Genomic DNA, 70668 nt, shown 5'->3' on the forward strand with positions numbered 1-70668 from the left:
AAAGATTTTATTTATTTATTTGAGAGAGAGAATGCGATAGAGAGAGAGCATGAGACGGGGGAGGGCCAGAGGGAGAAGCAGACTCCCTGCCGAGCAGGGAGCCCGATGCGGGACTCGATGCGGGACTCGATGCTGAGACTCGATGCTGAGACTCCAGGATCATGACCTGAGCCGAAGGCAGTCGCTTAACCAACTGAGCCATCCAGGCGCCCCCTTTGTTTTGTTTCTTAAATTTCACATATGAGTGAAATCATATGGTATTTGTCTTTCTCTGAATGACTTATTTCTCTTGGCTTTGTACTTTCTAGCACCATCCATGTTGTTGCAAATGGCAAGACTTCATTTTTTTTTTTTTTTTTTTTACTCTTAAGGCATTTATTTATTAAAACGTTCTCTGCCAAGATTTCACATTAGCTGAAAATTCAAATCAGTCTTTACATTTCTCTACTGAGGTTTCCACTTCAGTGTATCACATAAAAACACCTTCTCCAGCAATCAGTGTTACCAGCGTCTACATGGTGAGCCCCATGGTCAGCCTCTTTGTTCCCTAGGTGACCCAACTAGATGTTAATACTGCTCTGCTACAGGGTAAAAGCTCCTAACTCAAACTCATTGGAAAAGGGGTGAAACTTCTGCAAAGTGCACTTTAAGAAGAGGTACTGTTTGCTCATGAAAAGAAACCAGTGAGTCCTCTAAGAATAACAAAAGCGGGTATTTACAGTTAAGCACATGATTTGGAGTGAAGAATTCGGATGTTGCTCTGCTGGTCCAGGCCGTTAATACTTTTCTTGCTCCTCCTGTGGGCCCCCTTCATCAGGTATCACAAAGCCTTCATCTGTGGCATACAGAATGTCCACGATCCTCTGCAATACCAGGTTGTTTTCCCCCTTGTTCTCCTGGCAAATCAATTCAATGTTCCTTAGCTTTCCAAAGTAGAAATCTCTTTCTCCAAGTCTTCGATGGTAAGTTTCAATACGTTGACCTGTTGCATCAATTCAGCTGCTTCGTCATCCCTGTTGCCCACACCAGGATTCTTTCGCACTACACCCGGGCCAGCCTTGGTTGCAGTAGTCCTGTGTGTTGCAATGGACCTCTGTGGAGCTGCGCTGCTAGAGCTGAGAGGTTTCTTCTGTTTGTTCAGAGCTGGAGCAACAAGGGAGGGAGCCACTGCCATTTCTTGACCTTGTCTGGCAGCTACGGGGTCATAGTCTTTTCCATCATAGTTTGCATCAAAAAACTTCTTGATGCACTGAACACATTCAAAACTGTCCTGAAACTTTCCTTTTACTAATTTGTCCACAGAATTATTTTGTCAACACCCATTCTTTTAAAACCTGCTTGTAGTATTTTGAAGTTCTGGATGTATTCATGTTCTAGCTTAGCCTGGAATTTCACTTTCTTCAAGGCAATGGAGCCAGGGAACAGCATGTCCATAAACTGACAGTAGGCAGCCCCTGAGCACAACTGTTTGATCTTCGTCAGATTCAGCTGCAGAGACTCATTGATCCAGGCCAGCATGTCATGTCGACTTAGGTTATCACTGGTGACTGACGTTGAATATGTGTTCACCACCATCTTCGGCTCTCGGTGGGACCGCGTCCATGGCCTGTGCCCGGCTTCGGTTCCGTCTTCGTCTCGTTCAAAACCCAAGACTTCATTCTTTTTTATGGCTGAATAATATTCCATTGTAAGTGTATACCACCTCTTTATCCATTCATCTATCGATGGACACTTGGGCTGCTTCTATAATTTGGCTATTGTAAATAATGCTGCAATAAACATAGAGATGTGTATGTGTCCCTTTGAATTAGTGTTTTTGTATTTTTTAAGTAAATACCAGTAGTGTAATCATAGGGTAGTTCTATTTTTAACACTTTGAGGAAGCTGCCTACTATTATCCACTGTGGTTGCACCAGTTTGCATTCCCACCAAGAGTGCCAGAGGGTTCCTTTCTCTCCACATCCTCAACAATTGTTGTTTCTTGTGTTGTTGACTTTAGCCATTCTGAAAGGTGTGAGGTGCTATCTCATTGTGGTTTTGATTTGCATCTCCCTGATGATGAATGATGTTGAACATCTTTTCATGTGTCTATTAGTCATCTGGATGTCTTCTTTGGAGAAATGTCTGTTCATGTCTTCTGCCTAGTTTTTGATTAGATTATTTGTTTTTAGGATGTTGAGTTGTATCAGTTCTTTATATATTTTGGATACTAACCCTTTATTGACTATGTCACAGGCAACTATCTTCTCCAACTCAGTAGGTTGCCTTTTAGTTTTATTGATTGTTTCCTTCACTGTGAAGAAGCTTTTTGTTTTGATGTAATCCCAATAGTTTATTTTTGCTTTTGTTTCCCTTGCCACAGGAGACCTATCTAGAAAAATGTTACTACAGCTGATGTCAGAGAGATTGTTGCCTGTGCTCTCTTCCAGGATGTTAAGGCATCTTTGACTCTAAAGCCTTGACTCTTTGCTCCCCTCTGATAGGCGGCAGGAACTCCTGGAGTGAAAAGAGTGCCCTGGCCAGGAGAGGAGGAATAAGATTCCCCATCAGAGTAGATGGCTTACAGACATCCCTACTTGATCTTGGTCCTGGCCCCCGAGGTCTTTTTTTTTTTTTTCCATTTAAAAAATAGGGGTTATATATATATCTATATCTATCTATCTATCTATCTATCTATCTATCTATAATCTCATAACATTTACCATTTTAACTATTTTCAAATGTACAATTCAGTGGCATTAAGTACATTCACATTGTTGCACAGCCAACACCACTCTTCTTCTCTAGAACTTTGCCATTGTCCCAGGCTGAAACTCTGTACCCATTAAACAATAACTTCCTATTCCCTACAGTCCCCTCACCCTGCCCCAGCCCCTGGTAACCACTATTCCCCTTTCTGGAATATCTCTATGAATTTAACTATTCCAGTTACCTTGAATAAGTGGAATCACAACATTTCTCCTTTTGTATCTGGCTTATTTCACCTAGCATAATATTTCCAAGATTCATTCATATTGTGGCATGTATCAGTATTTCATTATTTTTAAAAATTTTTATTTATTTGAAAGAGAGAGAGAGAGAACGCCCACGAGCGCATGAAGGGGGAGGAGCAGAGGCAGAGGGAGAAGCTGACTTCCTGCTGAGCAGGAAGCCCCAGGGAGGTCTCCATCCCAGGACCCTGAGATCAAGACCTGAGCCAAAGGCAGCCACTTAACCGACTGAGCCATCCAGGTGCTCCAGTATTTCATTATGTTTTAAGACCGAATAATAGTTCATTGTATGTATGTAGCACATTGTGTTTATCCATTAATATACTGCTGGACAGTTGGGTTGTTTACACTTTTTGACTATCGTGAATAGTGCTTTTATGAGCATGCATGTACAAATATCGGTTTTGGTCCCTGTTTTCGTTCTTTTGAGTATATACCTAGAAATGGAATTGCTGGATCGTATGGTAATTTTATTGTTAGTTTTTTGAGGAATCACCATTCTCTTTTTCACAGCAGCTGTACCACTTTATATTCCCACCTGCAATGCACAAAGAGTCCAATTTCTCCACATCCTTCCAACACTTGTTCCCACACACTTCAGCTTTGGCCGCCCCAAGACACAGAGTGTGGCAGATTGAGACTGGAGTGGGAGGAAGGCCTTTAAAAAAAAAAAATCCCAGAAATCTGGGTCTCCGTAAATCTGGCTAGGGCTCAGGGACCAGTATCAGAGAGAAAGAGTTCTTTGGTCCTGGGTTTCAGAGCTGGATCCACAGGGCAAGCTAGCAGGTTGGGGGTTGTGGGGTTGCTTGCCTTAAGCACCAGCTCTGCAACTGCTCCAGCTTTCCAGGAGGCCAGCCTTTGTTGTTAGCGTGTGTGTGTGTGTGTGTGTGTGCGCGCGCGCGCGTGTGTGTAGATGGGAGCGCGTCCAGCTCCCCGGGCTCCATGCGGCTGACCTCTCGGCAAGGCCTGGGAGCCACTCTCTTGGATCCCGGATTTTCCCGACGGATTAAACGTGGCCTTCCCCTCCCTCCCGCCTCCGTAACAGACTTAAAAATAGCTCTTCCCGGGGGCGCTGGGGAGAGTCTCCACCCCTGTCTGGGCGAGGTGGGGCGGCCGTCCGGGAGCCGGCGGCGCGAGACCCCGGGCCTCCAGCTGCTGGCGCGGAAGGCTCGGTTGCCCGCGGGCGCGCCGTTCGGCCGCACCGGGGTGGGCGCGCCGGCTCTGTCCCCGCCGGGGAGGGCGTCCGGGCTCCCCGCTCCTGGGGGTGCATCCGCGGCCCGCGTGGCGCCGGGCGTTCCGGGAACGGCCTCCCGGCGGTCGGGGCGGTGTAGCGCGCCGGGAGGCGGGGCCGGGGCCACGCTGGGGAGCCCGCGCCCCCGGACCTCTGCCGGCCCCGCGGGCTCCGGCGGCCCCCAGGTGAGCGGGGCCGCGTGGGAAAACTATGGCAGGAATTCGGCCCGGGGAGGGCCGCGGGTGGGGAGCGCCCTTGTAGTCCGAGCCGTGGGTGCGGCGGGACGCGGGAGGTTAAACATTAGCGGCTCGGACACCCTGTAGGGGTGCAGCTCGGGACCTGCGGGAGCTGCACTCCGGGGCGGCCTCTAAACCGCCGCTAGACCGCCGGGTTCTGCCCCTCATCTCCAGCTCCCTCGGCCTGCTCTGGACCGAGGTAACCCCCCCCCCCCCGCCCCCCGAAGGAACCAGGAGTGACTGCACCCCCCAGGACTGGGCTTCCCTGGGTGGACAGACTTGGATGCTTACTTTTTGAAAAAAGTAAATATGGTTTTGGAGGGCTTGATGTTTTGAGTTCTGCAGGTAAAGGGGATCTTCTGGTAACGAGATGATTTAAAAACAAACACATTGGCATCTCTGGTTTGTCCCTCTTGCACTCTGGGGCTGGAGTTTAGGAGGAGGCAGCAATGGTATTTTTCTTTCGAGGTGGCTGCAGTTAAAAGTCCAGGGGAGACTTGCTTTGTACGGAACAAGGATCTAGAAGGGGGTCTGGAGGGCTTGGACAGGGCTACCCTTCACCCAGCACTCCTTAGGGCCCAGGGCCTTCCTGCCCCCCCCTCCCCGTTGTCTCTGAAAATTTGATTTTTAAAAGAACTTTGAAGAGAGGCCTGGAGAGTGTGAGGTGCTCTGACTGGGGCCTCTCACACTTTCATCTGCAGACAGGGTGGGTGGGCTACTGCCTCTGTCAGGGAGGTCCCTCATCACCTTCTCCTGGCCTCCCAGAGCTGAGGACTGGCCAGTGAGAACAACCCCTCTTAGAGGCCGGTCCTCCAGTCAAGTGGTTGATAAGCAGTTTTTTTTTCAGTCTCTGTCAGCACTAAGGGTCTAGAGACATCTTCCTCATGTGCAAATAGTTTTGGATATCATCCAACTTAATAAAATGGTCCCATGAAGTTATATGCTTCAGGTTGGGAACAGAAACCTGAATTCCTTTGTGGAATTTAACTGGGTTCTGCCACAAAGCTGGAGTTCGGTCAAAAGGCTTGTGGCTCAATGTACACTGACAGGAGCAGGGAAGGGGGTGACTTGGTGGGCTGTTCTGAACCTCCTTGTGGGCCCTTTTCAGAGAGGGCCAGTCCTGGTGGGGGTGGGGGTTAACTACCTGCAATGGCAGCTGTTGCTAGGCCATGCACCTCTAGGGAGGATTTTGGGGGGGGGGTCTGGTGGCTGAAGATAGAGAAAGTCTACCAAAAAGCAATGACTCTTCCATGGGAAAGAAAACAGCAGTATATTCTAAACTCATATCTTTCAGATGTGAAAAGCAGTGCTGATTTTTGACAGTTCTGCACCTGGGAAGACAGGTCACGTCAATTTGTAGTCTTCCTCTCTGAAATATTCCTAAGCAATGCCAATCAAAGCCCTAGCCCCGATTTTTAGTTTAAAGAAAATTCTTTTGTGGCAAAAACTTAAGAGGGGTTTTTGACCAACCTGTTGGTGCTGTCTTTTAAAAATACCTTCTTAGAAGGAGGTCCAGGCCTCCAGTTCTGGAGGGAGTAGGTCACCGGAATAAAAAGCAGAGCATAAGGAATACAGTTAGTGATATTGTAGCAGTGATGTAAGGGGACAGATGGTGGCTACACTCGTGGTGAACATAGCATGAAGTATAAACTTGTCAAATCACTAAGTTGTACATCTGAAACTAACATAACACTGTGTGTTAACTATACTCAAAAAAAACCACCACCAACAACAAAAAACCCTCCTTAAAGTTACTGGGAATGGAAGCCAGCTGGAGGGGGAGCTGTGTGCCACTTGATGGTTCCAGCAATGGGTGCAAACCCCATGAAGGGCAAGAAGGAGTGGAAAGGGCACACCTTTCTTTAGAAAACGACAGAATCAGAGAATAAATCGAAGATCTGTAATGATGGTGTTTCAGGAGAGCGCCCGAGTCACTCTCCTCTCTTTTGGGATGTGTAGGGCTCCCTTACCTATGGTGTGTGCATAGCCTGTTTGCAAATTGTGTGAAGGTTTCCTTGGCAGCCACAACAATTAGCGCTAATGACAAGCCTGGGCTCCCCAGGGCAGGTACTGCTGAGGGTAGCTCGGGAAGCCAGGGCAGGCTTGTCCATGATTGCCCGGCAGCTGCCTCGGTAGCTTGGCTCCCCTAACTGCTCCTCTTGGTTGCATTCTTGAGGAAGCAAAAGAGACAGTAAGGTGGCAGCCGTGGTGGTATAGTCTAGCTGTCCACTGATATTAAAAAATCAGAATTTAAAAATATCAGTTGTTTAGTTGATCATTGCGCAAGTTATCTTCGACGGATTATAGGTGGGCAGGTTTCAGAAGAACCATAAATTCTCCGGGAGCTGTTTCGCTGTGGGATGGCTGCCTTGTGAGATGGTGAACACCCCATCACTGGGGGTGTGCAAAGCAAGGGTGGTAGATCAGGCTGTGGACACACATGGTAACAAATCCAGCATTTTAGTAAGTCTGAATGGCATTTCTCTCCAGTGGGTCCAAATTAAGAACTCTGTTCTTACTCTTTATTCTAATTCTTTATTCTCTTTCTTTCTTGGCTGTGGGATTGCCCCAGGTAGAAACCATCTCTTCAACAATGAAGCAAATTTAGAATGCTAGCATAAATATCATTCTTTTGGGTCCTACTAATTCATGACATTGGTCTAAGATTGGGAAGCTTCCTGGGACCCCATCAAAACATGCAGAGATGGTTAACACAGCTTTGGATTTCCTAATGCTGCCTTGTGTTTCTATTTCCAGATGTGGGGAAGGCAGTCTGCTGATGCCTGGAGAAGCACAGTGTGACTGCCCTTTGGGGTGTGTGGTTTCCAGGTAACCTGCCGCACTCTCCCTGGGCTTTGTCTCCTGCCATCCTAACCTGGACTCCAGCTGCGGAGTTGCGTCCTGTTCAGCTAAGCTCTGCGGAGATAGAGGGAATTTCAGGTCCCCGGCACTGATCCTGTTGTGATTTGCTGTAAAGTTTTAGTTCTTGCAGTTTGGTCAAGAAATCTCAGGTACTGTCATTTCCATGGTGGGAAGTAATTTCTCTGTCATCATCATCATCATTGGGAGGTAGATGGGCAAAATTCAAAAGCTCTGGAGTCAGGCAGAACCTGACTTGAATCTTGGCTTCATTACCTAGGAGCTGAGTGACCAGGGCCCAGTCCCTTAGGTTCTCTGAGCCTCAGTTTCTACGTTTATCAGATGAGGCAAATCAACTACATACAACGTTGTACAATGGCTAGAAATAGTACTTTTAAAGGCTGGCACACAAAAACTTAATCAGTGATGGCTGCTATCATAATCTTCAAATTCCCCCAGTTCTGCTCACCTTTGGATTCCAGAGCCCTAAGACTTCTGAGAACCTGGGGGTTCTAGTGGAAGACAGGAGTGACGCTTCTGGGGTTCAGGAAGACCGCATGAACTGAGATCCCTAATTCAGAATTCTGTATAACTGGGAATGGGGCCACCATCCTCAGTGTTTACAGAGTGTGCTCAGAGTGTAAATGTGAGGGTTTCAGGGCTGCAGCCATATCTTGATGGTCAGTGTGGGCTCTGGGGCTTCTCGCTGATGAGCCTGAGCCCGTCCACAAGGGCTCCTGCACTCTAGGCTTTCATTAGCAGCGGTGGGATCAGGCTGTGGACACACATGGTAACAAATCCAGCATTTTAGTAAGTCTGAATGGCATTTCTCTCCAGTGGGTCCAAATTAAGGACTCCCAACTCTGTTCTTACTCTTTATTCTAATTCTTGCTGGTTCATAGGCTCATTTCTCCAGATCCCCAAGAATATAGACTTTTGAGGCAGATAGTCTAAGATTTTGATAATTCTGCTCAGGTCAATAGCAATTTGGGCTGCAAGTAATATGCTAGGGGCTAGAATACAACAGATAATGAATAAGCCATGGTCTCAGCACTTGCGGAACTTATAGCTGGGGGACGTGGAGGAGAACGGAGACAGGAATGTCCTGGTGTGGTCTCTCCTTGGTACACCCGCTGCACCCTGTCCCAGCTCCCACCCTGGCACGTACCACTCTGCATGGTCGTTTCTGTCTATTTTTCTGTCTTTCTGGAGAAGTCTGGAGCTAGACACCATCATTTACTACTAGTTGTATGATTGTGGGAAGTCATCTGCCCTCTTGGGTCACCTCCAAGTTTCTTCATCTGTACGCTGGGTTGTAATGAGAACTAAGTGGGATAGTGCATGGAAAGCCTTGTAATTGCGTGTGCAGAGCTGGTAACTAGTTTTATTAATGATGGCAGGGACTGTTGCCTGGGTCACCATCAATTCTGAGTGCCGGGAGTGGTGCGTGGCACTTGGTAGGGGCTCAGGAGTCATTTGTTGGTGGGATGAATAAATGAACGTTGCATAAGCACGCTGATACAGACCGGAGTGTGGCGAGGCGCTCAGAGGAGCGTACACTCAGTGCTGCCCTGAGCCCAGGGGAGAGGTGGGGCATTTTGACTGTGGGCCTGGGAACGATTTATGGTGGCTGTCACGTGTGAGCAAGGCCTTGAAGCAGGCACTCATTCACCTGCAATAGGAGCAGGGGGAGGTGGTGGAGGTCCATCTATACCGATAGGCAGCAGGGCCTAGTGGCTAAGAGCTCAGACTCTGTAAGCAGGCTACGTGGTTTTGGATTTTGCCTCCTGCATCTGGGGCAAGCTTCTTTACTTCTTTGGAAGGTTTGGATAATATTAGTACCTCCTTGAGGGATTGTTCTGAGGATTACATGAGTTATTCTTTATGAAACACTTAAAAACAGTGCACATAAATAAATAGCCCAGAGATAAGAATGTGTGGACAGCAAGTAATATTGTAAGTGGGAGATGCAGCTAGAAAGGTAGCTTGAAAACAGTTCATAAAGGTGTTTGAATATCTTTTTAGTGAATTTGGAATTAGCCAGTGAGGAACACAGAAAATCCATTCCCATATGGATGAAGCCCAGAGGTGGCTGCCTCTTCCTCTGTTTTGTTTTTGTTTTTTAAGATTTATTTATTTATTTTAGAGAGAGGGGTAGAGCAAGTGCCTGCACACAAGTTGGGGAGAGGGGCAGAGGGAGAGAATCTCAAGCAGGCTCCTGCTGAGCGCGGAGCTGACCCAGGGCTCCATTCCAGGACCCATGAGATCATGGCCTGAGCCAAAACCAAGAGTCAGTCACTCAACCAACTGTGCCCCCCAGGTGCCTCAAGGTGGCTGCCCCTTCTAAACGGGGCATGCACTCCCCCTTTTGCCACAATCCCCAACATTCCCTACCACAGTGGTTCTGAATCAATAAATCTGGAGACTTGCATTTTTGACAAGTTCCTGCTGATGCTGATGCTCTGACGTTGCTGGTCAGGGACCACACTTTGAGAACTGCTGCCTAATTGTATCTTGGGCACTAAGGTAGGGGATTAATTGCCCTTTATCATCAAGCTTGTACTGTGGTTTTTCTTATACCTGCCACATTTCCTGCATTTAATATTACCTTCCTGGCCCTGGGGGAATTTGGATTTGCAATTTCTGGTATACTCAGTATTGGAAGGCTGGATCTAAAGGTCCCAAGAGAGAGATGGGCCAGCAAGAAAGAGATTTGGGAGTGGCTGAGGCTCAGCCTAAATCAGGCCTTTGGTCGCTGAAGCTGTGGGTATGTGTGTGAGCTCGTCTTCAGGGAGAGTGTGCAGGGAGAGATGGGTCATGAATGAACAGCAGAATATCGCGGGGGCACTGCCCACGCCCCATCTTCCCCCTCCTTCCCCCACCCCCCCGTGTTAAAGGAAGGGTAAAAGGATAGTAACTGTTCAGAAGAGGCTGGAAGGAACTTTCAAAAAGGTGGGAGAAGCTGAGAGAGTAGCCGATGGAGCATTCTTAGCCTTACTATTAGAGAGAGGACTGTGGGCACACAGCTGAGGCCAAAGCTTAAATAGTTAAACAGTGAGTTCTAGGTGAGCTCCCGGTCTGTGGGGAGGACAGGAAGCAGGTGTCCTGTTACCCTTGCCCACAGCATGCCTGGTAACCTGCTGTTGCTCCAAGGCATAGCTTGTTGTGGCAATTGTCTCTGAGGCCCCAGAGACACAGTTGCAGCTTGGAGCTGAGCATGGTAAGTATCCTGTCTCCCATCTCCTTTTTTTGGTCTGTTTAAATAACGTGACACGCGAAGTAGGAATGGGCTGATCTTGTCTCGGCCATGATGGGGGTGCAGGTGGCTGGCTGGTTTTGGTTTTGGTGTCTGTCTGGGGGAAGAGTATCTGAGAAAGGGAAGCATGGGAGCTGCAATGGAACAGGTGGGTCAGCGGCAGCCACAAGGGGCCACGCTGAGCTCCTGGGTGCAGGGCGGGTGTGGGGTTCATATACCACGGTAGCCCCAATGCCCGGCACAGGGGCTGGCCCGAGTAGGCATGCTGTAAGTGGGGGGGGGGCGGGCAGTGGGTGAATGAATGAGTGAGTTTGAGGGATAAGGGGTCATGACCTGATCAAAGCCAAGTTTTAGGACAAATAGCTTCGAGAATCAGTGCTCAGAGTCCACGAGTTTTGGAGCCAGGTGCACCTCCAATTGTGCTTCAACTCTGGCCTCCCAATCGGGGACAAGACTCTTAACTCCTCCAGACATCCGTTTTCTTGTTTGTAAAACGGGCATAGTGGTAACTGCTTGCAGGTTTGCACGTGGAGTCGGTGTGTGTCTGGCACGGAGGCTGGCGCCCGCGGCACTGCGGCCAATGTTACTACTGAGTGCTTGGCCTTGCGCCTCCTCCAAGCCTCAGGCACCCTGCGGGCTGGTAGGGCAGGCCGATCGCGGTCTTTCTCAGGTGAGGGCTCCGGGAGGCCAGGGACCTTCCCTGGAGGCCCTGCCCCTCTTTGCAAACTATGAGGCTTATCCCCTTCGTGAGGTCAGTGACCTCTCTCCCCTCTGACTTTCTCTTGTACTGAAAAGTTTGAATCACATGATCTGGAAAGAATGTGATTAAGTAGGGTCACCTGTCCTTCTTGTCGCCCCATTCAGATTTGAAGTTCCCCAAGGACAGAAGTTGTATTTTTTCTATAAAAATTATAGAAGTAATAGATGATGATGTGAAGGACTTTGGATAGTATAGGAAGGGGGAAAGTGGAAAATCAAAGTCTTCTGACTTCCATTCCCACTCCCAGAGGCAACCATCACTAACAGCTTGTTTATTTTTCTAGAAATACCATAGTCTATGCCTGCAAAATGATAGACAATGAATCATATATAGGAATCGTAAATCAGTGTATTTTATTTCACTATTATTACACATGAGCAACAAATATGAATCATTCATGTGTGTATATATGTATATATATTATATGCATGTGTCATTATCATCATCGATCTGTGTAAGGCTTGTCTATCTACCCATCTCCTACCCATGCACCATCTGTTCATTTATTTATCCCCGTTTCACACCCCATTTCCCCTCCTTCCTCACAGGCAACCATTCCAATGTGAGATATATCTATAGACCTATGTCTATGTGATATATGTAGATAGACATAGATGGATACATATGTGAGATATACATATCTTTATTTTTGCAAATTATGATTATATGTGATTATATTATCATTTAAACAGATGCGGAAATACCTGTGTATATGTGTATATATATGTGTGTATATATTTGTATCTATGTATATGTATACATAGACACACACTCATTACTCTGTATCAGTGCATGAATAGTTGCCTTATTCTTATCAATAGCTGCATAGTATTTCATTGTATAGAGATACTATTTGTATCCCCTGTTGTACTTTGTACTGCCCTTTCTTGTATTTTCTCTTGTACTTTGCTGTTACAAACAGCACTACATGACAGTTTTTGCACAGCACCTTTGCACACTTGTGTAAGTTTATCTGTAGGGTAAATTATAATTCTTAGTAGTGGCGTGTTCATTTTAAAATCCTATTGCTATTGTCAAATTACTCTTTATTTTTTTTTTATGCCCTATTTTTTTTTCTCATCCTCTTTTTTAAATTTTTTAAATTTTTTTTTAAATTTTTTTATTCTTATGTTAATCCCCATACATTACAACATTAGTTTTAGATGAAGTGTTCCATGATTCATTGTTTGTGCACAACACCCAGTGCTCCATGCAGAATGTGCCCTCCTCAATACCCACCACCAGGCTAACCCATCCTCCCACCCCCCTCCCCTCTAGAACCCTGTTTGTTTTTCAGAGTCCATCCTCTCTCATGGTTCGTCTACCCCTCCGATTTCCCCCGCTTCATTCTTCCCCTCCCGCTACCTTCTTCTTCTTTTTTTTTTTTTCTTAACATATATTGCATTATTTGTTTCAGAGGTACAGATCTGAGATTCAACAGTCTTGCACAATTCACAGCGCTTACCAGAGCACATACCCTCCCCAGTGTCTATCACCCAGTCCCCCCATCCCTCCCACCCCACCCCCCACTCCAACAACACTCAGTTTGTTTCCTGCGATTAAGAATTCCTCATATCAGTGAGATCATATGATACATGTCTTTCTCTGTTTGACTTATTTCACTCAACATAATACCCTCCAGTTCCATCCACGTCGTTGCAAATGGCAAGATCTCATTCCTTTTGATGGCTGCATAATATTCCAGTCAAATTACTCTTTAAAGAGAGAGAACAATTTCTGTGTCTGCCAAGAGAGTGGAGAGGAGAATCTGAGTCTTTTGAGAACAAATTGGACCTCTTTTCTAAACCAATAGGTTTGAAAAAAAGACCATCACGGACTGAGCAGAGCCTGTGTGCAGAGACATGGCCGCTCTATTAAGCAGCCCCTGGCAGCGGGGGCCATCATCTTACTCACATCCCACCAGAGGAAGCATAGTCCTGTGATCACACTTTACAGCTGGGGCACCTGGGGAAAGTAGCCCACTCCTGGTCCACTATAATCTTGTAATGACAGGAGGAGAGGATGGGGTGTGGTGGTTGTTAGGAGGCTCTGCCTCCCATGGCGAGTTATTGGACGTTATCCTGAGGTCAGTATAGGGTTGCAGAAGGACCCACTTAGACATTTGACCCCTCCCTCTGACAAAGACCTCTGGCAGGGACTCTCGCTGTGGACTTGGGCGCGGGGCACAGAGGAGGGGAGATTCACTTGCCTCATTCCTAGCAGGAGGACCTCCTATGTGCCAGATACTAGGCTGGGTGCTTCACTTGCCTCATTCCTAAGCACAAGCCTGAGAAGTAGGCTCTGTGATCTCCCAGTATGCACAGAAGGCTGAAGGATGTGAAGGAACTTGCCCGAGGCTGCGATCTGAATCCGCACCCGTGCGACTGTAGAGCCCACACCCGGCCTTCTGCAGCTCTCACCACGTCAGTGCACCCCGTGGGTCCTACGGCTGCTGCACAGCCCCCTCCCCTCACCCCACTGAGGCTCCCGCTGGCCAGGTGTACTGTACGTGCAGCCAGATGTGTCTTGCCCAACTTGGACCCTCTCCTTATTTTCCAGGTCCTCTCTCAGCTCCTGTGCCTGCTGCCGTGGCCTTGGTGGCACCCTCCCTCGATGGTCGGTCCAGGGCTTCCTCAGCCCATGCAGTCCCCGGCTAGCCCTGCTGAAGGCCTCAGTGGCTCCCTCTTTGGGGCCTACCCGCTCCCTACCTTCAAGTTCCAGCCTCGCTCTGAGAGCGTGGACTGGAGGCGCATTAGCGCCCTGGACGTGGACCGCGTGGCGCGGGAGCTGGACGTGGCCGCCCTGCAGGAGAACATCACTGGGGTCACCTTCTGCAATTTGGACCGGGAGGCGTGCAACCGCTGTGGGCAGCCCGTGGACCCGGTGCTGCTCAAGGTGCTGCGCTTGGCCCAGCTCATCATCGAGTACCTGCTGCACTGCCAGGATTGCTTGAGCGCCAGCGTCGCCCAGCTGGAGGCCCGGCTGCAGGCCAGCCTGGGCCAGCAGCAGCGCGGCCAGCAAGAGCTGGGTCGCCAGGCTGATGAGCTCAAGGGCGTGAGAGAGGAGAGCCGCCGGCGTCGCAAGATGATCGGCACCCTGCAGCAGCTGCTCCTGCAGACAGGGGCCCACAGCTACCACGCGGTGAGGAATCTCTGCAGGGTGGGGGAGGGGGAGGGCTGTGGGCCCAGTCACCGGGCCGCCTGGGCGGCACCACCACCGGGACCATGCTTACTGGGGTGAGGGGCAGATGTTAGAGCTGTCTCAACAAGTTCTCCAGTGTGTGTGTGTGGCAAGTGTGTATCTGAAGGATATGTGTGCATCTGTGTGTGCCTATGTGTGTGTGTGTTTATGGAGAGGGTGCATGTCTAGGGTGTGCAGGTGTGAATGTGTGGAGGATGTGCATGTTTAAGGACAGCGTGGATATGTGTGTCTACCATGTGAATGTTTGGAACATACATCCGTGTGTGGTATGTGTGTGTATGTATGTAGAGTGTGTGGTGTGTAATGTGTGCTCGTGTGTGAAGTGTGCACCTAAAGATATATTTACGGTGTGTGTGTGTGTGTGTGAATGAAGGACATATATGTGTGTAAGGGTGTGTGTATTTATGGAGGGCGTGAGTGTATGTTTGAAGGGTTTGTGTGTGCATGTAGTAGTGTGATGTAAAAAGGCGTGTGTAAGAGCTGTGTGTTTGTGTGTGTGTAGAATCAGTCTGTAGCAAGAGACTGGTACTGCCAGGCCCATTCCCGAAAAGTGATTCCATCATTCAACCAAGTGACAGTTCATTACGCAGAGTGGCGTTTGGACATTCGCATCTGCATGGCTAGTGTGGCCTGGGGACCACTGCACTCTCATGAATTGTCGTGGGCCAGGCTCTGAGGAGGCAGGCACAAGTCATGCTGGCTCAGGTGTTCAAGAAAGTCATAGTTTGGTGGTAGGTGGGACAGAAGGAATCATATGATACAATGTAAATGGATCTAATGGTAATCGATACAATGTTAATTACAATAAAAAGGGTCAGAACCCTTTCAGTTGTAAATGCCAGAGCAGCCGTTTAACTTGGCTTAGGCCCATAAGGGATTTATTGGCTACTTTAACTGAAAAATCCAGAGCTCTGGTGGGACTCAGGTGTGGCTTGTCCTTGGAATCAGATGATGGGCACCAGAATTTAGTTTGTCTCTGTAGCTGTTGACAACTCTTCTTCAAGTGTGGGTTCCATTCTCAGAAAGATTCTGTCTGTGTGGTAGCAAGTTGGGCTACCAATGCCAGTATCTGACTTTCCCAGGTTCAAGGCTGGCATGATAGAAGGCCTACTTTGGTCCCAGAAACCCGGCCGGTTTTTCATCGTGTCCTGTATTTGGCTGTGTTTGGGTCTCCTACCCATCTGGGAGCCATTCACAGGTCCCCAGGAATTCAGGGTTGTGACTGGTCTAGGCCACATGTCCCACCGTGGAGCTGGGGATGGACCAAAGCCCATGGATGGAAAGTAAGGGACAGAGTGATTCCCCAGAAGAAAACCGGGGTTCTGTTGTCAGAAGAAGGAGTGGCTACTATACTCTCGTCATGACTCTTTAATGACACCTTCTGGAAGTTGCGTAAGTCACTTCTGCTTACATGTCATTGGCCAGAATTTAGTCACATGGCCACACCTGGCAAGCGAGGCTGGATCATAAAGTGTTTATTCTCATTAATCTCATGACCAGCTAAAAAACAGGGTTTTGGTTACTGAGGAAAGAGGGAAAATGTGTTTTGGGGGGACAACTGGCAATTTTTGTCACATTTGTGTAAAGATAGCAAATAATCTGCCCTCTTAGTCTGATTGAGTAGGATTAACAGCCTGCAAAGTTGTCTTGGAAAAGTTTTGAGGTTTTACAGTGAAAAGATATGATAGGTTGGTGGTGTCTGAATGCTTGAGGAGAGTGAAGCAGAATTAGAGATATTATTATTTGTTCTCCTCTGCTCTGGTGGTTCTCAACCCTGGGGCGAGCCCTGGACATTGGCTTTTTTTTTACTTTGTATCATGACAATTTTTAAACATGTACAGAAGAGAGAGTAGTGTAATGAATCTTCATTTGTACACTACTCAGCCCAATCGTTATCAACTCATGGTCAATGGTTTTGGACATGTTCCCCTACCTGCTTGCCCCCACGCCTGCATCACTTTGAATGTGTTAGACATATGGTGTTATCTATAACTATTTCAGTATGTATCTCTAAAAGGCAAGGACTCTCACTTTTAAATATAAACGCTACCATCATCACGCCTTGAAAAACCAACAAAAATTCCTTAGTATCCTCAAATACCTAGGTAGTGCTCACAGCTCCCCAGGGCGCTGGCAGTGTTCAGATCAAATTCTTCATTTCTGAAGCAGCCCCGGGAGCCCACGGAAATGGGAATTTTGATATTGGGAGAACCCCAGGTTGAGCCAGGTGATGTAATCCTGCACTTACCACTGTTTCCTTTCTGTGCAGTGCCACCTGTGTGACAAGACATTCATGAATGCCACCTTTCTCCGGGGCCACATCCAGCGCCGGCATGTAGGTGCGACAGTAGGAGGTGAGTCCAGGTGGCCCTCCTGGGACCGTGGAAGAGTCTGGGCTGGTTTCCAGTGGGTGTGGGGCACATAGACCATCACAGCTGCCTTCAGACCTCATCATCCAGTAGAGGAGGGGATGATCCCACCATCCACCACAGGCGGATCCATCCCATGTGGAGCTGGGAGGGTTTCTGACCATGTGTGTAGAGAAAAAGGGAGTCAGACAGGTAAGTTCAGTGTTAGCTTTATCCCTTCCTATTATGTGACCACAGTCAATGCACCCCCTCTGAGTCTCAGTGGCCTTTGCTGTGAATGGGGCAGTCAGACGGCGTGACTTTGAAGGGTCCTTACCTTCCAGCCTTCTATGAATCTGCTATTCTCTGATGCTAACTATGAATGGGCTTAAATGGGGTTAATGAGCAGTTAGACCAGTTCTTTGACTTTTTGTATGTACATGAGCTAATTATGACTTAATCACTTTAATTTTACCATTTCAAATTCCAAAACTAGTAGCAAGGCTGTATGTTTCCACATAAAGAGATTTGCATATTTTATATCCATATTTGTGGTTCATAAGAAATAGCTGTTAACACGTAAAATAAATATAAATATGAAAATGTAAATCATATAAATATAAAAATCCCATTAAATAAAACTTTTTTCTTATTTTTCATTTAAATTTCCTTTTCAAAGAGCAGACTTAGAGTTTTAAAACAGCACCATTTACCTAATTATTATGCATTTATTATGTATCTAATTCTTCTTGGTTCTGCATTGGAGGCTGCTAAAGAAAAACAGATTTTCTACTTCTTAAATGAATTTTTCTGATAAAAAGACATGTCTTTGAAGAGATATTTGTATACTGATGTTCATAGCAGCATTATTCACAGTAGCTAAGATGTGGAAGCACCCAAATGTCCGCAGACAGATGAATACATAAACAAAATGTGGTATATACATGCAAGGGAATATAATTCAGCCTTAAAAAGAAAGGAAATTCTGTAACATGTTACAACATGAATGAACCTTGAGGATATTATTGTAAGTGAAGTCAATCAGTCTCCAAAGGACAGTATGATTCCACTTATATGAGGCACCTAGAGTAGTCAAATTTATAGAAACAGAAAGTAGAGTGATGATTGCTGGGGCCCAGGGGAGAGGGTCCATGGAGAGTTATTTAAAGCATACAGAGTTTTTGTTTTACAAGAAGAAAAGAGTTATGGAAGTGGATGCTGGTGATGGTTGTACAACATTATGAATTATGAATGTATTTAATACCATTGAACTGTACATTTAAAAATGGTTAAGATGCTAAATTTTATGTTATGTGTATTTTACCATAATAAAAAAATTGGAAAAAATGCCTTTGACCTGGAAAATTTATTTTTTTAATTAATTTATTTTTAAAAAAGTCTGTTGATTTTTTTTTAAAGATTTTTTAATTTATTTATATGCCGGAGAGAGAGAGAGAGAGAGAGTGCACAAGCTGGGGGAGTGGCAGGCAGAGCGGGGAAGGAGGCTCCCCGCTGAGCAAGGAGCCCAATGCAGGACTCAATCCCAGGACCCTGGGATCATGACCTGAGCCGAAGGCAGACGCTTAACCGACTGAGCCACCCAGGTGTCCCTTGACCTGGAAAAATTTAAATACAGAAGGGTAGAAAAGTGAAAATAAAAACCATGGACAATATCACCTAGTTAATATTTTGGTGTGTTCTCTGTCATTATTTTTCTGTGTACGTATATAGTCCTATACTATGCAGTTTTGCCTGTTGCTTATCTTCAATTAAGAATATATCACATTTCCAGTGTCATTCAGTCGTCTTGGAGAACATGATTTTTAATGGCTGAATAGTATCCCATCCTGTGGCTATCATAATTTATTTCACAATTAAATTACTTCATACTTTATATGGGTTACTCATAAATTTCCCTATTATAAATCACATGATGATCTACATTCTTGTATGTAAATCTTTGTGCATATTCCTTATTATTTTCTTAAGGTTAAGTGCTGAAGGAGAAGGAAAATATGTTCTTCGGGCAACTTTTGCTAAATTAATGTTCATGATCTTTTTATTCTCAGGCAGCTGGCTTTTCGGATACCCCTGCTCTCCTTTTTCATATCATCTCAAATCACTTTGTTAACCCAAATTAATTTCTACCACATCTAAAAATTGCTTAAGCGTTTCCAAAAAGTCCAGTCTGAGGAAAACCATATCTCACTTCGGGTTTTAATAATGGTGCTATCTGTCTAATAGGCACTAAAGGTACTTTAAAAAGTAACAAATGTTCAAGTACAATTGGTGTCTTTTTCATTAACCAGTAACTCTTGGTTTATAAGTATGTGGTTTAGTTAGAATGTTCTCTTATAATTCATTTTCTTTTTAATCTTAGAAAAGTGAAAGTATACACTTAAAACAACCTCGGCTGAAAGTTTCCTTTATAATACATGCTGCTTTTTTTTTTTCATTTGAAACTTAATACTATCCTGTATTTCTGAACAAAGTGAACTTAAAACTACAATTATTTTCACTATGTTAAACTCCTCTCTGATGGCTGTCAGGATCCACTGATAGGTTCTTTGTATCAATAATCACTGTGCGCGTGCTGTTTGGTATTCTGCTTCTGTTACCCTACCCATCTCCCGTTTACATTTGTGTGTGTCGGGACTGTCAAAAATGGTTATTTTCAATGACAGTAATGGTTCACGCTTAGTGAGCAGTCAGGCCAGGCACTATGCTAAGCATTTTGCACTATCACATTTCACCCTCAAGACAACAGTCTGAGTTGGGTGCTGTTATTTCCATTTTCCAACTTGGGGAAACTGAGGGTCGGGGAGGTTATGTCACTTGCCCGCGGTCAGTGTCCAGTGGAAATGGCATAGCTGGTGTCAGCCTGAGGTGTGGCTGATTGCATAGGCGAGGAACTACACTTCATTCACGTTTTCACTGAAACTGGCCACCCTGTCTTTGCATGGACCCCACAGGGAAGCAGAAGCAGCAGGAACAGCCAGTGGAGGAGGTGTTAGAAGAGCTGCGGGCCAAGCTAAAATGGACCCAAGGGGAGCTGGAAGCCCAGAGGGAGGCGGAGAGGCAGCGGCAGTTGCAGGTGGGCCTGGAGAGGAAGCTCTGGGGAGACCCCCTCGTGGACTACCCAGGAGACCCATGAGGCACCTGTCTCCCACAGGACCAGATGTCTAGCTGGTTTCCTGCAGCTGGGAGTCAGCGCCAGGGTGGCATCTTCCTGGGTGTGGCAAATGATCTTAGGCTGGCTGGGAAGGAAAATTCAACTATTTTTCCAGATCTGTGTGGCCAAAAGTAGAGCCGAGAATTGCACTCTCCTGCATTATTCAGCACACTGTGAGGGCATTTGAACCAGAATGTTAACTTCTTACACTACCCTGCTGGTTTGCTTTTTGAGAACAAAGACTGGATAAACTCCAAAGTGCAGTCTCGAGGATGTACTTAGTAGATAATTGTAGAATGAAAGTATGTAAACTTGCCTCACCCCTTTCTTCATGTAGTCATTCTTCATTCATTTCCTCAGCACCCATTTATCGAGCACCAACTATGCCAGGAATACAAAGAGGGAGAAAAGACGGGGTCCCTATCCTCAAGGGACTTTACAGTTCGGATAAGACTTGGCCCCCTCCATGTCCAAACAGTGGGGACTGTGGGATGAATGTGCTTTGGCTCTCCACAGTGACTTGCCCAGACAAGGGGCCCAGCAGTTTCTCAGTCAATATTTGCCAAAATGTGGAATTAATGATTCTATTGTTCTTGCTTTTCTTTCCAGGAAGCAGAGATCACCCGTCAGAAGGAAATAGAAGCTAAGAAAGAATTTGATGAATGGAAAGAAAAAGAGCGGGCCAAGCTATATGAGGAAATAGACAAGCTAAAAAAATTATTTTGGGATGAATTTAAAAGTGTTGCCAACCACAACTCTATGCTAGAAGAGGTACCCAACACAAAAGGGGTTCAAAGTTCTTTTGCTGAAGAACTGTTTATTCTCAATATTTATTTCTTAGTTTGTGCTAGTTTTATTTCATCTGCCATTGGGGGCTAATATACTGTGAGGCCAGATACCAGAGGCCAGTGTCAGGGATCGAATCCCTGCTCTATCACATATTGGCTGTGTGACCTTAGGCGAGTTACTTAACCTTCCTGTGCCTCAGTTTCTTTTCTGTTAGATAGGTTGCTGGAAGGGTTAAATTAGCACACAGACAGCACTTAATATTGTCTGGTATATAGTAACAACTCCCTAGACATTATCTTTATTTTTGCAAAGGGCTTTCTTTCATCACTGGACAAGATATGAGGCAATATTTAAATGAATGCACTTCTCAAGTATGTGCTGAGTGCTGCCTACCTGCCAGGCGCTCTGCTGGGGTCTGTGGAAATCACACGGAATAGTAAGATTTACTGACTCTGTTTACTGGTTTCCAGCCCCTGTGCGGGGCACCTTATTTACAATAACTTTCAATCCTTACAACAATAGAACAACCATAACATTCTCAAAGTAGGTACATTGTTTGTTTACTTATTCTTTTTTAAAGTTCTTTAAAAGAAAACTATTATCATTCCTCCTTTACAGGGGAAGACACTGAGGCCCCAAAACATGCTCAATGTCACACAGCTACTAAGAGGTAGACCAGGGATTTGAACTTAACTTTTTAAACTTCAAAGCCTCTGCTTTTCTACTGGGTATACGGTCAAGTTTATTCAGGAAAACCTATTAAAGGTTATTATCCCTGGACTGCATCTTCCCATATAAACCTATATGACTAAAACCATACCAGGGAAAATGTTTTGGAGGAGAAATATTTTCAGAATATATGTAGCTCTTGTTGATCCTTCTAACATCAAGGAGAATCTTCTCTTGTTTTTGAAAATGAACTGCCTGGTAGCATTTCTCACAATCATTCTACGTTTTGCTAAAGAAACACCTGGAGAACTTTTCCAGAAGGAGATTGTCATGGGATATGAGTGGAGTCTTGGGTGATCCATCATCTCAATCTGAGATGGGAAGCAGGGGATAGGGAAGGCTGTGGGGTTGAGATGAGAGCCGTGTGTGTGTGTGTGTGTGTGTGTGTGGGGTTATCTATAGTGGCCCAAGCCCTCCCATCCTAAATGTTCCTGCAGTGTGGTCAGGGACGATATGTGGGAGACAAGATGCTGCTCCACCACACGGAGCTCATGCTCTTACCAGCTCCATGCTCCTCATTCCTGAGCAAGCCTGCACCCCTGCTGACTCCCATTCCTCCCTGACATGGTGCTAGCTGACTAGATATTTGATAGGTATTGATTTGAATTTGGATTTATTGTTTAGAAACCACCTCAGCAAAGGTTGGAGGCTTACTTTGGTTCAGAAATTCTAAGTTTTGGTGAATGAGGACATAATTCTTACCATCCATGGTTTCTTTTTAACTTGGATCACATTTTCCTACACTGGAACATCACTTTTCTGGTCTTTCCTTTATAGGATTGCTTGTGCTGTGTTTTTATGTCTGTATGTCTCCCCCATCTCCTCTCAAGTGACATTTTATGATTTTACTTTTATTATAGGAACCAAACTGGATACACACTTCTCAGTGTATTTGGATAATTATTTTGTTAGTTTTTTTTCTAATTTGGGGGAGAAAAAGATAAGATTTCATTTACAATGAGTGTGAATAACACTAAGCCCGTCCGTCTCATTACGTAAGACAAGATTCCCCTTGCTGTTAGGAGGGCCAGTGAGAGGGAAATACTTCTCGAAGATGTTTCTCCTCAAAATTTTCCCTTTGATACAAAAGCCTGTGAGCTTACTCTGGCTAAGTTACCTAGCTGCAGAAAGAACCTTAGGTAAGATGTAGGGTAAATCCAGCTGCCAAAGGAGTCCCTAGTTGAATGGAAATTACCATGAAGGTTTGTAATGCCGAGAGAGCCTGCTCTCTGGTTGTCTGAGCATCGGTGTGAGGACAGAAATGACACATCAGAAGCCGAGGGTTGTGCATCCACTTAAAAAAGCATTTGACTCTATGAAAATACTCAATTAGAAATGGTTAACATTTATACCCAATACTGCTTTAGCAGATGAGAAGAGTTAAAGCTGAGCAAGAAAGATAACAAGTTAAACTCAGGGACTTGCAGTTCTTTAAAGCTTTAATAGGGGGCTTATGGGTTTTGTGTAGTGATAGAGATGGAGATAATTTACTTTTGTGACTGCAGCAGTGATATGTTTAAAAATATAACCATAGGTGGCAAGGCCCCTCGTCTTGGATCCCCTTTTCTGTGCCCTTTCCTTCAGATGACACACTGCTAGCTCAGGAATCACTAGGTATTGGCGACACAACTCCAAGCCAGGCCAAGCCAGGCCGTCTTGGTGACAGCCAGCATTTTTTGGTGGGAGGAGGGACAGGAGTCCTCAGGGAATGGTCCAGAGTGCATGAGACCCTCCCAAAGCCCCTAAGAGTCTGATTTTCTTCAGCCTATTCGAGACTGAGGAGGAAATGGGGGCAGAAATGTCTGACGAGCTCTGGGTTTGGGGTACAGCCGGATTTCAGTGCAGTTGAAATTCTGCTCTCGAGTTCTGTTCGTCCACGGGGCACCTGCTTCTCCCGAGTAAGCACTGAGCTCTCAGGGGAACCCTCGTGGAGGGGAATGCAGACTTGTGTGAGTATGCGCAGGCACGTAGATGTCTGCTGAGGACAAGCGGGAGTTTGGTGGGGTAAGGTGCACCCTTCTGACGTTGCTCAAGGTATAAAAGACAACATCAAGATTAGATCTTCATCTGAGTAAGACCGTGTCCTGGCTTTTCAGAAACTGCAGGCGCTGCAGTCCCACAGGGTGATGGAGTCCAATCTCGGGTCACTGCGGGATGAGGAGTCTGAGGAGCGACTCAGGCAGACTCAGGAGCTCCGGGCCCTGAGGGAGAAGATGGACATTCAGGTGAGCTGATGGCTCTTGCCCATTTCCCCACAGCTAGCCATGTTGCTTTCAATAAAATTTCTCAGTTTTGCTCTATGGTTTTACGGAAGTTGGAAGACATCAGGTTTTATCTTTGCAGACCTTCTGCCAATGCACGAAAGCATGGGATCGGATTCTTAGGGTTCTCAGGTGAGGCTGGTGATACACGTGGGTGCAATATCAGGTTTGCCTGGGATCTTTCCAAAACACATACAGTTATGTCCCTTACTGGGTACCTTTACCCTCATTTTGATTCCAACCCAGTTGAAACTCTCAGCAAGTGTGATAGTCTCCTGTTTTGAAGGCATTTGGGGTGGGTCTCGTGGGTGATGGTAAATATCTAACAACCACTCTCTGGGCCTAACAAAGCTTTAATCTGTAGCAGTTGCTGTTTTCCGTAGTGTAACATTTCCCACCCTGGCCGATTTCATGCTGCCACTGTGAGGCCCCTGGATATGGAGTCAGAGAGGCTGGAGCCCAGTCCCTCTCCTGAGCCGGCACGCGGTGGCTCTGGCCAGCACTGGACGAATCTTACAACCGTCCAGCTACATATGGTCTGCATCACTGATCACTCCATGACAAGGAAGGGCCTGGTCACTCAATCAGGCTGTGCTTCTGTTTCTGCTCTGTAAGATTATTAAGAGAGAGCTTAACATCTGACAGCAGTAAAGTGTTTCCACTGCTTGATGTTTTACAAGTTTCACATTAAGAAAAGCTAATTTTTTTTCTATGACCTCTGTTCTCATCCTTTGCCTCATTTTCTATGGATTTCCTTACCAATTTGAGAGTTTCTATGACACATGGAACTTAACCCAACTCTTTCTTGTTCTTGTGGTTATTTATTTTATTTTTTTTAAAAGATTTTATTTCTTTATTTGTCAGAGAGAGAGAGCATGAGCAGGGGGGAAGGGCAGAGGAAGAAGCAGGCTCCCCGCTGAGCAGGGAGCCCGATGCGGGGCTCAATCCCAGGGCCCTGAGCGGAAGGCAGACGCTTAACTGACTGAGACACCCAGGCGCCCCTGTTCTTGTGGTTATTTTCCCCACACCATTGTTCCTTCAATTTTGTTCATCGTGGTTTAGGCCATACGAAATTAATAATGTTTATGTGGTCAAAATGATCAAATTATCAATCTTTTGTTTATGGCCACTCTGAGGTTTAAAAAGAAATGTTTTTGTGTTCCCTTTTAGTGCCTTTATGGCCTTATTTATTTATTCCTTCATTCATACATACCTCTTTATTGAGGTATGATTGTTGTGTAAAAAGTTGTACGTATTTGATGTACGCGATTCAGGGAGTTTGGGGATAAGTACTTACCCTTGAAACCATTAGGCCACAGTCATATCCATCACCTCCCAAAGTTTCCTCCCACCCTCTTTATTATTATTATTATTATTATTATTATTATTTTCTTTGTGTGTGTGTGGTGATAACACAACATAAGATCTACCTTCTTAGCAAATTTTAAGTATACAATATATCGTGCATAACAAACCTTGTACCCTTTGAGTATAACCTCCCCATCTTAACCCCTGGCAACCACCATTCTCTCTCTGTTTCTATGAGTTTGGCTATTTTAGATCCCACACGTAAGTGAGATCATACCGTGTTTGTCTTTCTTGTCTGGCTTATTTCACCTAGCATTATGTCCTCTAGGCTCATTCATGTTGGGGCAGGGTTTCCTTTCTTTTTAAGGCTGAATAGTATTCCAGTGTATGTATGTACCATGTTTGCTTTATCCACTCATCACTCAATGGATTACTAGGTTTCTCTATTTTGGCTATTGTGAATAATGCTGCCAATGAACATGGGAGGGTGAGTATCTCTTTGAGATCCTGATTTCAGTTTTTTTTTTTGATCAATATCAAGAAGTGGGGTTGTTGGATTATATGGTAGTTCTGTTTTTAATTTTTAAAAAAGATTTTACATATTTATTTATTTATTTATTGGAGAGAGAGAGGGCATGGGCAAGAGAGGGAAGGGGCAGGGGGAGAGGGACAAGCAGACTCTGTGCTGAGCATAGAGCCCCATGTGGGGCTCATTCCATGACCCTGAGATCATGACCTGAGCTGAAATCAAGAGTCAGATGCTTAACTGACTGAGCCACCCAGGTGCCCCTTAATTTTTTTTAACAACAGAAAAACAAGTTTATTAACAAATATATCTTATGTATACATGGGAGATATCTGGGGGAAATGAGTAAGTCTGTTTTTAATTTTTTGAGGCATTTCCACTCTGTTTTTCATAATAACTACACCAATTTACATTCCCACCAGCAGTGTATGAGGATCTCCTTTTCTTCACATCCTCACCAACACTTGTTATATATATATATATATTTTTTTTTTAATAATAACTGTCTTGACAGGTATGAGGTGATATCTCATTGTGGTTTGATTTATATTTCTGTGCTGATTAATGATGTTGTAGGCCTTCTTTGGGGAAATGTCTGTTTGGATCCTTTGTCCATTAATTTTTTTTTTTTTTTTTTTTTGCTATCGAGGTGTAGAAGTTCCTTATATTTTGGTATATGAACCCCCTGTCAGATATGTGGTTTGCAAAATATTTTCTCCCATTCCATAGGTGGTTCTCCTTTTGGATGGAATATTCTGTGTACATCTGTCTGATCCATTTGGTCTATAGTGATTTCAAGTCTAGTGTTCCCTTTTGGTTTTCTGTCTGGATGATCTATCCGTTGTTGAAAGTGGGCCATTGAAGCCCCATGCTCTTACTGTATTGCTGTTTCTCCCTTCAGTTGTATTAATATTTGCTTTCTATATTTAGGTGCTCTGATTTTGGATGCTTATATATTTACAATTGTTATATTGATGAATTGACCCCTTTATCATTATATAGTGACCTTTTTTGTCTCTTGTAACAGTTTTTTACTTAAAGCCTTTGTGGCCTGATGGAAGTATAGCTACCCCTGTTCTCCTGGTTACAGTTTGCATGAAATATCTTTTTCCATCCCTTCAGTTTCAGCGTATGTATGGCCTTAAAGTGAGTCTCCTGTAGGCACCATGTAGCTGGATCTTGTTTTTCTAACCCGTTCAGCACTCTATGTCTTTTGATTGGAGAACTTAATCCATTTAAATTTAAAGTAATTAATGGTGAGTAAGGACTTACTTATTGCCGTTTTGTTAATTATTTTCAGACCGTTTTGTAGTTACTTTGTTCCTTTCCTCCTCTCTTGCTGCCTTCCTTTTTGGTTTGATGATTTTATTTTGTAGTGGTCATGCTTTGATTCCTTCATCTTTTGCATATCCACTATAGGTTTTTCTGTGGTTAGTGTGAGACTTACATAAATCATCTTATATTATAGCAGTCTATTTTAAGCTGATAACAACTTAATATTGGTTGCATATAAATACTTCTCATCTTACACCTCCTGGTGTTCACAAACCAGCCAGTTGGAGCTGTGGCTGGTTGCTGAGATCCCTGTGCCACCAACACAGGCTGATTTGCTCTGCCCTGTCCCTCAGTTCTGAGAGGGGTGGGACAGAAGTGGGCCTCCTGGGCAGCATCCTGTAAGGCCAGGGCAGAGGGTGCTCACTCGCTCTCACTTTCCTCCGTGGGAAAAACTGTGGGCTGAGGGGCGTCTCTCTTGGCACTGAGCTGTGCCACCTTGGAGAGAGCTGATGCGGGTAAAGTGAAACTTCTCTGGAATGCATCTATTCTCGTTTTGTTGTTGTTGTTGTTATTGTTGTTTGTTTGTTTTTTTGTGCCTTTGAGGTGCTAGAAACTCTCAGCTGGGGATTCCTGGGTTCCCATAAAGGAATCCTCATCTGTGGGTGGTTTGAGAGCTGGAATCTCCAATGGTACCATCTTACTGATGTCACTTCCATTTTTTAAGTTTACATCTTTGACCCACCTAAAACTTATTTTGGTTTAAGATATGAAATGAAGATTCAAGTTCATATATATTTTTTTTCTAGGCATTAACCACCTGTTTGAACTCCAGTTGTCAATAATCTATTTCCCCCAGATTAAGATTCCATTTCCCACCCCCATCTTTGTCTGGGCTCTTTTTTTTTTTTTTTAAAGATTTTATTTATTTATTTATTTGAGAGAGACAGAGCAAGCGAGAGAGAGCACAAGCAGGGGGAGGGGCAGAGGGAGAAGCGGACTCCTTGCTGAGCAGGGAGCCCGATGCGGGACTCGATCCAGGGACTCCAGGATCATGACCTGAGCCGAAGGCAGTCGCTTAACCAACTGAGCCACCCAGGCGCCCCTGTCTGGGCTCTTTATTCTTTTCACTACTCTGCCTAATCATGAGCCAGTACTTTTTAATTCCTGTAGCTTTATAACATATTCTGGTATCCAGAGGCCCATTTGACAACATTTATCTTTTTCAGAAAGCAGAATGGAAGAGAAAAATGAAGGAACTTCAGGGAGAGCATGCAGCTCAGAAGCAAGAGGTAACTCCGCTTCGGTGGTTTGGGGGAGCTGGGTCTCCTGAGACCTCTTCTTATCCTACAGCATCCCCATCCTCCACCACTACCCCCTTCAAACTGGTTGTCTGGTATTTTGGTGCTGAATGTGTTCCTGGCGGCTGACCCCAGTCAATCCACGGAAGGGGTCAGCTGAGCCGACAGTAGCCTCCCTGGCCAGGAGTAGGGGCCTCTGGGCCTTTTCTTCTGAGCCCAACATCTGCTTTACTGTGTGGTCCCCTAAGCAGGGGCCCCTTCAGGCCCTCCACGGAGAGCTGTGCTGGAAACCTCAGCTGCATTGCCTGGTCATTTCGTGTTTGGGCCCTTTGACACCCCACCCAGGAGAGAGCCTCAGCCATCGTTCGGGGGGGCCCAAATGGAGGGTCTCCGATACTGAGACCAGGGAACAGAGAGCAGCAGGCCTCAGGATGAGAAAACAGCTTCTCTGAACATGCCCCTGAGGAGGAAGCAAGTTGAGGAGGAAGCTGATTAACAAGAGCCCCGGGTGCTGCTGGCAGAAAGCGCAGAAGATGAAAGTGCTCAGACCAGAGACCGGCACGTGATAGATGCCCCCATTTCCAGTAATTCCCGTCTGACGGTTTTATTTTATTTGAAACGTCTTAAAATAGGAAATACAGTTCAATTTATTCCAAAAGCAGAAGAAAGCTATTAAAGCACACTCAGTACAATGCACTGAAATATATTAGGGTTCACTTCTCCCCCCATCTCCATCCACCCGCCCCCAACACCCACCCCGTGGCTGACAACTTGTACTGCTCTCTTGTGTATTTTTCTAGAGTTTCTTTATGCAAATAGAAAACAGTCTCATTTTCTTTCTACTCTTACAACAGCATGGGACCATATTTTCTTCACCTTTTGTTTTTACCTAAAAACACCGTTTGATGACTCTTGAATGGCCTCAGGTTATCTGACTGTCCTTCAGTGGGTGGTCACGCTGGACAGAGAGCCTTTTTGCCCTGATCTTAGGGGCCTGCATCCAATTCTTGCTTCCCCTCAAGCACAGCTTGAAAATGTCCCCAAATTGGAAAGTAGTCCATCTTGTTAGAAAGCCACCTGCCCAGGTCTGGAAACCCGCTACCCCACTTCAGGTAAAACCGCGGTCAGCGGTTTGCCTACAGGTGCAGGCCCTGCAGCTACTGGGCACTCAGGGGTCCCTGTGACATTTGACTGACCGAGTCTCCTGTGCCCACCAGCTGCAGGAGCAGAACGAGAGGCTCCAGGCCTCCCTGTCTCAGGATCAGAGGAAAGCAGCTGCCCAGTCCCAGCGCCAGATCAGTGCTCTCCACGCCCAGCTCCAGGAACAAGCCAGGCTCATCGCCTCCCAGGAGGAGATGGTAGGTCTGTCCCTCTTCCCAGCCGGACCTCGGGGCCCCTGGACCTCTTCTCTGTGAGGATCTCCTTTGATTCTCTGGGACTCACTGGCAGTGGTCTCATTAGTGAGACTCTCTAAAGAGAGAAAAGGATGATGAGGATGCAGCCTGTCTCTTTCCAGGCTGAAGATGCCCCTGTTGTCCTGAGGGGCAGTGTTACTAGGTTCACACCAACACCAGACACTGTCTAAGGGCCGGCACCTGGTTGATACTTGTCTTATTGCTTCATTTAAACATCACTACTGCCCTTCAAGGCAGACATTGTCTTCCCCCCATCTTCATGTGACAGATGATGGAACAGGCTGGAGGAGTCCACAGAGCACACCCTGTAAGGGCCGGGGTGGGGGGAGGATTCAGCCCTGGCCAGGCAGTGCAATGCAAAGCTTGTGCTCTTTCAGTGCGTTCTCAGACATAATTTCCTGGCCAATACACTTTTCCTAAATTAACTGCCTCTGATGAGGTTGTCAGACAAACTAGTATGATGAAAAGTCACCTACTCACGAAGCACCTCTCTCCTAGAACTGACCACTTCACCTACTGTTGATAACTCTCTACCTAGTCCAGGCTCAACTCCCCCTTCTGAGCTGCATGTCAGGGGAGAGGTGTCTCTGCCATCAGAGGAGGGGTCCCTCTGTGGCCCCAGGGCCTTGTCATGGTTCTGAAACCACCCTCTGCACAGATTTCCCAAGCAGAGCGCCTCCTGTCACGATCTAGTTCAGTCTCCTTGTTCCTGCGCCCCGGCTATTTGTGCTTTTCTGTTCTCCCAGCCATCCTTCACTCAGGTAGTATATCTGACCCTCTCCCCTGCTGCTTTTCTTTTTACTGTGCATCCCCCCACTTAGCTCTTCACTGCTCTGGCCACCTCAGGTCCAGTCTGGAGATTTCGTTCTTCTGTTACCCAGAACTCTTGTTGGCAAATATTTCACTAAGGAACCCATTGGCTATACATGGATTTAGAATAGGTTAATAGGGGTTTATTTGTATTGTAACATCAGAAGAGGTGACAGTTGATGGCCTTGGTTTAGCAGCAAAATTATGCCATTGGAAATCCAAGCTAAGTTTTTCTTTTTTGCCATCTTCAGTGGGTTGACTTTTGTTCTCATGCTTGACTCTCATAATTGCAAGATGGCTGTCATACCATCCCAACCATCACAACCATATGCAATAGAAGAAGTTGATGAAAAGGCCCCTTCCTAAGACTTTTGCTTATATTTTATTGGTCAAAGCTGTATGACATGGGCAACCATAGTTGCAAGGAAGGTTAGAAAGCAAATAGTTTTACAGTCTCTAGAATAGAGGCGGGCAAAGGAGGAAGTAGTTGGGAGTCGACATTGTATGTGTCATTCATCAGTCGATAATAGAAAACAACCCAAGCTCAAGCAGAAGAGGGAATTTGTCATAAGGGTAGACAGGACGTCTCAGAGAGTTCAAGGCAGGAGAGCAGCTGAGTCTGGGATTAACTGGAACCAGAGACATGAATGTGGTCAGGAGTTTTGCTTTGTTGTGTGTCTCTGTTCTTTTCTCTAGATCTGCTTCAATTTTTTTCCTTTTATTCTGAAGATCAGCTTTCACGTCATATCTGTCCCATGTGACAAAACAAACAAGCAAACAAATAACAGAAAAACCAAAACCCGTTGGCTGCCCGGCTCTTGACTTCACATGTTTCCAGTTCAGAGTTCTCCCCAACCTAGACAGTCGGCTACGGCTGTGGCGCGGGGTCAGATTGTAACAGGTGGCTGTCCCGTGTGCAAATGTGTGGAAGGAGGATGAAGAGGCACCTTCTGGAAAAGGGGGCTGAGCAGTTTAGTGACTGGCCGGCTCATGCCTCCTTCTGCCCAGGGGGCCCTCAGCTCAGATGCCCATATGGTGGGAGGGAGCCTGCCTCACCCTGGTTGTCCACCAAGTGTACCAGTAGTATTGCTGTGTTCCTGTCTCACTGCACTTGCGTGGGCTCCTGCCCTTCAAGTCACAGTCCCTCTCTGAAGAGGGGGCATTCTTGCCTCCCCACGGTGGGAAAATGGAGCACGGCGCCATCCCGGCTGCTGCCGTTCAGGCTCGGTGCCATCCCCCCTCATGTAGGGACGGCAGGAGATGCGCTGGAGGGTTGGGGCAGCATACTCTGAGCTCCTTCTAGTTCCCCGGGCGGGGGGCACGGAAACACTGGCTGTCCCTTCTCTGTGGTGCTGGACAGACCCACTGCGCAGAGCAGAGTTCCCTGCTGCCTGTGACCTGCTCTGTTCCACATTTTTGTAGATCCAGACCATGTCTCTCAGGAAGGAGGAGGGTAAGTTCTCACGGGGTATTTTCTAACAGTCTTGGCCTCTTCTCTCTCCTGTTCCCCACCAGTCAATTTATGGAATGAGGGGGCAGCGGTGAGAGCAGCTCATGGGTCATGGGGTGTCAGGCTCGCTGGCTGGGTGAGGGAGGGCAAGAAGATACCTGCTTCTGGGGCAGACAGGATGGATTCTTGCCTGGCCTGCTCCTCTCTGTGGGGTGGTGGAGACCCGGGGAAGGGTGAGGATCCTGTGGGCAGTGATTGATGGAGCGGGGTTCATGAAAAGCTTCTCTCTAATTCCTCATGCCTGTGGTTCGAGCCATCAACTTATATCTTGCTCCCAGTGTGTAGCAAGTTGACCCCAAATCTATGTGAATGTGGCCTGTTTGAGAGTATGTGCCATCTTCCTCTGGGGTACCTTGCTGTTCTGCTGGGTGGTGTTTGTGTCTGTGAGTGTCTAATGGCTGCACGTGCCGGCATCTAAAGGGAGACGGTCACCCACAGGGGACTGCCCCTGTCTGGAGGACCTTGGCCAGCCCCTTAGGAAACCTGGCCCTTCCGACTCCATCCCACTTCCTCTGTCCTATCTCTTTAGCCACCCTTCTGCCTTTTCTTGCAAACCCCCACGTCTCTCTCCATCCCCTGCCTTGGGGCCAGACGTTTCTTTCCCAGCATTGCAAGCAGGTCAGAGAGGCCCCATCCCTGGGGCCCCGAATGTCCCGAGGGCTGGGGCTGGGATGTGTGCCATGCGCTTCGCCAAGCACTTTAGTTTCATTGTCTCATTACATCGTCCCCACTATTTAATGTGAGCCGGGCATTACCATCCTCATTTTTTAGACGAGGAGACCGGGGCTTGGCGGGGTTCCGAGACCCCCCCACCCCGTGTTGTGTGCGGCCAGCGATGGGCAAGCTGGACCGTGAACTCCGGTCTTTCTGGCTCCCGCTGTCTGCACTTGTGACCACGGCTCCATCCTGCCTCTCCTGGTGCAGAAACGACTGGAAGGCTTGCTCTTTCTGGCTGGCACTCACGTGGTGTCCAGTGCTTTCCTCCAAGTCAGGGATGGGGTCCAGGGCATTGGGGCCGCTAACTGTTGGGCTCTCCTCAGGGACCTGCAAGGGCCCAAAGGCTGTGGACATAGAAGAGGACTCTTCCGAGGAAGGTGAGGCCTGACTCTTTCCCCGGTGACACAGATTTGTCCTCCTCATCGTTTAGCTTGTTGGTGAGAAAATACTCACTGTCTGGCCACCGGAAGCTGGGAGGAAGGGAAGCAGGGACACGAAACGAATATTTCTCAAGCACCTTTTGTGTTCCGGCGGGGGGGCGGGGGGGGGGGTTGCATGCAGGCACTAACATGTGATCTGATGGGTCACTGGTGGGGAAACCCAGAGAGGGTCAGTGACTTGCCCGGAGTCACAGAACCAGCAGGCGGGCAGAGGCAGGATTTGGAGTGGCGTCTGATGCATAGCCTGACCCTGTGCCTGTCCCACCGCCTCTCCCCTGGTACGTCCAGAGCGGCGGGTGAGGACTCCCTGTGCGGGCTTGAAGCGGCCTGCGCGGTTTTATCCTGCATGGCGAGCGTGCGGCACAGAGCACTTAGGCCCGGACTGCCGCTCGGGGGTCTGCCTCGGCTCCCTCTTCACAGCACTGGGCACCTGTTTTTATTCGGTCCATTCAGTGGTGAGTCTGATCTGCAGAGAGAGCTCAACCAGATAAATTCAAGGGGATGCAAAGGAGAAGTGAAAAAAAAAATAGCAGTGTTCCCTAACTGCGGGGAGCTCCTTGGGGAGCTGGGGAGAAGGAGCTCCCAGGAAAGATCAGGGGGTGCTCACAGCTGATCCGCTGACCAAGGCCTGCCCTCTGGAGCCAGGTTACGATATGACAATTCCAAAGTGACCCAACAGATGCACCCATGAAAGGGTCACCAAAGAGTTCACGATGGGGTATGGTATTTTGTTTTTTAATGTAACATTTTTTCTTTACTTCTGAGATAGTAATCTATGCTCTTGGAAAAAAAGCAAAAAAGCAAGCAAACAAGTGAGCAAGCAAGCAAGAGGGTGTGTGTACAGTGAGAAGTAGGTCTCCCTCCCGCTGGGCTATCCAGTTTCCACCCAGAGATTGCACTGCTATGGTTTCTCATATATCTTTCCAAAGATATTTGGTGCAGATATAAGCACATGTGTTTATGCATTCCCCCCCCTTTCCCCAAATGGGATCATACTATACATACTACTCTGTATGTGGTTATTTATTTTCTTAACAACTTATTTGGGAAATCATTTTATATCCCTTTACATAGAATTGTTTCATTATTTTTTCAGGGATATACAGTATTCTGTTGGATGGATGAACTAAAATTTATTTAATTAGTCCTCTACTACTCTCCCACCCCCACCCTGGGCATTTAATCTTGGAATTTAGCAGTAAAAATAAGAGTTGCATGTACCTTTTTTAGGGGAAGGTATCTGCTGAGTAACACAACCCGTTACTGGACCTGTTGAGGTCCATAGAGGGGATGAACCGAATTCTCCAACAGGGGCTGCTGAGTCCTAGAGAGGAGGAGGCTGAGGAGGGTGCTTCGGCTGACCCCTACCCGTCCCATCTTGTCACACCCAGTGGAGGTCTCCCACACTGGTCACACGGTGCTCGCCCTCTTCATGTGCTTGCCTGCCTCTTCTGGTCCCAGATCAGCACGAGCAGTATCACTTGGGAACTTGTTAGAAAGGAAAGTTTTCGAATTCTCAGCCGTATCCCATGTAAACAGACTCAGAAATTTTGGGGCGGGGTCCAGCAGCCCATGTTTTCACACATTGTCCAGGGCATCCCGATTCTTGCTCAAGTTGGAGACCCATTGTCAGACCATTGACTGTCTGCAGGTGACTGCACATTAAGAATCACCCAGGTCGCTTGTAACACTCCAAGGACCACACCAGCCCCCTACGGCCTAAATCAGAACGTATAGGCGAGGGTTCCAGGCATCAGTAGTATTTAAAGCTCCTGGTGATTCCAATGTGCGGCCAAGGTTGGGGCTCATGCCCCAGTGTAGACGTGATGGAGGAGAATCAACCTGGTGGGGGGCGGCTTGTTAAAACACAGATTGCTGGGCTCCACATCCATAATGTTTGACTCAGTAGGGTTGGAGTGGGATCTGAAAATCTGCATTTCTAGTCAGTTACCAGATGGTGCTGATGCTGAGGCTCACACTTAGAGGCTCACACATTGCTCTCGAACAATTGGTTCTCAGGCTTGGGTGTTTGTTAGAAGATCTGGGGAGTTTTAAAAATAAATAGTGAGGCCTGGGGCCCACTCTCAGAGATTCTGATGTAATTAGTTTGGGATGGGGCCCAGGAGATTCAAATATGCTGCCACAGTTCACATGGCCACTCCTGAATGTGAGCTCCTTGAGGGTCTTCTTCTGTGTCCCCAGCACCTCAGTACTGGCATGTTCATTCTCCATATTACTTGTCAGAAAATGTCTATTGAGTGAATCAAAGGGCTGGTCCAACTCTGAGGGCAGTGTGCCCATCCTCCCTCCTACCCTCCACCCCACACTGGACCTGAAAAGCACTTCTGGGAAGAGGTCCTTGACTCACCTTGGAAGGCCCCTTTGCAGCAATGACCACAGTTTATTGTGATTGCTTATTTTGTTCTCCTCTGGGTCCGTATTTCTTGGTATGGTCTGTGGCTCACCTCCACCATAATCATTTAGGTAAGTTAAAGTACAGATTCCAGGGCCCTTCCCCAGGCCTATGGAATCAGACTCTCTGGAGGGTGGGGCCAGGGAATGTGCGGTTTTTAACTCATGTGGTTCTGATGTATACTACGTTGAAGGGTGAATCCCTGATCTCTATAGACAGTAAACTTGAGGGAAGTTTATAGTGTCTATCCCACTAGCATTGGAGCCCTTGGATGAGAGCAGAACGTGGTATGGCAGTAGGTGAGGGCATCAGGTGGGGCCAGGATTACATGGGGCCGGCAGCAGGCAGGGCCTGGAATCTGCTGTTTACAATAGCCGACATATGGAAACAGCCTAATTGTTCATTGATGGATGAATGGATAATGAAGTTGAGGTAGATATATTATTCAGCCATAAAAAGAGGGAAAGCCTGCCATTTGTGACAACATGGATGGGCCTTGAGGGCATTATGTGAAATGAAATAAGTCCGACAGAGAAAGACAAATATTGTATCATCTCCCTTATATGTAGAATCTAAACAAACCAAAAACCAAACTCATAGAAAAAAGGATCATAATTTGTGGTTACCAGAGGAGAGTGGTAGGGGTAGGGGACAGGAGGAAGGAGGTCGAAAGGTACAAGCTTCCAGTGAGAGGAGAAATGAGTGCTGGGGATGTCATGGACATGACGACCAGTCCTAACCCTGCTGGAAGGTGCACAGCAAAGCTGTGAAGAGAGGAGATCCCAAGAGTTTCCATCACAAGGAAAAATGGCTTCATTTTTTCTTTTGTATCGATATGAAAGGGGGGACGTTAACTCAACTCACTGTGATAATAATCTCACAATAAAGCCAAGCCGTTACGCTGTACATTAAACTTATACGCTGCTGTATGTCAACTACATCGCAGTAAAACTGGGTGGGGGGACGAATGGAGCTCGGGAACAGGCTACTGCCTGGACTCAAGAGCAAGTCAAAAGCCCGAAAGTCCTGAGCTAACCTGGGCAGCACTGAGCCCAGATCTTGGAGGCCCCGGACTGGCAGGGGAGGAGGATCCTGCAGGCAGGTCAGTGGTCTGAAGCAGTGGTAGCCAGCAGCAGAAACACCTCAGCATCGGGGATGGACTCTCAGGTGGGGTCCATGGCCCTGGGCTCGCCGGCCAGAGACCAGGGTCACGGGCCAGTGAGGGCCAGGCAGGTGCAGTGGGGCTTAGGGAATGGAGGTTTTGGGCGCCCAGGATGACCTTGGTGGATTGTCGTGTGCTGCAGATCTGGAGGACTCCAGAGATGGACAGCAGAAGGTGCTGGCTGCTCTGAGGCGAAACCCCACCCTGCTGAAGCAGTTCAGGCCAATCCTGGAGGACACCCTGGAAGAGAAACTGGAAAGCATGGGGATAAAGAGAGTAAGTGCCAGGGCCACTCTTGCAAGGGCTGCGGCCTACCATTTAGGTGCACAGCGTTCTTCACCTGACAAATGCTTGATGGCTCTTAACGGTGTAGGCTTATTCATCTTACTTGTTCCAGTTGGGGTGTCTTTCATATCCGGGAACATAAGCCCACACGGCTTCTCCTCACCCCATGGCAGCAGTGTGGTCTCTCTTCTCCATTTCTAATGGTTTCTTGGGGTGTCACCCTATGTCCTGACCTCGCTATGCTCTCCATTCATTGGCTGCTTTCTTCTGTGTCCATTTCTTTCTTTCTTTTTAAAAAAATTTTATTTATTTATTTGAGAGATGGTGAGAGCAGGAACACAAGCAGGAGGAAAGGGCAGAGGGAGAGGGAGAAGCACGCTTCCCACAGAGCAGGGAGCCTGACGTGGGGCTCGATCCCAGGACCCTGGGATCATGACCTGAGCTGAAGGCAGACGCTTAACCGACTGAGCCACCCAGGCGCCCCTTCTGTGTCCAATTGTGACAGGGAATTTAATTGGCTCAGTCTGCCCTCTGGAAGGGTCCCCTGGGTGAATGTCCATCATCAGTGGCCCACGTGGCCACGCCAATCAGCGGGTGGCTGTGGGTGAAGAAGGCACTGAAAGCTACGTCTGGTACAAATAGTAGTTGAATGCCGTTGTTCCCCCATGCCCGTGTTCAACCAGAGCGTGCGTTTTTTCATTAAAGGCACGCTAATCTTTGGCCATTTTCAACTACTGTTCCATCTAACTATGGCCCTGTGATCAGACTTGATTAAAACATTTCTTTCTAACCTTGAATGAATCCTCACGGGCTCTGGGTGGATACCAAAAGCCCAGGCAACTTCTAGTAGGTCCTCGGCAGGTTACCTAGCTTTTGTTTCTTGCAGTTGATTTTTCAAACGTTGTTAGCAACGTGTGTAGCATAATGATAGTGCACAAGGTACAAAAAGGAGGAAGCCGTGGTCTCCATCCTCAGATGCAGGCAGTGGTGGAAAGGCAGTCCCCTCTGAGCCCTGTAAGCTGGGGTGTCAATGGAGTCATGCGCAGCCCCTTTGTGTGTTTTGACGAGGCTCCCAGACCCTAAACCGCCACACTTTCTGCAGCGTGTGCAGCCGCTGCCCACCCTGCTCTGACGCTCACCGCATCCTCTCCCAGAGAGCACCCGGCGCTGGTCACAGTGACTCCCAGGCCAGCAGCAGGTACGGCAGGCTTAGGGGAAGGAGAAGGGGGGCTTCTGTCTCCAAAGAGGAACTTCTGTTTTTTTTTTTTTTTAGGATGCAAAGGGAATCCCCTTTCAAACCCTCAGACACCTTGAGTCCCTCCTGAGAGCCCAGCGGGAGCAGAAGGCACGGAGGTTTTCTGAATTTCTGAGTCTAAGGGAAAAGCTTGTCAAGGAAGCCACCAGCAGAGTGAAGGAGAGACAGAGAAACAGGGCCCCGGCGTCCCAGCCAGACACCAAGGCTCCAGGTGAGCTGGTGAGAGGGCTTGCTTGGGGGCCGTGACTGGGAGGATCCAGCTGGTTTGCACACGAGGAGGGTGTACTGCTTGCCCCCAGCAGGGCATTACTTTCAAGGGTGAGTTGATAGCATCCTCACAGATGACTGCGTCCAAAAGTCCTCTGTTGGGGGAACCAGAATCTAGGCGTGGGCCCCAGAGTCACCCAGGGAAGTTGGAGGAGAGCCAGAGTTAGGGTCTGTGATCAGCCTTGAGTCTGCTGCCCCACTCAGAAGCTTAGCTCTGCACTGCTTTACTTGCTTTGACCACAAATTGGACTTTGCTCCAAAAGAGAGTAGCCCACTCTGTTTCTGGCTCTGAAGTGGGGCATGTCAGTGCTGGGACAAGGCCCAAGGCCTAAGAGCATTGGGGCTGCAGGTGGAGGCAAATATGAATCAAATGAAAACTCTGCTCAGGAGCTGCAGGAGGGCGTGAGAAGCTGGGCGAGTTCTGCCTGCTGACACATCCTCAGAGCGAGGACCGTGGTTCCTTGGGCCAGGTCACAGCCCCTGCTTTGCCCCTGGGGGTTGTGACAAGGACAGGCCTAGTGGTTCTTGGGGAGGATTCAAGCCTGTGGGTGAGGACCCTCCAGGCTCTGTCCTCAAGGAACTGAGAAAACAAGGGAACTTGTGTTCCTAGGTTTGAGAGCCCCCCATTTCTGGAGGATTCTCATATCCATTGGGCTACTGAAATTAGGGGCTCTGGGGAAGGCTTCAGGGGGTCTGAAGCTGTTCGTGCGGGACGATGTTGCAGCTCCTTTCCCTCATATGTGGCCAGAGGGACATCGATACTCTTATCTCCTCATGTCCAGGCAGACCCAACCTGAACTCTTCATGCTGAGGAATTTTCCAGAGTGTGGACCACATTCTCTGGGGGTATGAGAGATGATTTTAGTTGGTATAGGAAACAGTAATTTTAAAATCTGCTGAGGCTCATCTGTGCCAAGGCTTGCCACCTCAGCTGGGAAGCCAGCCCGGACTAGGAGTTGTGATGGGACCAAGCACAGGGGCGGGGTGAAGGGGGGGCTGTGGGCTCAGAGGAGAGGGGACAGGGAGGCAGGGAAGAGAAACAAAAGCATCTTCTGAGGACAGGCTTCCAAAGAGGAAAGGTACCTTGCTCCTCCAGGTGCTCCCTCCCGTCCAGCCCTTGTTCCTGTGGTCAGAAAGCCGGGAGTGAGAACCACCCCCTTGCCTAGCTCCCCTTCTCTGGTCCTGGGGCCCTGCCTTCCCCAGGGCATGTCTCGGAGGTGTGAGATGAGCACTGTTTTCACAGCATTTTGTAGACCTCTCTTTCCAGCTTTACGCCCACATGCTTGTTTTCTGGGTTCCATGAGTGCAGTGTGAATGCCCACCTCTGATCTCTGCCTCGATGGTGCCTCTTTTTGTTTTGGGGCAAAACTGTGGGATGAAGCAAGGCCGTGAGTGGCAAGAGCCCTAGATTTGGGGGGGCCGATGACCTGGGTTTGCACTTCCATGGAATTGTGGGCCCTGTTTGAGTCCCTGGATCTCCCGCAGCCTCTGTAAAGCAGGGAGAACGACACTGTCCTAAGGGCTCGGGGTTCGGTGGGTGCTGTAGGTAGAGGGCTTAGCTTGCTGTCTGTGTGCAGTAACTAGCTGCTGTTGTTACTTTCCCTCAGCCAGTTGGTCTGCCTTCCCCTTCCCTTCAGTCTGCCCTTCCTAGAAGATCCTCTTCTGTATAAAAACGTTCTCTGAGAGCAGTGTATTTCAGACATTTTCTATCTTGAACTACAGTAAGAAACACAGTCCACACATGTGAGAGTTTCATGGAACAGTACCTACTCTGATCCCCTGCAATGCACTTCTCTTCTCTTTCCATAAAAATATTGTTGATTCTGGACCCACCCCCCACCCCCGCAATGGGGCTTGATGCAATCGGAAGAGGGAGGCGCTGGGTCTGCCGGCCTGCCTTTAGCACTCCTGCCATGGAGAGTTCAGGACCCTGGTGGATGAGGATGGCCCATGTGGTCCTGTGGCGACCTCTGGTGGCAGGAGGGCCTTCCTGCAAGGTTGCCGGCACTCCCGCCGCCGCAGCCTGGGCGGGTAGAGAGGGTAGGTGCTCTTGGTGTGATCGGCCCCTAAAACTGCACCAGGAGAGTGAAGCTGCAGACAAGCTGGGCCCCTCTTCAGACCTGCCGACTCCCATGGGACTCCGGGGACGATGACATGACCCTGGAACCCCAGCGGCTCTCCTGGTCTCTGGTAGAAGTGTGGGGGGTCCCAGCCCCGGGGCTGGCCAGCAGCAGGTGACACCTGGGGTGGCGGCCAGGACTATACTGGCTGTGGCTATTACCGTGTAGAGTGACAGAGTGGCTTGTGCATTTCCAGTGTGCCGGGACCTCTCTCTACGTCTTCTTCAGGCTCGAGGGCCCAGACGGTCATGCCCTGGAACTTACTCCTATCTGTGTTTCTAGTCAAAACCCAGCAGAACCCACTGGTCATCAAAGAGGCCCAGCCAAAGGCCAGGACCCTGCATGTGGCGTTGCCATCCAAGCTGGCAGAGCCACCCACGACGACTCTTCAGAGCTGCGGCAGCCATGGCCCTGGCCTGGCTCACGTGCCCACCCCTGCTCCACGTCCCAGAGCACATGGACCCTCTGGCACCCCTGCTGCCCCAGGGCCTGGGCTGAGGTGAGCCCCGGACTCTGCACTCCCACTGGGTCTGAGGCAGTGGCTCCCAGCCTCAGGCAGCCCTCGTCGGGCCTCCCGCAGGCTTCTGCGGACAAGTGAGGGCCCGGGGCAGAAGTCAACAGACAGAAGCCAACCTCAGGTGGGGTCCCTCCCAAGCCCTCACAAAGAGACCAGGGTCCTTTGCTCCCAGCCAGGACAAACCTACCCTTTCCTTCCCCGTTTCTTCCTTAAGCCTTAGTTGCTGCACCGGAAGGGTTCGGTCCCCATCTTCTAACAGAGTTGCTGGTACGGCTGCCATGCTCCAGGATGACTCCTGGCTGTCACCTGGGCCCAGGGAAGGAGCAGGGCCGGCTTGGGGCAAACCAAACATACTTGCAGGTGGGGAAGTTTGGCTTTTAAAGTGTTTCCGGTCCATAGAGGCCTCATTTCTTCCCCTCCGTGACAGTACACCCCCGTTCAGTTCTGAAGAGGACTCGGAGGAGGGACATTCAGTGCAGCGGACATCTCTCCAGCCCCCGAAAGGTCCTTCCAGGATGGGGCCCCGGCCAGAGGATGACTGGGACTGGTCTGACACCGAGAGCTCAGAGGGGAGTGCCCGGCCCCCTGACAAAGGCTCAGGTGGGCTGGCTTCCTCAGGTGAGTGATCTGGGACCACTGGGGCAGCCCTTCTCCAGCCCAGATTTCTCTAGTTCTGGAAATACCCTGTGATTTTCTTTGGGTTTTCTGATTTGGCAACTCATTGTGACTCGGAGAGAATGACCCTCCCTCCCATCGGATATTTTCCTGGGATCGCAGAGATATCAGAAGGAAGAATCTGAGGGAGGTTTATTTTGCCCCTTGTTTTGTCACATCAAACTGCTTAACTGTTGGAGGTTGGAGGAGCTCACTCGCTCGTTCTAAGCCTGCCAGTCCATCAGAATCCACCAGAACCAGGTACTGATAGCCGCCAGGTGGGGCGATAGGGTGAAAAGGTGTTGGAAGCAGGAGTCAGGGGTCCTCTAATACAGTTTGGGCTCTGTCACTTGCTACCTGCTTGTGCTTGAGTGAGGGGTTTCGGTTCCTTCGCTGTAAAATGAGGTATCGGGACAAGACAATGAGGGGTGAGGAACATGGTGCCTGGTACATAGTGGCCCTTAGCAAACAATTCTTTTTTTCTTAAGATTTTATTTATTTACTTATTTATTTGAGAGAGCGCACCCATGTGAACAGGGGGAGGGGCAGAGGGAGAGAGAATCTCCGTGCTGAGCACGGAGCCTGACTCAGGGCTTGATCTCATGATCCTGAGATCACAAGCTGAGCCTAAATCAAGAGTTGGACGCTTAACTGACTGAGCCACCCAGGCGCCCCTTAACAAACAATTCTTGAATGAATCAATGAACCAAGGGCTGTTGTAACCCCAGACATCTGCTCAGGCCCTCAGACATTTGAATCCTAAGAGGCGGTGGTTAGCTCCCTGCTTCCTGGCCGTTGCTGAAGCCTGGACATCCATCGTGGTTTAGCATGTCACCAGGAGTCTGTTGACAGTCTATGTCCCTGCTTAGCCCTCTTCCTACATGGAGTTTGCAGAAAGCCTGTCTGGCCCTCGGTCCCTCTGTGATAATTTATATTTATGATATTTCTTCTCAGTGAAGATGTTGAAGGAGGCCGTGTTTGCATGTTAGTCTTGCTTTTCATATACCAACTGAGCAGAGGTTCTGCCTCTGCCTCCCATTAAGGGGGAAGAACAGCTTCCTAAGCCTCTGTCCGTAGCCATGTCGTTAAGTGAAGTTATATTTTTAGGATGGTCAAAGGCTCTTTTCACCAGTACACACTGGCCCGGGCCTTCTCTCTGTCCTTGCTCCTCTTCTTTGCGGCTGCCCTTCCTTCTTCCTCCTGACCCTTCTCCACACTCCCTCTACCCACACCAGAGCCTGGTCATGACCTACAAGGATGAGGCATTCATCCTCTGGAATTTTCCCTCTGGTTGCCTTCCAGGAACACTGGTGCAGTCACTGGTCAAAAACCTTGAGAAGCAGCTAGAGACTCCAGTGAAGAAGCCTGCTGGAGGGGTCAGTCTGTTCTTAATGCCCAGCGCTGGGCCGCAGAGGGCTGCCGTGCCAGGAAGGAAGCCTCAGGTAGGGTGTAGGACTCTTGGAGGTTGCGCCGCCATTTCCAGTGGAGCCAACTCCAGGCGTTGGGGCCCTGAGGTGGGGTCTAGTGAGTGTCAGCCTTGGCCCTAGTGGGATACTGTGGGTGACCTCACTGTCTCTTCTGCCCCTGCACAGGGGGACGGATGGCCACTTCTTGTTTGTATCCTCGTTGATGTTAAAAAGCCTTTTGGCTCATTATACAAGCAGCTGCTCAGTAGGTCGTTTTCTCCTGGTCACTCATGCTCCCATTTCCCGCCTCTGACGGAGCCTGGACCTGGTTCTGTGCCTGGCTGCTTGCAGTAGCTACCCTCTTCTGGCTCCGCTTCAGCCCACCATGGGCCCCGTCCCCTTCCTTCACTCCGCCCCAGACCCCAACTCCAGGCTGTGTGCACCTGAGGGTGGGGTGTTGGAGTGGCATCCCACAGCACCTCAGACTAGGCGACAGCATATAATGGGAATATTTAGATACCTTTGTTCTAAATATTCAGGGCACTCCTCATCGCTAAGAATGTCTTGGTGGCCTTGCCTCTCTGAGGCCCTAGCTGCCATCAGACTTAGAGCTCCGAGACTCAGCCTCGGCGACCATTACCAGTAGGACCCCCTCCCCACTGCCTCCGGCCAGGGCACAACTCCCGCGTGCCCGTTACTTGCTTAGGCAGAAACGTTCGGAGCTCTCGTTACTTCACATGCGTGTCTCACCTTTCTCAGTTGAAAAGGCGCCTCCTGGGATGACCAGGAATAGTGGGCACTTTTGGGTTCTTACGAGAACATACTCTTATTACATAATGTGTTCGGTTTCTTATGCAGCCTGTGTGTGTTTGTGAGTAGTGAGTCCAAATGATTAAAAAAGTGTTTGTCCCTTCTCCTATATTGGGAAAGCGTGCCAGTATCCCAGAAGCAGGTTGAGGCACTGCTTGGAGCCTGCTGCCCTGGGCCCTGGGGTGGTTCTGGCTGCTCGGCCTTGCACTCTGGGAGAAAATGTATAGGATGTTCCTATCAAAGCCCAGATGGCCCTCAGTGCCAGGAGGGCACAGAGCTCTGGAGTGGGGACTGTGGTGCAGGGCTTGCCTGGGCCCTTGGCTCTGGGCTCTCCCGTTGGCTGCAGCCCAGCCACTTTCCAGGCTGAGAGTCCCTGGTGCTCTGGAGCTCCTCTGCCACTCCTCGAGTCAGGGTGTTTACCAGGCCCCGGAGAAGCTGTCTGGGGGGGGCGGGAGGTGCTCGTTAGCCCGGGCTGCATTCAGCTCAGGAATGCAGAAAAGTCAACGCTCTGGCCTTTGACTCCAGTTCCTAACGGCTGACTCCAGCTCCATCAGTGTGGAGAAATAAAAAATCTGGACAAAGTTTAAATTACAAGAGCAACCTGATTTGCTGTAAGCCTTTTCAAAGAGCTTGCCTTGGTTTGGCCTTTGGGATTTCAGGAGCATTTAAAATCACTCTGACCCTGGGTTTCTGAATCAGGTCTTCAAAGACAGGGAAACGGGAAAAAACAGGAGAAGGAGTGTGTCCCTCCTGCTTCCAAACCTGCATTTCTCCCCCATGTCTGTCCTGCATTTTCATCCTCCCTTGTCAGAATGTATCTTCTTCTCCCCCTTCCCTCCCTGCAGCTTTCTGATGATGAGAGTGACTTGGAGATCTCTTCCTTGGAGGATCTCCCCCAGGACCTGGGCCAGAGAGAAAAACCGAAGCCTCTGTCTCGCTCAAAGCCGCCGGAGAAGTTTGGCACCAGTCCGTGGAGCCCTGGCCGATCCAGGGTCACTGGTTGGTGATCCTGCCCCAGAGCCTGGCTGAGGCCAGCCCAGGGCTCCCCGAACAGATGAGGCTGCTGGGCCTCTTGTCTTGGCCAGTAACCAAGAGATCTTCTCCTTTGGAGAGAAGCAGAGCAGAAGGTGGATATAATTTCTTCTGCCTGTGAGGGGTCCTGCTCCAGAGTGCCAGGGGTGCCTGGCTGGGTGCTCCTGGGTCCCATGGCTTGAGAAAGGGTTATAATGAGCAGTTTCCTTTTCCACCTCCACGTTCACTCCAGCCTGAAGGAGCCCCTCGATCTTTATTCACTGGCATTTTGTAAATCTGTAGGAACAGTGTGTAGATGAGTCTTTACCTTGCATGGTGTCCTTTTGGGGACACATGCCTCAGTCAGCCATTCAGTGATTCTCCAGAGTCATTTACTGAGTGCTTGCTCTGCGCCAGGTCCTCCTCTCCTTGCCGAATCTGGGTGCTGGCAGAGGTGACAGGGGCAGAAGTACAGGGTAGTAATCTAGTGACAGAGATTAGGGTGCTATGGGAGCATAGCATGGGCCACCCAGTGCAGTCCGGGGTGATCCGGAGAGAGTCTCAGAGCTGATGTCTGGTTGTGCTTGCTCAGGGGCAGGAGGGAGGGAGAGCCACCTAGCTGGGGCCTCGTGCTCAAAGGACCACAAATTTAATTTTTGATATCATCTCCAAAATTAGGTTATATATGCAACCACTGTATTTTTTTCATGTGAAAAGCTTAATTTATTATATGTGAATATTTAAATACAGCACAATGGTTGTAGCTCGTGTGTATTCATTATTTTTGGAGCGTCAGCAGGGGCACAGTGGGGTGAAGCGAGTGCACCTCTGTTGTGTCAGGTGAGGTCCACTGGGATGCAGTTGCCAAGATGGAGTTAGGAGTGCCAGAGGTTTGTTGGGCTGAAGGCGGAGGAAGCAGGATCGGCAGGGAGAGCCCTCAGAGAGCGGTGCAGGTCCCACCACTGGGAGCGGAGAGGGAGCCCCCGGATTGCCTGGCAGGGCTGACATCTCTGTCAGCCCAGTGGGGGCTGTGGAGCGCAGAGTCCCCCTGTTGGGGAGAAAGGCCCGGGCTCTAGTGCCCCCACCCTGTCAGCCTACTTTATTCCTCAGAGTCGAACAGCAGTTTCTTGCCTGAAAGGAGGCCCAGCCTTGGGCCTCCAAGCTTCACACACAGAGGAACCCAGGTCCATCTGCCCGTTTGTTTGCACCAAAGACAATGACTGAGACTTCGAGGATGCAGCAAGGACAGGGCTTAACCGGGAGACAGGAGGGCAAGCCTCAAAGCCCTCTTCCGGGAGGAGAGTCAGGGAAATGGAAAGGCAAACTGAAAGAGGGCAGGTAAGAAGTTGCCGCTGTACTTACTAGTCTGCTGCTGCAATGGGTCCCCTCTGGTCACAGGTTTCAGGAATAGTGTGATAAATGCACGTCCCCAACACCCAGCCTCAGCCATTAGGAACTCAGCTCACCCCCCATCTTGCTCCATCTCTCCCCCCCACACCTGGGGTCTCTTGCCCTCCCCAGCCCTCCGTCCAGGCTTCTTTTGACCTCTGGGTCCTGACACCTTGCGAGGCCCAGAAGTTCTGGTGGGATTGGAACCAAGGGAAGAGGGAGGAAAGGCACTGCAGAGGGCAAAGGGTATCTGGGGGTGGGGCGAGGGGGGAGGCTTGGCGGACCGTGGTACCAGGCTGTTCAGTGAGGCCAGAGCACAGCTTATGAAGGGCATGATGTGGGACTTGGGGCTGGTGCAGCCCTGGCCGGCTGGGGGGTAAATTCCCTTTGTGTTTCTCACACCTTTGAACAGCCGAGGACCTGTGTAGCGATGATCCCGGTGAGTGTGTGAGGAGGGGAAGGGGCAGTGAGTGGGAAGTGTGGTGGGTTCATTCCCCTCCCAGGATTCTCCCAACAAAGTCTTGGTTTCCTATTTGCTGGGTTTGGGCAAGGGAGATATAAAAGACTGTGGCACCACATCCGGGTCTCTCCCCCCCCACCACATCCGGGTCTCTCCCCCCCCCCCACCACATCCGGGTCTCTCCCCCCCCCCACCACATCCGGGTCTCTCCCCCCCCCCACCACATCCGGGTCTCTCCCCCCCCACCACATCCGGGTCTCTCTCCCCCCCCACCACATCCGGGTCTCTCTCCCCCCCCACCACATCCGGGTCTCTCTCCCCCCCCCACCACATCCGGGTCTCTCTCCCCCCCCACCACATCCGGGTCTCTCTCCCCCCCCACCACATCCGGGTCTCTCTCCCCCCCCACCACATCCGGGTCTCTCTCCCCCCCCCCACCACACCCGGGTCTCTCTCCCCCCCCACCACACCCGGGTCTCTCTCCCCCCACCACATCCGGGTCTCCTGCATCCCTGAGAACATGTTGGATGCCAGTCCCCCCACGTCGCACGTGCACTGCGGGGTCTCTGCTTTTTGGCCCCAGGGTTGTCTCTGATGCTGTGGGAGGCTGCGCAGTCTATTTGCAGGTACAGCCCCGAGGTGCGGGGGAGCTGACCCTACCATGGCAGCCCGCAACCCAGGTGGGAGGGGAGTTGTTGAGCAATTGCTCCAGCCTGCCTGTGCATTGGTGGGACAGTTCTGAGCTTTATCCCACAGTTTCTCAGAGAGTCCCCAGTGGGAGCGAATCCCAGTTGCTTGAAGCAGTTACTCCCTATTAGTGCGCCTCTTATTGGCTTTTCTCCCTGCTGTTTCATTTTTTTTCACTCTCACTTCCGCTTCTTGGGAGCAACTCTGAAATAAATGAACCTGTTCCCAAATCCTTGCCTCAGGCTTTGCTCTCGGGGGAACCCAAATGAAATAGATGTGTGTGCACATGTGTTTGTAGGTGCACACACACACACACACGTGATAATTACCAACGAGAATGACTCTGTACCTGAATGTTCACTATGAAGTTATATGTTTCTGAATGTTTTTCTATCTACTTTGGAGACTAACATTAGTTTTATATTTCTATGCTGCTTATCCCTTCCCACTTTCAAATACATTTTAGAATGGCAAAATTTTAAGAACTTTGGAACATACGTGTATTAATCAGGGTTCTCCAGAGAAACAGAGCAGCAGGATATAGGTATGGATATAGGTATAAAGAGGGGATTTATGGTAGGAATTAGCTGATATGGTTATGGAGGCAGAGAAGTCCCAGGATCTGCCATCTACAGGCTGGAGAACAAGGAAAGCTCCTGGTGTCCAAAGGTCCCAAAAGCAGAAGCTCCGATGTCTGAGGGCAGGAGAAGACAAATGTCTCAGCTCAAGGAGAGAGAGCTAACTCATCCTTCTTCTGCCTTTTGGTTCTATTCTGGTCCCCAATGGATTGGATGATGCCCACCCACATTGGGGAGGATGGATCTTCTTCACTCCCTTTGCCCTCAGAAACATCCTGAGAGACACATCCACAAAGAATGTTTTACCAGCTATTTGAGCATCCCTTAGCTCAAATTGACTGAGATTAACCATCATAATATGTAACATATTAAATTATTTAAAAATTATACCAACAATGAGATTGATGTAGAAAAATTAGAAGACACATATAATCAAAAAAGAAAAATAAATTTGAGTAACCCCCAAATCCAGAGTCAACCACCGTTAATATCTAGCTATACATGCTCTGATTAAAAAAACACATATGTCTCCTTCCTAGGGTTCCACTATATTTATTCTTCTGTAGCTTGATTTCCCTTCTCCAAAACAGAATATAAATGTGCTCACATCAGTACATATATATCAACATAATTATATTTAATGGGCCCATAGTATTATAAGGTAAAGATTGCAAAAATTTATTTAACCAGCCATTTCCACTTTTGGCCTTTGCTAAATCATGAAGTGATAAACAAATGCATAAATACATCTTTGTGCACTTAATTAAGATTTCCTTAGGATAAATACTTAGAAGTGAGGTTGCTGGACCAACATAATAATGAAAGCCATATTATGTGCCAGGCACTGGTCCAAGGTGCTCATGAATATTCACTGGTTGAGCCTCACAGCAGTGAAAAGTGCAACTGTTACAGTCATTGTACGACTAGTCACTGAGACATAGAGCAGTTCTCAATAGAAACTTGCTTCAAGTCCTGGCGCCAGCAAGTAGTACAACCGGGATCTGCCCTGGGCTGGCTGGCTCCTAACCATGTACCTTTGGGGATTTTTGTTACCGGTGGCCAAATGCTGTCCAGAAAACCTGAACCAATTTAGCTTAATGCTTGCAGTGCTGGCTCATTTTTGTGTTCCCTTGCCACCAGGGGGTATCATTCATCTTTAAATGTTGTGATGTGACAATGTGATGAGTGAAAAATGAAAGTTCACTTTTAAAAAATTGACATTTTTTTTGTGTTCTTCTCTTAGGATTCCCTTTTTCATTTTCATGTCAATTATTTATATTTCTCCTTGTACAAATTGCCTGATAATACTTATTCTTAGTATTTTTTTTTCCTGTTGATGTGATTAACTTTTCCTTTTTGTTGTATACCACAGAAACTATTTGGGCTTTATTGGGGGTATCTTTTGAATACTTCTAGGTAGACTGTCCCATTCCTCACAACCCTGAGATCAAGACCTCAGTTGAAATCAAGAGTTGGACGCTTAACTGACTGAGATGCCCAGGCGCTTAATTAGTTGTATCTTCTGAAGTAACTTCAAAAATGTGTTTAACTTGGAGGCACCTGGCTGGCTCAGTCAGAAGAGCATGTGATTCTTGATCTCAGGGTCATGAGTTTGAGCCCATAGAGCTTACCTAAAAAAATGGGCTTAGAGTTTACTTAAAAAAAAAAAAAAGAAGAGTTTAACTTAGACACATTGGGATGATATTGATTGGAAGTCAGTAATAAGTTTATGGTTACAACCTGAAACCAACTAAAAATATAAACCTACAATTTAGGGAGTAGAAGATGCTTTGGGCTCATGGCTGGAACTTGGTAGTAGTATATAACTGAGATGAAGATTAAGACCATTTTCAGCTTTGGAAAGTCTAACGTGAAATAACCTAAGTTGATTTACATACTATAATCAAACTCTAAGTTTATAGGGAATTCAAATAAAGCAACCTCTAAAGTTGACAGAACCTCAAGTGGGATTCTGTACTTTTTTCTCTTCCCTTTGCCCCCCACGCCTGCTGCCAGTTTCTGAGGGGAGTTATAAAGATCCATCAAGTCCTTTCTAGATTTAGGAGGAAAGGACTGGAAGGAATCACCGTATACCTGCATGGCCTGCTCTATGTCTGTTTTCTTGCCTGTTACAAATGACTACAAGCCTGTCTTCCTGCTGGAGATAATGCTGCAGGCTCCACCTTTAGAATAACAGGCCCAAAATAGAGCTGCTAGGGACTAACACATGCTAAGTTCTATAGGGAGGAAGATGCGTTGCTGACCCTTGGATCACTTGAATGTGCAGGGAGCAGACACTTGCCATCTGATATGCTGAGCTGGGCCAGTTCCAAGTCCGTTCCTGTGCCATGAGTATCTTTATACATTGTTCTACCTAATGACAAAAGAAGACAGTGGAAGGGGCGCCTGGGTGGCTCAGCCGGTTAAGCGGCTGCCTTCAGCTCAGGTCATGATCCCAGAGTCCTGGGATCGAGCCCTGCATCTGGCTCCCTGCTCAGTGGGGAGCCTGCTTCTCCCTCTCCCTCTGCCTGTCTCTCTGCCTACTTGTTCTCTCTCTCTCTGTCAGATAAATAAATAAAATCTTTAAACAAACAAACAAACAAACAAAAAACCAAAAAACAACAACAAAAAAGAAGACAGTGGAAGTAACCTAAGCAAGGAACCAGAGAGAAAATATTTCCAAGGGGCACAGGGGACCTAAAATAAAGGTGAGAGGGTGGTGGGTAGAAGGACCCAATCCAGGGCGAGATAATGATCTGAATTGTCCTGTCACTGCCAATAGCTGGTCATTGGTAGGCTCTTGTAGAAGCTGAAGCTGCATTTCATACTCCACAGAGTCCATCAGCGGACTGGATCACATGGGTTGGTCTCAAGGAACAGAGAGCCACCTATTGCTCACTGATTCCACGATTCTGACCACAGCTGACCTTATAGAGGAGATCAGTGAGAACTCGAGCCTGAGACCTGGTCACTAAGGTCTCTTAGCCTCCCTAAGGCTCAACAGCCTTTTCTCTGCATTGATTCAGCAGAGTAGCCACACAAAAAAAGTGCTTTGTGTTCCCTGACCCAAAGTGATATGTTGGCTCAAAGCTTCAGTTATATTTTGTGCAGGATCAGCCAACTGGTGCCTACCACACGGTGGCGCTGTGGGCCACAAAGCCATGGCTACACACAGACTAAATTTTGGGGACTTCTCTACAAGAGATAACCAGGGTTCTTCCAGCCCACACCACCTCTCTGGGACAGGTGGGCAGGACTTCGCAAACTGTCTCATTCAGCCAGGCAACAACCCTGTGATTAAAAAAAGCCAAAACCAAAAAGCAAAACCTTTAAAGATAGGATAGAGAACAAGGACTTGTTTTGCTTTCCTGCTTACCTTGGTGTTGGCAAGGCCTACCTGAGAGTCTTGCGTAGAAAGAGGAATCAGCAGTGCTCTCAAGGAGTCTCACTGTTAGGAGGTGTTCCCCATCCTGGGAATAGCCAACATGCATGGCAATCCCGCACTGAGAAATCCTTCTGATCTTGTTGCTTCCTCAGCTGCTGTACTATTTCTCTCATTTTGTTTATAGATACATCTAATTGATTTGTCTATACCTGCTGTTTCCTGTTCCTTGGTCCATCAATTTCTTAGATGTACCCCATTATAACTGAATCTCAGCTTTGGCTGACATGCCCTTGAGTTGCTCTTGAACTGTCCCATAAGCACAGATCTATACCACCAGCACCACTGGCTCCTGCACCACCACCACCTCCACAACGACCACTTCCATCCACAACCACCACCACCATGCATCTGTTCATGTAATTCTGGGGGTTGTTGCCCATTTGGGAACGCAGCTTCTCTTGTAGACTGAGTGCAAAGAACCTGAAGAAGGGAGCCCGGAGCCCTGATTCGAATCCTGGCAGCCGCAAACAGGTTTGGTGGCCTTGGGAAAGTCATGTAACCTTTTGACTTCTCACCTGGAGAGCGAGGAGGTTGGCAGAGGCCATCTCCTAGACGTATGGTATTCTAGAATCCCACAAAAGCCTTAGGCTTTAGAAATTCTCTTTTACCTTTAAAAAGGTTAGTCAATTTACTAATTATAACCTGAAAGTCCTTTTGATATTTAAAAAATCCTCTTGCTTTCTCTTTGTTCTTTGAAAATTTAGAGCTGCCTCATTTCATAATGCCTCAAGCCTATATTTATAATCAGCCTCTATTTCATGGTTCTAGCTGTTTTTCACATAATTGTCTTTTTTTTTTTTCTTTAGAATTAGTTCTTTTGTGGTTAATGTATGGCAGAAACAAAATGACTTTTGAAAAGCCCTTTAGGGATTACGGGTTCAGGGCTGTATCACTAGGGGCCCACATGGCTGTGGGAGAGAACTGGGTCTCAGGAGGGGAAGGAGGCCCATTCTGGGCAGAGAAGCAGTTAGTTCTGCTATGGCGAGACAGTCATTTCAGGGTGGCCCGGAGGAAGTCAGAAAATGGTAGTCTGGACTCCATAGAGGAGGGGATGAAGTGCATCTGTGGGACAAGTGGGGCGGCAGGGCACAGGGAGGGGGAAGCTGAGGGAGGGTGCAGGTAGAGGTTCAGTTTTTATGTGGAGTCTCCTGGGCACTCCACAAAGGAGCATGACCCTACTTAAGACCCCCAGATAAACAGATCGAAGTACATCTGTGTTTCACATGTGAATTCTGAGAGATCTGAAAAGGTTAGGGAGGGTACTGTGGCAAAAGATGGAATTTCCTATTGGTCAAAGGTAGAGGAGCTTGGAGCCCCAATATTGGAATGTGACTCTATGTAAATGATCACAGAATTTTTACTCATCAGCAGCTAGGGCCTAGGTGGCAAATATACTTGGATTTAATCGCCCATAAACTTATATGTTTTCCTCATTCCAGAGTATGGATTCAGGCATTCTCAATACATTCTTTAGTCATATAGGGGGCCGCCAGTTTCCATAATGACGGGGGTTAGGGGTGACAGTCTGATGGGGCGATAAGGCACGAGAAGACCTGTCCTGAAGTTGCATGGGTTTAGGGATGCACTATGCTTTTATGCTGTTGCCATTAGAGTAAGTGAAAATGGAAAATAAAAAGATTTCACTCTCATTCTTAAAAGATAGACTATTTAGGTATAGAATACTAGGATGATAATTGCTTTCCGTCATTACATTAAAGACACGATTCCACTGTGTTCTGGAAAAGTCTGTCATCACTCCAAATGCTGTTGCTTTGTAGTCAATCTGTCTTTTTCTTGATTTAAGTTTAAGTTGTTCTTTTAATCTCTGCAGTTTTGTAAAAATCACAGTGTTTGTAGGTATGGATTGGTTTGTTTTTGTCTATCCTTACTGGGATACAGGGTGATTTTCAGTTGGAAGACTCATATCCTTTTAAAAACATTTCTAAAAATGGAAGTATGCTAAATATAAAGATAAATGAGATAATTAACTGGATTTTCTAGAAGCAGATCTGGGATTTTTTTTCTGTATATGGTTGGCCTATTCCCTCTACAAACAAATAGTAGTAGTTTACACTGATTGAGCATTTACTGTACAAATAGTATGTCAATGAGAGGTACTTATACAAATAGCATGTCAGTGAGAGGAACTAGTATTCCCCCATTTTACAGAGCAGAGCACTGAGGTTCAGATAGGTTCAAGATCACATGACTATAAATGATAGAGGTGGGGTTTGAGCCCAGGGTAATTGGCTTTAGAAACTACTGTTCTTAATTACTTAATTACTTACTTACTTAATTTCATTTCCTCCTGACATTAGCCTAAAGTGTTCAAACCTTTAATTTTGCTCCGTTTTCTATTTTACAATTTATTTTTATTATATTTGGGGAGGCTTTTGGGGGGCTAATAGTATTTGAAGGGGACAAAAACCTCCACTCATCACCAGTGATGACACATCCCTGACTGGGCAACCTCCAGGGGGTTCATGGCCTTGGGCAAATATTTTTCATGGGGCTATCTGTATAAACAATTTGATTAAAACAAAGAATTACAAAACTCAGGGTCTCATGTGTGATATAGTGATTTATCGAGGGCAGCATAGACAAATCGGTGGAGAAGAGGTACTTACGGATTTGTTTCTTGTCCAGTCAATGTGTGTGAAGACCCTTGGTAGTGTCCTGGCACCATCTCTTCCTGTTCTTTCTTGTCAAATGCACCGTTCCTGGCTAACTTCATATCCCTCACCATGAGGAAATGTAGCAACACTGTTATTACTCCCAAAGCTGTGGCTGTGTGTATTCAAACAATACAGATCTACTGGTCTCTGCAATTCCCTGATACCTGTTATGTAATGCTGGTGCCATCATTACTTACAATCATGCCACCTGTGAATACTGCCTTCCAATGACTGTCTCAAATGTCGTTGCAGTGCTTCATTGTTGATGAGCACAAATATAAATCTTGCCCAGTGTATACAGGAAAATCAGAATGGTAATTTTCTGGTCTTATTAAATTTACTATTTAGAATTTTATAACACAAATGTAGAATAACACATCTTCTGACCATGTCTTCTCTTGAAGTTGTTAGACCTTAATCACTGCCTTTCTAGAATGTGATCCCTTTCAATGTTGACCATATCCTTACTTTCCACAGACAGCTGCCTGCAGTGAGGATAGGCAAGGGGCCCGTGGGTGGAGGGAGAGGAGCAAGGTGTGTCCGTTATGTAAGGCATGTCCCTGTGTTCTCTACCACGGTGTAAGACTGACCCAGGAGAGCAGGATGTCACCACATCAACTGGAGGTAAGGGAGGACATCAACTGGAAGAGCCCATTTGTGTTGCTGAGCAACGGTCTTGAAACACCTCAGAGGGTACAGGAGGGACCACCCCCAGAGGACTCCCGGACACAGGGCATGGAGCCTGTGAGCACTTGGAGGACTGTCCTGGGTACCAGCAGTGAGGGACACACAGGATAAATGACAGTCGCTGCTCTCTGAAGTTGTCAGCCTGTGGCAGCGCAGAGCTAGAACATGGAAGGGTTGACACCTGGGCCCGTTCATGTGGCAATGGACTTTTGGTAGCTCAGAACCCTGAACTTCCTCTGTGAAAAATGTGTCACCCCAAATTAACATGTTGGTAGCATTTTCGGAGCCCAATTTTGCATGCTCCCACAGGGAGAACACTGCACCAACGAGTAAGAGCTTGTGACTGCCTGGCTGCCACAAGTCCCAGAGCTCCTTTGGACGTCTGATTGACCCCTCATTCAGGGCAGAGAGTCAGTGAGCACTGAGAAGGGGAGAAACAGGGACTGAGTTCTCTGCACCCTCGTCTGGGCTTGAGGAGCCCTTTCAGATGGCACTGCTGCCCCAGCCGTCTGGGCCCTGGGGGGGACTGAAAATTCCAAGGAAGACATGTAAAAGAGTAGAGCCCCTTCAGGCCTGGGCTGCTTGCCTGCCTGTGTCCAAGTGATGTAACTGCTCCTGCCCTTCTCATTAGATGACCACACTGCCATTCGGAGAGGCAGATGAGAGCCCTAGCCCCTGCACACTGGGCCCAGGAAGTGAGGCTGTGTGTGGTGAGCTCAGGCTTGATGGGTATGATGGGTGGGAGTCCTTCAAGTTCAGTCTTCTGTTTTGATATGATCACCTCTTTTACCAGTTGATCCATTAAAGTAAGTACTGTTCTGAAGACATTTTGTTCTTGACCCTACAGTCTGAACCCATAACGAAGAAAAGACATTTCTTCCATCTGCAGAAGTCTGTCTTAACTTTGGCCTTAATGGGTCTCTATGACTGGGTGGAGGAACTTTTCTTTCTTGCTTCACTTGGAAATCTTTCATTATATGTTTGTTCTTTTTTGTTTGTTTGTTTGTTCTTTCCTTACCTCAGTTCTCCTGCCTTGGATAAGCTTTTTCAAATCTAAAGATACCCTCTAGTGAGTGTGAAGTCTGTATATGTGGTGTTTTGGGGGCTGCTATAGTTGTTGTTTTGTTTTTTGCCAATTATTCCTGTGACATAAAACGTATTTTTGTTTGGGTGTTTTTCATGTTATAGTAGGTACTAGATTCCTGATTTAACAGAGGAGGAAATGGATGTTCTCAGGGACCAGAACGTACCAGGGTCCCACAGCAAGGATTCCCACCCTGGCACTTACAGCCTGGGGTCCACACACTGGGATCACCCCCTGGGGTCGCAACACTGAATCCACACCCTAGGATCCCATACTGATGCCACACCTTGGGACTCACACCTTGGGATTATACTGAAGGGGTGCAGGATGAGATATCCCAAAATGTGCTACTTTGGCATAAAGATTATTTTGAGTTAAAAGTAATAAAAACCCAGCAGATGCCAGAAATGCGCTCTGCCTCCCTCATAACTGACTAAACTTAATACATTGGAAGGAGAGCCTGCTACTGGAAGAGAAGTATTGACCGAGACCTTTTTTACAGAAGGAACTCATCTACATGATAGAACAATCCTGTTTTTTCCAAACATCTTCTTTCACCTTCTTGCTAATGAGTTTTTTCCCCTTTGTGTCCTTAGGCCTCTCCTTAGCTCATATAAGCTTCATGTTCTCTCATTGTCTCGAGAATTTCATGTCTGTGTGGATTTTTCCATATGTGTGCTATTAAATTTGACTTTCTGCTGCCAATATGTCTCATGTCAATTTGATTCTAAGTCCAGCTAGAAGGAGCATAGGACAGATGAAGGTCTTCCTCCCTGACAATGCTATGGTATCACACCAGGGCATCCACACCCTGGGATCACATCCTGAAATCACACCCTGGGATCTACACCCTGGGGTCATACCCTGGGATCATACCTTGGGATCACACACTAGAATCCACACCTGGGATCATATCCTGGGATCACACCCAGGGACCACAACCTAGGATCACACCCTAGGATCCACCTCCTAGGATCCACACCCTAGGATCATGTCCTGGGTCCACACCCTGAGATCCATACCCTGGGATCATACCTTGGGATCACATCCTGGGATCACATCCTGGTAAGTCTGGTTCTCCTCACATGCTTCTCTAGCCCATAAGTGAGTGGTGCTGCCACAAGGTTCTGAACCTCCAGGAAACTAAGGTACATCTTCCTGGGGTTTCAATTTTATTTGAAAATGAGGGGCTAAAGGTTGAGCATTTTAACTGGTAAATAACTTTAACCCTGATTAAAAAGATAAAAAACAAGCCCAAATTGAAATCATTTGCCCGCCACAATAGCAAACCAAGACTTAGTTACAGTTTTGACCTATCCCAGGAATGTGACATACATACATTTATTTATTTATTTATTTATTTAGCACATGAGAGAGTTGGAGTGGGGTTGTGGGGGAGGGGCAGAGGGAGAGGGAGAGAGAGAATCTTAAGCCTACTCCACTGCCAGCGCAGAGCCTGACACAGGGCTAGATCTCATGACCCTGAGATCATGACCCTGAGATCATGATATGAGCTGAAATCAAGAGTCAGACACTTAACCGACTGAGCCACCTAGGTGCCCCAAGGACTGTGACCTATTAAAAGTCAACCTGAAATGTCCTGATCAGCCCTAGTGAGATAATCTATATGATAAAAACCCTGTAGTTCTAACCCCCCCCCCCCCCCCCCCCCCCCCCCCCCCCCGCCCAACCCCAAACCACCCCTCCCAAAAAAAGGTCTGGCCTAAAACAATCCTTTCTTTTCTTTTGCTAATAACTTCTTGCCCCACCCTCCTCCCTATAAAAACCTTCCATTTTGTACAGCTCCTAGGAGCATTTCTCTACTTGCCAGATGGGATGCTGCCCGATTCATGAATTGCTTAATAAAACCAATTAGATTACAAACTTACTTGGTCGGATTTTGTTTTTTAACCCCCTTCAAAAGCCCCAGCAAGCAGAGGTATTCTGCGGCGTGGAAGGCAACAAGCACGAGAGAGTCCCTACTTAGAGCCATGCACTTGAGTCCAGGCCCTTCAGGCCTCCCAGGGACAAGTTTCCCAAGGTTGTTTCCCTTGCTTTTGTTTTAATGTGTTTTTTATTATTATGGAAATTTAATTTATATAACATAAACGTGATCACTTTAAAATGCACAGTTCTGTAGTTTATGGTATATTCACAGTGTTGTGCAGCTACCCCCACCATTACTCTATTTTTAAGGGGTTCTTTGCTGAAAAAGTTTGGGAAGTGCTGCCTGCCTATGCCACTGCCTCCAAAGTAGAATTTGCAGCATCGGTGACAGGAGATAAGAAAACAATTTTATTGGGGGGGGGTGCTTGGGGTGTCATGGGGATGCGTCTTCAATTTCTCTCAAGTCCTTCTCAGGCAACGATCCTTCGTTACTTGGGAAGGCAGCCCGTTCTTTGAGGGTTCATGCTGCACCATGGATGGATTATCTCTAGAAGAAACAAGGATGGAGTCTTCCTGCCATAGAAATTACTAAATCACAAAGGACTAAGCAGCTTAGAAGCTGTGGGGACTCCTGAGAGAATAGAATGGGGTGGACTTGCTTTCGATCAGGTTTCAATGTAGAGACAGGTGTCCTGTCAATTCCCTCATTCAAGGACACATTTGTCCTGGCATTAACAAACAAAGTCAGCTCCCCTGCAGAGACTGTTGAAAGCCTGATCTGGTGTGCATTTGTGCCTTTCTGTAAAGTTGGGCTGTGGGATTCCGGGTGGTTTAGACAATGGCCTTTCTCTCACTGCGCAGATGCTGTGGCGACTCCAGGGAGCCAGACCTGGTGGCTCTATTGCTTATCACTTTTCATGCAAAATCACGAGCAGGCTCAACAGTGGTGAGTCCTCTTGTCATTCCTGGCCAAGGAGGACTTGGGAGGAGGAAAGCAAGTCTTCAAACTTGCCTCCGACTTGGGATTTTCTCTTCTTGCAGACTCTCCTGAGATTCTTGAGACAACCGTATACTTTCTCAAAGCCATATAACAAAATCTTGTTAACTTTGATCCTAGATTTCATAATTTGGACCCAACCTAAGCTCTGAGAATTCAGTGTGTTGGAAAATGGCTCCTGCCTTTTTGAGAAATGGTAATTTACATGGATGTGAATAACAATAGCTATTCTTTATAGACTGCCAGGCACAAAGTGCTTTACACATATCATCTTTAATCCTTGCAACAACCCTGTGAGGTAGGTATTAGCCCGTGTTGACTGGGCTGCTGAGGCTAAGAGTGGTTAATAACTGGCCCACTTTCACACAGCTTGCTAGGAAGTACTCTGACTCCAAATTTCCCACAACCCCTCCTCCCACTTTCCTATGAACCATACTTCTAATCTGGTCTTATGTCATGGTACATTGAAACACCATGGGCTTTGAGTCAGACAGACAGGATTCAAATCTCAGCTCCAGTAATCATCAGCTGAGTGAGTCTGCAAGTCATGTAACCTCCCTAAGCCTCAGTTTCTTTGGCCGTGTTTGTGATAATGATGCTTTGGGAGGTTGTTATGGAAGTGAAAAGAGCTGAAACACTTCAACATCCCCAACAAGGTATTGGCACATTGCATAGCACAGCAGGATCTCAACAAATGATACTTTCTCTTTCTTCTTTATTCATCTCTGTACCTGCCATGGCCCCTGGTACAAAGTAGGTACTCAAGAAATATTTGTGGAAGTAAATTCAAAGGATTCTGCATGGCCTTGCTTCCCAGGGACATTATGAAGTTGGACCCTCTCCAAAAGCTCCCTGAAAGAACAAAAGAAGTTCTGAAGCATGTCAAATCTATGCATGGTTAAAATCTTTAGCACGAAGCAGGAAGACAAGAATAATCCTAAAAACAACAATAGTACTAAGATTCTGAAGTGAAATTCACTAGGTGGAGTGCTGTTGCTTTTCAAGAAATAGCAATAGTTGAGGATTGTTAAGTGGTCTGAAGCATAAGGGACAATAAATGTGATGAGCATGGCTCTTGGGTTTGGTGGATTGTTCAACAAGGACTGGATTGGCTGGAGACAGTGCACTTTTATAAGTATACCCTTGCTTAAGAGGAGATAAAAAAATAAATACAAGATTTTTGAATGCATAACACAGGATGTTGAAAGAAGCACATCTCACTGTGATGCAAGGAACAGTTGGCTGAGTTTCATCTCAGAGGGATTCAGGAGGGTGTGTGTGTGGCATGTGTGCAGCCATTCCCCAGCTACTTCCATGACAGACATTGCTCATTGATCATGACATTCTCTCATGCCTGAGTCCTTCTAACCACAGTTCATTGGAATCAGTCTGAGTTGGCATTTAAGATCCGACCATTTATTGTCCTTGGCTCCAAACAAGGAGACTTAATGCCAGCTTAGTACTCAAGATTCAGAGACCACTCCTCCTTCCCAGGAAACTTCAGTCCTGTCTCCTGATACAGCCAGGTCATGGTACCAAAGCTCCTAGTATCTCTCAAAGTATGTCATGGAGATTTAGTGAAGTAGTTGTCACTATTTTTCACTTCTTTTTGTAGTGCACTTGCCCTAGAATTCAGATACAACTTTCTGCACAGTAGATTAGAGGACAATCAAAATGAAACCATCGGACTGCATCCAGAATCATCCCTACTCATCCTTGAAGGAAACTTGTTCTTGCCCACTTTTCTTCCCTTGAGATGGGATGTCCTAGGACATGCTTCGGTTTTCACTCTCCTCATGTTCACCAAACCTATGTGGCACAGTGGATATTTCTGTGGGACCTGTATCACCCATGGTCTTTGATAAAGAAGCCTGGCTTGGGTGTCCATGTGTGTTTTGATTAGGAGGCATTGGCTTTAAGTAATAGTAAATCCCAACTGAAATTAGGTTAAGCAATAAAGAAGGTAATTATCATATGTTACGAAGAGTTCAGAGATGGGATGTCTGCAGGTGAGGAATATAAGTTCAAACTGTTAAAAAACAGACATTCAACTGTGCAAATTTGAAGATCTAATTGGCTTTATTCAATAATTGATAGTGAACTTATCTTTAGTGAAAGAAGTTTTTGTGTGGGAAGCTCGAGTATGTCCTGGAATATGGGTGCACCCCTATGGAGTACCTACCGTGAAGCCCTACAGTTTCACTTATTTCAGACAATTTTTTTTCATTCTTTCTTTGATGATTAAAGAGATATTTTGCTACATGATTCATAAATGTTGTATTTTAACAGCAATTTTTTTATGTTGGCGTAAAAAAGACATTAAATACATATTTATTCAGTAAGTGAGTACAGTGAATCTTGAAAGTATATTATGTGCATTAAACTCAATTTGGAAAACAATAAATTCGGTGCCAATACTCAGGTTCAGATAAAGGGGAGCTAGGCTCCCTGTAGAAAAGAGGATGTTAAAGGGTTGCACCTAAGTGGAGGAGTCCCATGTTCAGCTTCTTTTTAGAGTTTCCATTCAATGGCAACATGAATCAGAGCAGGTGAGCAGGAGGGCAGCCAGCTGTGGGGCTCGCAGTAGTGTCTTTACTCCTTGTCTGTCCTGCCCTCCTCTGCAAACCACAGCCCTCAGCAGCTATCTGAAACTAAGTTGTCCACTGCAGGAGCCCAGTCATTCCCTTGAGAGAGTCCGGCCTGAGGACTGTCACTTCAGAAAGGCTTTCCTTTCACATCAAGGAGGGAAATATGCTTAAAGGGAAGGGAGAGTTGAACTACTTGCCATTAATGGTGATGACTAATTGACACTCTGTAATCCTTTTGTGAAATAGTTTCTTGGTGATTAAAAGCAGAGTGAAATTAGTTTCATTTCTTTTAAAATCCTATCTCCCTACAGCTTTCATATATACACATGATTGTCCCACTATCACACTTGTGTGAAGAAGTTATTTTAGCAGGTATTTTCAATCAATTCAATGTGCTAGGCATAAAATTACTTTTTTTTTTTTTTTTGCTGTTATTCTTCCAGAAGTTGAGATGTCTCCCATTCCTTAACACATTCTGGTTGAGAACCAAAGACTATGGAATTGACTTTGTTCTTACTGATACCTGTTATCAGTAAGATATGGATGAAAAAAGATTTTTTTTTTTAAAGCTGACATTACCTCCTAATATGGGACAAGACATGCAGAGAATGACCACTGATTATTTCTTTGTCTTTTGTACTGGTTTTTTTGATCATCTAGAGACTTCTTAGGAGATGCCTTTGAGATATGGGGATCGTGAGGAAATTTGCATTTACTTCTATATCAAATGTCTATAGAATAACATTTTTACAATTGGTTTCCAAAGTTAAGAATTTCCTGGTTTAGGGGCACCTGGGTGGCTCAGTCAGTTAAGCAGCCAACTCTTGATTTTGGTTCAAGTCATGATCTCAGGGTCCTGGGATCAAGCCCCATGTTGGGCTCTGTGCTCAGCGGGGAGTGTGCTTGAGGATTCTCTCTTCCTCTCCCTCTGTCCCTCCCCCCACTCATGCTCACTTGCTCACTCACTCTCTCAAATGAAGAAATAAATCTTTAAACCAACAAACAAAAATAATTTCTTGGTTTAATACGGGGTATAGGGACTGCCAAGATTTGCCCATTACTATTATACATAAATAGATATTTGCTTCTTAATGTGGCTCCATTGATACCCCCAGTTATGTGGGGGAGTGTGGAACACTGACAGCTGCCCAGAACTGCTGTGGTGGTTATAGTGGAAGGCCAGATGCAGTGCACTGACCGCTCAAATTCTCAGGCTTTGAACCTGGCATTATACCTAGTGATATACAATGTCCTATTTAATAAGATCTGTTTCTGATGCTCTTCATTTTTTCCTGAAGATCCTAGTTTCCATCCGGCATCATTGCCCTTCAGTTTGAAGAACTTTCTTTAGCATTTTTTGTAGTGCGGATCTGCTGGCAATAAATTCTCATGGTTTCCTTTTATTGGAAAACTGTATTTTGCTTTCTTCTGGAAGGATATTTGAGCTGGATATAGAATTTTAGGTTGACAGTTTTTCTTTCAGCACCTTAATAGTATCACACCACTGTCCTCTGGTCTCCCTTGTTTCTTTTTGATATTATATTATAAGTCCCTGAGGTTTTGTTAATGATGTACTATATGTTGGCTAATTGAATTTAAATGAAAAACGACAACAACAACAAAAAACCCCACCTTTTTTATCTCTGTTCCTGGATAATTTCTATTGATCTGTCTTCAAGTTAACTGATGATTTCCTGTCATCTCCATTTTGCTTTTAAATTCACATAATATATTTAAAAACATTTCAGACATTGTGTTTTCAGTTCTGGAGTTCCTGTTTTAAAAAAATAATTTCTACTTCTCTGCTGAGATTTCCTATCATACTGAAAATTCATTATGAGCATGTTTTCTTTTGTATGTTTGAACATAGTTACAATAGCTGCTTTAAAATCCTTATCTGCTAATTCCACACTGGAGCTATTTTGAAGTTACTCTCCTTGATTGCATCAAAAATGGGTCATGTCATGTGCATGTCAAATAATTTTTATTCTAGTCTGAATGTTGTGAATGTTATGTTTTAGGAGACTCTGGATTCCATTATGTTCTTCCAAAGAGTGTTGACTTTGTTTATTTGTTAGTGTAAACAGTTAACTTGCTTATACTCTTACCACAAACTCTGTGTCTTGGGGGCATCTCAAATCCCCATTCATTTTTTTATCCTAAGCCAGCTTTTTATAAGTCAGCCCTGTCCTTGTATAGTTCAGAATTTAATCAGAGATTTAGGGGAAAGTTTACGTATAAAATTTGGACTTGATCTCTCTGGGTCTGTTTATTCCAAGATCCCCTTCTCATTTTATGGTGGCTATGGTTGCCCTGAACCCTGTTCTTTGATTCCTCAGGCCACAAAGAATGCAGGTTTTCTAACAGAGTTTTAGCAGCCCCAGCTCCATGCTGCCTGACTTTGGCCATCATTTGGGCCAGAAGCCACCAAAATGGGAAACCTGTCTTATGCCTTTCCTTTCTTCCAAGTGTCATCTATCCCCCAGAACATGGCCTGTCTTTGCTTGCTCTTTGGTGGCTTCAGGTGGTTGTTTTTTGTATTTTTTTTAAACAGAGTTTATATTTGTTATATGCAGGAGCGTTAGTCTGGCAGGAACTTTCTAAGTCATACTGGAAGCTAAGCTGCCCCAGACGAGTTTTGATAATAAGTTCTGTGGCATGCAAAACCCCCAAGCCAGGAAAAACTGGGAGAAGCACAGATGGAAGACCATGAAGTCTTATATACAGCATGGAATGTGGGTTCATTTCCCTCACAGGTGATTCCTTTTCCATCCTTGGTGCACAATCCATGGCACATTCTGTTTAGTATTTGTGGGCTAGTGAAGGCAGTATTTCTATTTCCTTTATGTAGGGAGCTCAGTTCAAATATCTACGGGCATGGCCTCTGATGCTTCCCAAAGGAGCTTAAAATACAAACCTCATGATGCGTATTTAGTGGAAACCCCTTATGGGCCATGTGGCATCAGCTCCCAATCATCACTTCGGCTTTGAGTTCTTTCTTCATTTCCAGCACTTGTGGTTGCCATGCTCTAGTTTGGCTGAAGATTTAAAAAAATTTTTTTCAGTTTTATCCAGCGTTCCTATGTGTTTGAACTGGCTGTGGGGTGGGGGTAAGCTTCTCGTATCAGCTCAGCTTGCTGCCTTCACTGGCAGGCAATGCCTGGGACTCCTGATGATCCTGGTGTCAGTTTGCTTAGCTGCTTCTGTCCGAGATTGTGGGGAGAGGAGGCTCTCATCCAAGAGGAACATCACCCATCCCGTTCCAGGCCCCACCCAAAATCTTGTCATAAGCTCCCAGGGGCTGAGACAAGGGGCAGTTGAGGAATAGCCACCCTGCGTTTGATTTTTAAAATGTTCTATACCGAATATGCTGAACCAGTGTTCCAGGACCACACTGGGGCACTGTGCCTCTCCTGCTTCGGACTGGCTTTCTTCTGTCCAAGTCGAGCCCTTCCCTTTTTAATTTTGGAGACAGACTTTGTTCTCTCTTTTTGCTAAAGCCTTTTTTTTTTTTTTTTTAAGATTTTATTTATTTGAGAGACAGAGAGCGCACAAGCAGGGAGGGGGGCAGAGGGAGAGGGAGAAGCAGACTCCCCACTGAGCAGGGAGCCTGACGTGGGGCTTGAACCCAGGACCCTGGGATCATGACCTGAACTGAAAGCAGACGCTTAATGGACTGAGCCACCCACGTGCTCCCTCTTATTGCTAAAGCCTAAACCTTGTGTGCCATGATCCAAGCATCAGTTAGTTGCACAGACATCTGCAATCTTCCTCCCAGATCTTCCTGCAAACAGATCTCCCTCATGGTGGTATGTTCTATTGTGTGAGAATTCCCGAGGTGGGCATATAGGCTCCACTTCTCCCACCTCCCCTCCCCCCTCCCTGTCCCTTCATTTCTCCTAAGGCCCTATTTTCTTCTCTAGACACACAAAATGTGGTAATTAATTTTTTCCCTTCAAAGTTGTCTGAAATTTTACATCCCTAAAGAGTTTGCTGTGGGAACGGCACATTTGCTGTAGCAAAAAGTTAAAAGAAGGAATTTAACTTGCTCCTTTTCCCATTCCTTTTGGCTGGTGGGCAGAGTATTGACCTGGGATGGGCATGCCAATGGGGAGAGAGCTGAGAGGGCGCCAGGTCCCAGTCCCAGCCTGGGGAGGGGAAGGGAGAGAAAGCCCGCTGATTACATAGGCAGGCATGTCCTCCCGGCTGTTCACCACAGCCTTAGTACAACCTTGCCTCTCTCTGCTCAGTCTTCCTCCCTGTCCCCAACTTTTTTTTAACAGCAAAAGAGGAACCAAAAGGCGAATGTGTTAGAGAGGGAACCACTGCTTTAACATAGTTAATTCTAGCTATTTCTGATGGCAGGGCTTCCCAAATTTCAATGAGCATACAAATTACTTGAGGATCTTGTTAAAATGCAGTTTCTGATTCAATAGGTCTGGGATGGCATGGAGATTCTACATTTCTTTTTTTGGTTTTAAAGTTTTTAAAAAAAATTTTTAAAGATTTTATTTATTTATTTGACAGAGGGAGAGAGAGTGGGAGAGAGAGAGAGCACACAAGCAGGAGGGAGCTGCAGAGGGAGAGGGAGAAGCAGGCTCCCGCTGAGCAAGGAGCGGACTCAACCCCAGGACCCTGGGATCATGACCTGAGCCGAAGGCAGACACTTAACCAATTGAGCCACCCAGGCACCCTGAGATTCTGCATTTCTAACAAGCTCCCTGGTAATACCCAACCCACTGGTCCTTGAGGAGCAAGGTCCTGTGGTTTAGAGGTATAGCCAGGTACTAACATCAAGCGGAGGGCATCTGGGGGGCTGGGGACAGAACGCCATGTGAGATTTTTGTGATACTTCATGGTCTCTGCCACAGTGGGGCAATACCAGCGGACGCATAGAAGGAATGAGAGGGCATGAGGGCTTAAGTTTGGGGTCTCTATCTTGGCAAAAAACTGTACTTTTATATACTTTCATAAATCTGGTCTTTACTTGGGTGTGATTTCAAAGGCGGAAAAGTCTATACTGAGAAACAGAAATATCTATGTGACCAGTATGTGCTATGGAATCTTATCAGTTTTAAACTCATAGATGTACACACTTAGGCCAGTCTTAAGAAACAGTACAATTGCACCAGTTAGGAATACATCCAACTTCCAGAACAGAAAATCCAGTAACAGTGGGATTGATTGGTTTCACATAATGGGAAGTCTGAATCATTGGGTAGTGTGGTATTACCTCTGACCTCTTTTTCTCTATGCCTCCAGAACTGGGTTCTCAACCCTGGCCAAACCAGCCGGGGAACTTTTAGAAATCCTAAAGCCCAGAGCTGCAGGGCGGAGGCGGCGGAGAGGCCGGCGGCAGGGAGTGGCGGGGCGGGGAGCGGGCGCTGGAGCCGAGCGGAGCCGGAGTGGGAGGCGCAGGCCGGCGCGGCGAGCAGCCACCGTGTCGGTGTTTGGGAAACTGTTCGGGGCAGGAGGGGGCAAGGCCGGCAAGGGCGGCCCGACCCCTCAGGAGGCCATCCAGCAGCTGCGGGACACAGAGGAGATGCTAAGTAAGAAGCAGGAATTCCTGGAGACTTAAGATGGAGCAGGAGCTGACCGCCGCCAAGAAGCACGGCACCCAAAACAAGCGCACGGCCCTCCAGGCCCTGAAGCGCAAGAAGAGGTATGAAAAACAGCTAGCGCAGATCGACGGCACGCTGTCAACCATCGAGTTTCAGCGGGAGGCCCTGGAGAACGCCAATACCAACACTGAGGTGCTCAAGAACATGGGCTATGCTGCTAAGGCATACGACACGGACATCGATAAAGTTGATGAATTAATGCAGGACATTGCTGACCAGCAAGAACTTGCAGAGGAGATTTCAACAGCTATTTCAAAACCTGTAGGATTTGGAGAAGAGTTTGATGAGGATGAGCTCATGGCAGAATTAGAAGAACTAGAACAGGAGGAACTAGACAAGAATTTGCTGGAAATCAGTGGACCCGAAACAGTCCCTCTACCAAATGTTCCCTCTATAACCTTACCATCAAAACCCACCAAGAGGGGCGCCTGGGTGGCTCAGTTGGTTAAGCGACTGCCTTCGGCTCAGGTCATGATCCTGGAGTCCCGGGATCGAGTCCCGCATGGGGCTCCCTGCTCGGCAGGGAGTCTGCTTCTCCCTCTGACCCTCCCCCCTCTCGTGTGCTTTCTCTCCTTCTCTCTCTCTCATATAAATAAATAAAATCTTAAAAAAAAAAACAAAACCCACCAAGAAGAAGGAAAAGGAAGAGGATGACATGAAGGAATTGGAGAATTGGGCTGGATCCATGTAAATGGTCCAGTGTGGGCTGGGCCCAGACAGACTCTGGTGGCCTGTGCAGCGGGCAGGCATGTGCATGTGCGGGGCAGGCAGGACATGGTGCAGGCAGGTTCCATCGCTCCTGAGTCTCCCCCCAAAGCCTTAGGGCCGCATCACTGCTCACTCTCTGCATAGCATGGTCTGCACCCAGCAGGACGGGGGGGGGGGGGGGGGGGGGGGGGGCAGGTGGGGTGGGAGGTGCCTGTTGTTTATAATGTTGAATTTCTGTAAAATAAACTGTATCTGCAAATCCAAAAAAAAAAAAAAAAAAAAAATCCTAACGCCCAGGTGACTGCCTAGACCAATTAAGTAAAAAATTTCCAGGAGTAGGACCTGGGCATCAGTATTGACAAAATCTGTCCACATGACGGTCACGGTTGAGAACCTCTGCTCTTGGCCTTGCTGCCACGCAGCTTTTTCCAGTACTTTTAATCAGGGTCTTAATAACCTCAGCCAGTGGTGTTAGTTCAGGGACTGACAGTGTTACCCCAGCATGTGGTTCTCTCGGCCTTTCCGGCTTGGTTCCCAGATGGCTGCTAAAGCCCCACTTGCTCACTGCGTCTGCAGTCTAGGCAGGAAGAAGGAAAAAGGTGCAAAGACAGGGCTCAGACTTCTGCTCACATCTCACGGCTGGAACTGTGCCGTGTGGCTTCTGCTAGGACAGAGGTGGTTGGAAAAGTGACTATTTGAGCTTTTCCAGCTGCTACAGCAGAAGCAGGCAAGAGCCAAGAGAGTGAGGAATGCTATGAGGTAAGAGAACATGTGTAGGTCTTTCAAAACGTTTATTGTCATTGCAAACGTAAAAACTACATGCCCCTTATAGAAAATTAAGAAAAACAGAATAGAAGAAAATAAACTTACCCAAGTCTCAGCACTTAAAGACCAGAAGTGTGAATAGACTGATGCATTTCCTTTCAGATTCTTGTCTGTTTCCCCCATGATTCAGATCATAGTGTATTTACAATGATGAATTTTACTCTTTCTTGTAACGTGAAAGGATGAGAATTTCTCCGTTACAATGATTTCTTAAACACAATTTTTATCTTCTGCATTATATTTCATTATGCTAGCGTGCTATAGTTTGACTTTTCTCCTGCTGTTAGGATTGTTTCTTTCCTTTTTCTGGTTTTTCAATATTAAAAACAACCCTGCTCTGAACTTCTTTCTGCCTTCAGCCTTTTGTTTCCTTTGTTCTATGTATATCTTTTTTTGTTGTTTTTGGGGGAGGGGAAAGGTAAAAAAAAGTTTGGTGTTTGCTTCAAAGAGCTTTCCCAAACAGTGGTGATTCATTTCATTTTTCTTTTTTTTTTTTTAAGGTTTTATTTATTTATTTATTTGAGAGAGAGAGAATGAGACATAGAGAGCACGAGAGGGAAGAGGGTCAGAGGGAGAAGCAGACTCCCTGCTCAGCAGGGAGCCCGATGCGGGACTCGATCCCGGGACTCCAGGATCATGACCTGAGCTGAAGGCAGTTGCTTAACCAACTGAGCCACCCAGGCGCCCTGGTGATTCATTTCTATTACACATCATCGTGGATGAACACTGTACCCCAGGCTTTCATGACAGTTTGAATTCAAGATAATATGTGTAATATGTGTTTTTCTGAAATCCGCTGTATTCATTTGCACCTATGAAGCATGTTGCTTGTGTTCTTGTTCTCAGATGAAAGGTATTGGCATTTTGTTTCAAGAACAAATTAAATCACAAATACAACCTGTTTTTGACTTGGGTCTGGACTAATTACTAAGGAAGCATTCAGCAATAATAGTCTAAAATATTTAAATACTTAGTGAAACTGCAATGGATTGAAGGACTGCTGGTTCTAAGAACTAGGCAACCAACAGGAACCGAGGGAAGAATTTTAAGTCTGGACACCAAGTTCAGAGCCAAATGTCAATAATCTCCTCATTTTTTTTTTGCAATAACTATAAATAAAGTAGAGGGAGAGGATAACAAGAATTATCTGAACAATGTTAAGTAATAAGTACATACAGAACAGGGAAAAATTTTTTTTCCCATTAAATTTGCCACTCATTCCACTTCAATACAATGCTTGTAAGGAGAATAACAATTTAAGGCAGAAGACTATATCACTTCTGTTTAGAACTTCTTGAGAGCAAAAAAATGACTACTGATCAACCTTCCTGGTTTAAACTTAAATTTATTTATTTATTTATTCATTTATTTATTTATTTTAAACATTTTATTTATTTATTTGTCATTGAGAGAGAGAGCATAAACAGAGGGAGAAGCAGGCTCCCCACTGAGCAAGGAGCCCGATGCGGGACTCGATCCCAGGACCCGGGGATCATGACCTGAGCCAAAGGCAGGCACTTAACCAACTGAACCACCCTGGTATCCCTAAACTTAACTTTAACTATTTGTTTTAAAACAAAACTTTTGTTTTAACACAAAAGTGTTATTTTGTGACTTGAACCTCTATACTATGCCTTCAAAATTCCAAGAAGAAAGTAAAATCATATAGAAAGCCAAAAACTTCACCAATACATCTAGACAGACATTTGTGGTAGTTTTTGGTATCTGAAACCTTTTCCCCCCACATCACACTGATGCCCCTCTTGTAGGCGCAGCCCTGGCAGGAATGGGAACACAGGTGGTGCACAGAACTTTTACAAATTCTCCAAGTGGGGAGCTTATTCTTTCCATGTGGATCGACTCCTGCGTTTTTGAAGTCAAGACTTTATTTTTGTTCAGCTTTCTTCTGCCGCTTTCTGTGGTATTCCTTGGACATGCAAAGGCATGTTCCTGGAGCCATAGCAGCATCAAGTTTCTTTTCACATTCTCCGTACCCCAGTCTTCCG

At 46.9% G+C, this 70668-nt stretch overlaps 2 protein-coding genes and 1 pseudogene across 4 annotated transcripts; 2 read left to right on the forward strand and 1 right to left on the reverse strand.

Annotated features, from left to right (window-relative positions):
- Positions 1–317: 317 nt before the first annotated feature.
- LOC123840912 (microtubule-associated protein RP/EB family member 1-like) lies at positions 318–1596 on the reverse strand (annotated as a pseudogene).
- Positions 1597–3896: 2300 nt separating this feature from the next.
- DZIP1L (DAZ interacting zinc finger protein 1 like) lies at positions 3897–45044 on the forward strand. 3 transcript variants are annotated; one of them, XM_064587425.1, is made up of 17 exons: positions 3897–4406; positions 7215–7286; positions 13892–14473; positions 16803–16887; positions 19854–19975; positions 20663–20824; positions 23668–23796; positions 28168–28230; positions 29457–29597; positions 31887–31917; positions 33015–33068; positions 36849–36982; positions 38265–38457; positions 40916–41132; positions 41578–41768; positions 43107–43246; positions 44866–45044. In XM_064587425.1, exons 3-17 carry the CDS (start codon positions 13946–13948, stop codon positions 45025–45027), a joined length of 2352 nt encoding a protein of 783 aa, XP_064443495.1. In that variant the 5' UTR covers positions 3897–4406; positions 7215–7286; positions 13892–13945; the 3' UTR covers positions 45028–45044. The 3 variants fall into 3 exon arrangements, with proteins under 3 accessions (XP_064443495.1, XP_064443490.1, XP_064443494.1); XM_064587420.1 differs by having other exon boundaries at positions 3898–4406; positions 7215–7468; XM_064587424.1 differs by lacking the exon at positions 3897–4406 and adding an exon at positions 4459–4656 and having other exon boundaries at positions 7215–7468.
- Positions 45045–61455: 16411 nt separating this feature from the next.
- Positions 61456–67997, forward strand: LOC123862932 (charged multivesicular body protein 4b-like). The gene is given in 4 exon segments (XM_064591069.1): positions 61456–61469; positions 66771–67083; positions 67085–67561; positions 67761–67997. Coding segments are annotated over 4 exon segments (864 nt in total). The 3' UTR covers positions 67821–67997.
- Positions 67998–70668: the final 2671 nt, after the last annotated feature.

This window comes from Mirounga angustirostris, unplaced genomic scaffold (assembly GCF_029215605.1).
Source record: "Mirounga angustirostris isolate CCGP_5_RB_7025 unplaced genomic scaffold, mMirAng1.0.hap1 SCAF_1, whole genome shotgun sequence".
Lineage (NCBI taxonomy): Eukaryota > Metazoa > Chordata > Mammalia > Carnivora > Phocidae > Mirounga > Mirounga angustirostris.

Bases quoted from the DNA above. Each gene is read 5' to 3' on its own strand.
- DZIP1L (XM_064587425.1), top strand. From the start codon at position 13,946: ATGGTCGGTCCAGGGCTTCCTCAGCCCATGCAGTCCCCGGCTAGCCCT. The intron at 41,133-41,577 runs GTGAGCCCCGGA...CCTCCGTGACAG, and splicing joins GCCCCAGGGCCTGGGCTGAG to TACACCCCCGTTCAGTTCTG. The intron at 43,247-44,865 runs GTAGGGTGTAGG...CCCTCCCTGCAG, and splicing joins TGCCAGGAAGGAAGCCTCAG to CTTTCTGATGATGAGAGTGA.